The sequence below is a fragment of the Triticum urartu genome, chromosome 3 (assembly GCF_003073215.2).
Source record: "Triticum urartu cultivar G1812 chromosome 3, Tu2.1, whole genome shotgun sequence".
In the NCBI taxonomy this organism is placed as follows: domain Eukaryota; kingdom Viridiplantae; phylum Streptophyta; class Magnoliopsida; order Poales; family Poaceae; genus Triticum; species Triticum urartu.
Window position 1 is genome coordinate 475969047 of NC_053024.1, and position 72089 is coordinate 476041135.

Consider the following 72089-nt stretch of genomic DNA (forward strand, 5'->3'; position numbering starts at 1 on the left):
GAGCACTGGCCCAGGGGGGTTTAAATAAAGATGACCCTCGGGCTCCGGAAATCGAACGGAAAAGAGGCTAGGTGGAAAATGGTAAAACCAAGGTTGGGCATTGCCGAAGGAGTTTTATTCAAGGCGAACTGTCAAGGGGTTCCCATTATAACCCAACCGCGTAAGGAACGCAAAATCAAGGAACATAACACCGATATGACGGAAACTAGGGCGTCAAGAGTGGAACAAAACACTAGGCATAAGGCCGAGCCTTCCACCCTTTACCAAGTATATAGGTGCATTAAGATAAACAAGATAATATTGTGATATCCCAACAATAAACAAGTTCCAATAAGGAACGATCTCCAATCTTCACCTGCAACTAGAAACGCTATAAGAGGGGCTGAGCAAAGTGGTAACATAGCCAAACAATGGTTTGCTAGGACATGGTGGGCTAGAGGTTTGACATGGCAATATGGGAGGCATGATAAGCAAGTGGTAGGTATCATAGCATAGGCATAGCAAAAGAGCGAGCATCTAGCAAGCAAAGGTAGAAGTGATTTTGAGGGTATGGTCGTCTTGCCTGCAAAGTTCTCAGAGATGGCTTGGTCCTCGTAAGTGTACTCAACGGGCTCCTCGATCACGTACTCGTCTCCCGGCTCTACCCAAAGCAAGAACAACAAGAAAAAGGAACATAATCAACCATGTGCAATGCTCAAGCAACATGATGCAAACATGGTATGATATGCGGGATGCGGTATGTAATGCATATGCATGATTTGGAAAGGAAAGATTGGACCTGGCCTCAACTTGGAAATCCAATAGTGCCACTGGAAAGAGGATTTGATTTCGGTCGAAATCGATATAAAGCTCACCGGAATCGGATGCACGGTTTGGAAACGGCAAGCAAAACAAATATGGCACCGGTCTAAGATAATCAGCAAGTGACCATCTAAATGCATCAAGATAAATATGCTAAAACTCCCAAACATGGCAACAAAATACATGGCAGGGATCCACTCATGATGCTTGACAAAAAGATTAACACTGAGCTACGGCTAATTCACTCATTAACAGGTTCAAACAAGCATAGAAAAAGTGCAAAAGATAACAGGTTTCAGACTTAGTGAAATTAACAGCATATCAGGAATTTAACATCAGGAAGCCATGTTTAGAGCACGATAACTACATGCTACAGGAACATATCATGGCAAAGCAAGGCATGGCATGAAGCTACTCAAAGCATATCACAAAAGTCACTTAGTGACCATAAGTCAAAAGGGATCAGAAAATACAATTGCAAGCATGTGAACATAGCAAAAACATAAACAGATTCAGACTTAGTGAAAAACTGGAGCATGCAAAACAGATAACGAGTAGACATGTTTACGAGCTCGATGCACTCACTACAAAGCATTGCATGATAATCTAAGCATACACCCAGCAAGTAGACATGGCATAGAAGCTAGACATGGCAAGAACAACAACATAGCATGCACGGATCAACAACAACAAGCTTGGCAAAATTGCAAAACATGTTAACAATCTGCCAGGAACATTTTATAGCAAAAGTAGAGCTCGATTGACTCAAGCTAGGGTGCTCCATAAATGCAAACAAAGACATGGATGGATAGAGCACCACAATATATACAAAACATCCTTACTGATAATGCTCAAAAGAAGCACGGATCATTAGGAAACAACATGAACATATGTCATAAAAAATAATGACAGGACAAGGACTTAGTGAAATTCTAAGTCCCTGAAATCAGCATCATTGAGTAGGCTACTTTGCATGCTTGTGCTAGTCACCACAAAGATCACAAAGATACATGGCATACACCCCTGTAAAGATGGCATGGCATACATCAAACAGATGTAGAGCTCAGGATCATAGCATCCACACATTAATCATAGCAAAAATGACAAAAGTGCATTTGCTGAAACAGATCTGAAACTATCATCACATAGCCCTCTTCCAACAGCATTTTGGGCATCAAGATGAGCTCAAATGGAAATGATGCAATGAGATGAAATGATGTACTCGTCGAGACGAACATTTTGATATGCTACACGCACGAATCGGAGCTACGGACGCAGAGTTATGGCATGTGGAAGAATGCAAAAATGCTAGGGTTTAGGGACGAAAAAGTCAACCCAAACGAGTCCAGATCTGGATCCGGTGTGCACGCGGCCTGAGGACAGCCGGAGATCGCTGTAGCTGCCAGAATTACTGTTCACCGGAGACGAATCTCGAGGCGGCCGGAGGTGTACAACGCGGTGGCCGGAGCGGGAGGGAGCTCGCCGGAGCTGCGGGTCACCGGACTTGGCGGCTCGGCATGGCTTGGCGGCGTCGGGCGGCAGGGGCGACGCGGGCGCGGTCGCCGGACTGAGGCGGCACCGGTGACGGCGCGCGGCGGCGGGATCAGGTGGGGGGAGGCGGCGCGGGTGCGGAGGAGAGGCGCGGCCTCTGGCCCGGTCGGCGGCGGGAGGGCCCGAGCTGGGCCTGGCGGGCCCGCTCGGCGGCGGCGAAGTGGGCGCCGGACTTAGCGAATCCCAGGGCGACACGTGGCGGCGGACGGGCGGTGCGGACGTGTCCGTGGCGAGGTTTTTTTCCGACGGTGTGTGGAGAGGGAGGGGTCTAGGGTTTGCCCGAAAATTTCGGGGGAGATCTATTTATAGAGGTAGAGGGAGCTAGGAAGCTCCAAACGAGATGCGGTTTGCGGCCATGCGATCGTGATCGAACGGTCTAGGTGATGGAGAGGGTTTACGTGGGTTTTGGGCCACTTTGGAGGGGTGTTGGGCTGCAACACACACGAGGCTTTTTCGGTCCCTCGGTTAACCATTGGAGTATCAAACGAAGTCCAAATGGCACGAAACTTGACAGGTGGTCTACCGGTAGTAAACCAAGGCCGCATGACAAGTCTCGGTCCAATCTGAGAACGTTTAACATACACGCACGAAAAGAGGTAGAAAGGGACACCGGAGGACATAGGAGCGCCGGAATGCAAAACGGACAAGGGGGAAAATGCTCGGATGCATGAGACGAACGCGTATGCAAATGCAATGCACAAGATGACATGATATGAGATTCATGACAAAGACAAAAACACACGGAGGCAAAAACCTGACAACGAGGAAATAAAATAACTTAGTGCCGGAAATGGCAAGAGTTGGAATACAAATAAGGTAAATTACATCCGGGGTGTTACAACACTCCACCACTATGAAAGGATCTCGTCCCGAGATCTAGGACTGGAAAAACTCTGGGTACTCAGAACGGAGGTGATCCTCGCGTTCCCAGGTGGCTTCACGGTCGGAATGATGTGACCACTTGACTTTGAGGAATTTGATAGACTTGTTGCGAGTCTTGCGCCCATTTTCTTCAAGAATAGCAACTGGGTGCTCACGATAAGACGGGTCTTCTTGGAGATCAATGTCTTCGAAGTTGACGGTGCGGTCAGGAGTCTTGAAGCACTTGCGGAGTTGAGACACATGAAACACGTCGTGCACGTTTGCAAAGTTGGAGGGAAGCTCAAGTTGATAGGCGAGATCGCCTCTTTTGCTTAAGATCTTGAAAGGACCCACGTATCTAGGGCAAGCTTCCCTTTGATACCGAAGAGAAGAGTACCTTTCATTGGAGAGACGCGGAGGTAGACATGGTCTCCGATCTTGAAAGCCAAGTCACGATGCTTACTATCATAGTAACTCTTCTAGCGCGATTGCGCGGCTTTGAGATTATCATGAATGACTTTGCACATCTCTTCTACCTCTGTGATCAAGTCATTTCCAAGAAGTTGACGTTCACCAGTCTCTGGCCGGTTAAGAGGAGTATGACACTTCCTCCATAGAGAATCTCAAATGGGGCCTTGCCAGAACTCACTTGAAAACTGTTGTTGTAGGAAAACTCGGCATATGGAAGACAATCTTCCCACTTCATACCGAAAGAGATGACGCAAGGCCTGAGCATATATTCAAGAATCTGATTTACTCACTCGACTTGGCCACTGGTTTGGGGATGAAAAGTTGTGCTGAAGCGAATGTTGGTGCCCATGGCCTTCTGAAAAGAATCCCAGAACTTGGAGGTAAAGATGCTGCCATGATCTGAAGATATCAACTGCGGAATGCCGTGCAGAGAGACAATCCGGGAGGTATATAGCTCTGCCAACTGAGCTGTTGTGATAGATTCTTTGATAGGAAGGAAATGAGCCACTTTAGTGAGCTTGTCGATGACAACGAAGATAGCATCAATGCCACGCTTGGACTTTGGAAATCCAGTCACGAAGTCCATCTCAATATGGTCAAACTTCCATTCTGGAATGGCAAGAGGTTGGAGGAGACCAGCCGGTCGTTGGTGTTCTGCTTTCACTCTTCTGTAGACATCACATTCGTTCATGAACTGAGCAATCTCGCGCTTCATTCGAGTCCGCCAATACGACTGCTTGAGGTCATGGTACATCTTTGTACTTCCAGGGTGAATAGAGAGGAGTGAATTGTGAGCCTCGTTCATAATGACTTTGCGAAGGTCACCTTTAGGCACGACAATGCGATCCTCGAAGAATAGAGTATCCTTGTCATCAAGACGATAGCACTTGTACTTGGGTTGACTCTTGGCAATCCCAATCTTCACCTTCTTCATCATAGCATCAAGAAGTTGAGCCTTGCGAATCTAATCTTCCAAAGTAGGAGAGACTTGGAGGTTGGCGAGGAAACCTTGAGGAACAACTTGAAGATTGAGTTTGCGGAAAGCTTCACAAAGCTCGGGTTGGTAAGGCTTGAGAATCAAACTGTTGCAGTAAGCCTTCCTGCTCAATGCGTCAGCAATTACATTAGCCTTGCCTGGAGTATATTCGATACTCGGATTATACTCTAGAATCATTTCGACCCAACGAGTCTGCCTGAGGTTGAGATTAGGCAGAGTGAAGATGTACTTGAGACTCTTGTGGTCAGTGAAGATGTCCACTTTTCTTCCCAATAAGAGATGTCTCCAAGTTAAAAGAGCATGGACAACTGCCACCAACTCGAGGTCATGAGTGGGGTAGTTATTTTCGTTGGGCTTCAACTGTCGAGAGGTATAAGCCACAACTTTCTTCTCTTGCATCAACGCTGCACCAAGACCTTGAAGGGAAGCATCACAGAAAACCTCAAACGGTTTGGATTCATCAGGAGGAGTCAGAACTGGAGCAGTGACTAACTTCTCTTTCAGGGTGTTGAAAGCGATGTCACATTCAGGAGACCAGATGTACTTCACGTGCTTTTGGAGAAGGTTGGAAAGAGGCTTCGCAATCTTTGAGAAGTTCTCAATGAACCTTCAACAATAGCTTGCGAGCCCAAGGAAGCTGCGGAGTTGCTTCACATTCTGAGGTGGTTCCTAATTCACAATTGCAGACACCTTCTCAGGATTAACTGCTATGCCCTTGGCAGAAATGATATGTCCAAGGTAGAGAACCTCATCGAGCCAAAACTCGCACTTTGAAAACTTCGCATAGAGCTGATGTTCTCTAAGCTTATCCAGAACCAATCTCAAGTGCTTGGCATGATCCTTCTTGTTCTTGGAAAAGACCAAAATGTCATCGAGGTAGACCAAAACGAACTCATTTGTGTAGGGGTTGAAGATGAAGCTCATCATGCGAGAGAATGTTGGGGGAGCGTTGACGAGACCGAAAGACATGACAGTGTATTCATATGAAGCATAGCTTGTTCTGAATGTTGTCTTAGGGATATCTTCTTCACGAATGTGAATCTGATGATAGCCCATACGGAGATCAAGCTTGGAGAATACTTGAGCACCTTTGAGTTGTTCAAACAGCTCATTGATGTTGGGAAGTGGGTACTTGTTCTTTATGGTCTTCTTGTTCAATGGACGGTAGTCGACACAGAGTCGGTCCGTTCCATCCTTCTTCTTCACAAAAAGAACTCCACAACCCCACGGAGAAGAACTAGGTCAGATGAGACCCATACGCTCTTGAATATCGAGTTGCTTCTTCAGCTCCTTCAACTCTTCAGGTCCAAGCTTGTAAGGACGTTTGCAAACAGGTTCCGTGCCAGGCTCAAGATCGATAACGAATTCAACTGGCCGGTGCGGAGGCATTCCTGGAAGCTCTTCTAGAAAGATGTCTTGATATTCGCAAACGACTGGAATCTGAGAGATGGCATCCAGCTCGCCCTTCTCATTGAGAGAAAACAGACGGATGGTATCATCACGAGCGGCAAAGACAATTACATCCTCAGACAAATGAGTCAATTGAATCTGCCTGGCAGCACAATCAAGGTGAGCCTTGTGCTTAGAAAGCCAATCCATTCCAAGAATAAGATCAATATCCGAGTCACCCAGAACAATAGGAGAAGCAAGAAATTTGTAGTCGCCCAACGTGATAGTAACATCTGGGACGCAGATATTAGCTGTCATTTGCTTGCCCGGGGACACGATTTGTAAAGATCTTTGCAAATACTGATAATCGCACTCATACTTTGATGCAAAAGGTTTAGAGATGAAGCAATGAGATGCACCAGTGTCAAAAAGAACTTTTGCAGGAACATCGTTAACATGAAGGTTACCCATGATGACATCTGACGAGTCATCTGCCTGAGCTGCATTCACCATATTGACCTTGGCGAACTTGGGGTTATGCTTGACCACTACGGTACTGGAAGATCTCACAGGAGGAGGAGGAGGAAGACGCCTCTGATTGAAGCATTTGTTGGCATAGTGACCCTTCTGTTGGCACTTGTTGCACGTGACCTCTGAAAGCGGACGGTGATACGGAGCACTTGATCTTGGAGCTTGAGACGAAGTCTTGTTTTGAAATCCTGGGTTGGGTGGGTGGGAAGATCCATTACCACCTTTGCTCTTCTGCTGATAAGGCAGACGGAACGGAGGAGGAGGAAGCCAATACTTTTGCTTCTTAGAAGCCACTTGAGTTGAGGAAGAAGGAGTCGCATCTCTGACTCGCTTCTTGGAAGCATCGCACTTCAGCTGAGCAGTCTCTTGTTTCAGTGCCATGTTGTAAAACTCATCGTACTTCTTCAGCTCAAAGAGCACGAGAGCTAGTTGAAGATCTTCTCTGAGGCCACCCCTAAACTGGTATATCATGCTCTTCTCGTCAGGGACGTCTTGCTTAGTGAAACGGGCGAGCTTCTGAAACATGATGTTATACTGGTAAACAGACAAGCTCCCTTGCTTCAAGTTGCGGAATTCCTCACGCTTGCTCTCAACAACACTCTGAGGAATGTGGTGAGCTTTGAAGTCCTGACGGAATTCATCCCAGGTAATCACACGGCCTCCTCTGGAATCTTTGTATTGCTGAAACCATTCTGCAGCTTGGTCTTTGAGTTGGAAGGAGGCAAACTTGACAAAGTCCTCAGGCCTGACGTTGCTGCACTCGAAATGCTTGCCGATATCCATGAGCCAATCATCAGCATCTGTTGGCTCAACACAGTTGCTGAACGTCTTTGGCTGGTTAGCGAGGAACTGATTGAGTGTTGCAAACTGATTCTGATTGTTGCCATGGCCTTGATTCCCTTGGTTACGCTCTTGCAAGATTTGCAAAAGCATCTGCCTGTTTGCATTGGTAGCGGCCATCACAGCTTGCCATGCCTCCGGAGGTGGAGGTTGTGGTGGCGGATCAGGATTCAGAGTCGTGCGCGTTGGAGGAGCCACCCTGGAGAGGGACATCCATTAGCATCTTGACAGACATATAATCAAGCTGAATCAAATGGATCGAAATTGCAATATAAAGTCTTCACATTCGAACAAAATGAACGAATGCATTCCAATTGAACTGGTCACATTTCCATAAATTGAGAAGCCACTAGATAGAGGTAGAAGAATAAAACAACAAGGTACGGACATGAGCAAATACTTGGTGAGGATTACCCAATCACAAACCAAGTATTCGCGGAAGAAAATACTAGAGCTACAAGAATTCCCACCTATGAAACTCCCGAACCTTTCCGGTTATGCAATCAGGTGTTGGGGATACAGGGGAAGCATAATATCTCACCCAAAGCTAGCAAATCCTACATCCAGCTGTATCCATCCTTCAACACATAACCAAGAAAACTACGGAAATCATTTACCTCAACCTTTGAAAAGCATCCGTTATACGAGTTATGGCAATACTCCCGAACTCCCGCCCCAGTACTGGGTGGCGTCGAGGTTATCTCACCAACAACTGCATAAAAGAGATTGTCGATGTCGGCGAAACTCAGGTATTCTAGAATCTCAACGATAAAATTGTGACGACAACACCTCGGAGCTCAACTCCCCGGGACACTGCCACAACCCCTAAATGTCAGGAGGCACCAAGAACAATGTTCTCGTCACAAAACCATCGGAACGATTCGATTCCAAGATACCCGTGTGATCCTAAAGAAAATTTAGTGAAATTTGAGAAGAGAAGAGTCAAAACTCTACGTCAGGATGCCTAACCAGAGTGACGAAGGGACTGAGGAGTAAAAAGAAGTCCTAACTCTCCGATATATATAATTCCTAAATGACTCAAAACATTTTTCTAGACTCAACAACGCCAACGATTCGATCAAGCAGGGGGCTCCTAAGGTCGGGGAAGGCTCTGATTACCAACTTGGCACGCCCTCGATGCGGCTATATCTCCCACGTGTCGAAGCATGACTTAGAGGCATAACCGCATTGAAAGCAATGTCGCAAGTGAGGTAATCTTCACAACAACCCATGTAAATAAATAAAGGGGAAAGGTACATAGTTGGCTTACACTCGCCACGTCACACAAATACATAAATAAGTCATTACATTCATCCAATACACTCCGGGTCCGACTACGGAACCAAAATAAAGATCAACCCCCAAATGCGACAAAGTCCCCGATCGCCCCAACTGGGCACCACTACTGATCATCTGGGAAAGACACATAGCATCGTCCTGAGTCCTCATCGAACTCCCACTTGAGCTCTGTCGAATCACCTGGAATGGTATCGTCGGTCCCTGCATCTGGTTTTGGAAGGAATCTGTAAGTCACAGGGACTCAACAATCTCACACCCTCGCGATCAAGACTATTTAAGCTTATGGGTAAGGTAAAGGTATGATATGGAGCTGCAGCAAGCGACTAGCATATATAGTGGCTAACATACGCAAGTGAGAGCAAGAAGAGAAGGCAAAGGCATGGTCGATGAACTATGATCAAGAAGTGATCCTAGAACAACCTATGTCAAGCATTACTCCAACACCGTGTTCACTTCCCGGACTCCGCCGAGAAGAGACCATCACGGTTACGCACGCGGTTGATGCATTTTTATTTAAATTAAGTTTCAGGTTATCTACAACCGGACATTAATAAATTCCCATCTGCCCATAACCGCGGGCACGGCTTTTGAAAGTTCAAATCCCTGCAGGGGAGTCCCAACTTAGCCCATCACAAGATCTCACGGTCAACGAAGGATATTCCTTCTCCCAAGACAATTCGATCAGACTCGGCATCCCGGTTACAAGACATCTCGACAATGGTAAAACAAGTCCAGCAACACCGCCCGAATGTGTCGACAAATCCCGATAGGAGCTGCACATATCTCATTCTCAGGGCACACTCAAATGAGCGCTCCGTACAGCTAAAACCAAACCTCGAGTTTCCCCGAGAGGGCGCTGCAAAGGGCTCTAGTTTGGACCAACACTCAGAGGAGCACTGGCTCGGGGGGTTTAAATAAAGATGACCCTCGGGCTCCGGAAACCCAAGGGAAAAGAGGCTAGGTGGCAAATGGTAAAACCAAGGTTGGGAATTGCTGGAGGAGTTTTATTCAAGGCGAACTGTCAAGGGGTTCCCATTATAACCCAACCGCGTAAGGAACACAAAATCAAGGAACATAACACCGATATGACGGAAACTAGGGCGGCAAGAGTGGAACAAAACACCAGGCATAAGGCCGAGCCTTCCACCCTTTACCAAGTATATAGGTGCATTAAGATAAACAAGATAATATTGTGATATCCCAACAATAAACAAGTTCCAATAAGGAACGATCTCCAATCTTCACCTGCAACTAGCAATGCTATAAGAGGGGCTGAGCAAAGTGGTAACATAGCCAAACAACGGTTTGCTAGGACATGGTGGGTTAGAGGTTTGACATGGCAATATGGGAGGCATGATAAGCAAGTGGTAGGTATCGTAGCACAGGCATAGCAAAAGAGCGAGCATCTAGCAAGCAAAGATAGAAGTGATTTTGAGGGTATGGTCATCTTGCCTGCAAAGTTCTCAGAGTTGGCTTGATCCTCGTAAGTGTACTCAACGGGCTCCTCGATCACGTACTCGTCTCCCGTCTCAACCCAAAGCAAGAACAACAAGCAAAAGGAACACAATAAACCACGTGCAATGCTCAAGCAACATGATGCAAACATGGTATGATATGCGGGATGCGGTATGTAATGCATATGCATGATTTGGAAAGGAAAGATTGGACCTGGCCTCAACTTTGAAATCCAAGAGTGCCACTGGAAAGAGGAGTTTATTTCGGTCGAAATCTATATAAAGATCACCAGAATCGGATGCACGGTTTGGAAATGGCAAGCAAAACAAATATGGCACCGATCTACGATAATCAGCAAGTGACCATCTCAATGCATCAAGATAAATATGCTACAACACCCAAACATGGAAACAAAATACATGGCAGGGATCCACTCATGATGCTTGAAAAAAGATGAACACTGAGCTACGGCTAATTCACTCATTAACAGGTTCAAACAAGCATGGGAAAAGTGCAAAAGATAACAGGTTTCAGACTTGGCGAAATTAACAGCATATCAGGAATTTAACATCAGGAAGCAATGTTTAGAGCACGATAACTACATGCTACATGAACATATCATGGCAAAGCAAGGCATGGCATGATGCTAATAAAAGCATATAACAAAAGTCCCTTAGTGACCATAAGTCAAAAGGGATCAGAAAATACAATTGCAAGCATGTGAACATAGCAAAAACATAAACAGATTCAGACTTAGTGAAAAACTGGAGCATGAAAAACAGATCACGAGTAGACATGTTTACGAGCTCGATGCACTCACTACAAAGAATTGCATGATAATCTAAGCATACACCCAGCAAGTAGACATGGCATAGAAGCTAGACATGGTAAGAACAACAACATAGCATGCACACATCAAAAACAACAAGCTTGGCAAAATTGCAAAACATGTTAACAATCTGCCAGGAACATTTTATAGAAAAAGTAGAGCTCGATTGACTCAAGCTAGGGTGCTCCATAAATGAAAACAAAGACAAGGATGGATAGATCACCACAATATCTACAAAACATCCTTACTGATAATGCTCAAAAGAGGCACGGATCACTAGTAAACAACATGAACATAGGGCATAAAAATAATGACAGGACAAGGACTTAGTGAAATTCTAAGTCCCTGAAATCAGCATCATTGAGTAGGCTATTTTGCATGCTTGTGCTAGTCACCACAAAGATCACAAAAATACATGGCATACACCCCTCTAAAGATGGCATGGCATACATCAAACACATGTAGAGCTCGGGATCATAGCATGCACACATTAATCATAGAAAAAATGACAAAAGTGCATTTGCTGAAACAGATCTGAAACTATCATCACATAGCCCTCTTCCAACAGTATTTCGTGCATCAAGATGAGCTCAAATGAAAATGATGCAGTGAGATGAAATGATTTACTCATAGAGACGAACATTTTGATATGCTACACGCGCGAATTGGAGCTACGGATGGAGAGTTATGGCATGTGGAAGAATGCAAAAATGCTAGGTTTTAGGGACGAAAAAGTCAACCCAAACGAGTCCAGATCTGGATCCGGTGTGCACGCGGCCCGAGGACGGCCGGAGATCATTGTAGCTGCCGGAATTACTGTTCACCGGCGACGAAGCTCGAGGCGGCCGGAGGTGTACAACGCGGTGGCCGGAGCGGGAGGGAGCTCGCCGGAGCTGCGGGTCGCCGGACTAGGCGGCTTGGCTAGGCTTGGCGGCGTCGGGCGGCAGGGGCGGCGCGGGCGCGGGCGCCGGACTGAGGCGGCACCGGTGATGGCGCACGGCGGCCGGAGCGGGTGGCGCGCGGCAGCCGGAGCGGGTGGCGGGCAGCGGCGCGGGTGCGGAGGAGAGGCGCGGGCAGCGGAGAGGCGCGGCCTCTGGCCCGGTCGGCGGCGGGAGGGCCTGAGCTGGGCCTGGCGGGCTCGCTCGGCGGCGGCGAAGTGGGCGCCGGACTTAGCGAATCCCAGCGCGACACGTGGCGGCGGACGGGTGGAGCGGACGTGTCCGCCCGCGAGGTTTTTGTCCGGCGGCGCGTGGAGAGGGAGGGGTCTAGGGTTTGCCCAAAAATTTCGGGGGAAGATCTATTTATAGAGGTAGAGGGAGTTAGGAAGCTCCAAATGAGGTGCGGTTTGCGGCCACGCGATCGTGATCGAATGGTCTAGGTGATGGAGAGGGTTTAGGTGGGTTTTGGGCCACTTTGGAGGGGTGTTGGGCTGCAACACACACGAGGCCTTTTCGGTCCCTCGGTTAACCGTTGGAGTATCAAACGAAGTCCAAATTGCATGAAACATGACAGGCGGTCTACCGGTAGTAAATCAAGGCCGCATGACAAGTTTTGCTCCAATCCGAGAACGTTTAACATACACACACGAAAAGAGGTAGAAAGGGACACCGGAGGACATAGGAGCGCCGGAATGCAAAACGGACAACGGGGAAAATGCTCGGATGCATGAGACGAACACGTATGCAAATGCAATGCACAAGATGACATGATATTAGATGCATGACAAATACAAAAACGCACGGAGGCAAAAACCCGATAACGAGGAAATAAAATAACTTAGTGCCAGAAACGGCAAGAGTTGGAATACAAATAAGGTAAATTACATCCGGGGTGTTACAAGCTCCTAGTCATGCTAAGACATACTAGATATGAAGAAACATACCTGATGAATTATATCATTATGTGTTGCATACCACCCCTTCGTTTCGTCTTGGAATTTGGCCATATGTGTGGGGAGGATGCAGAGTGCAGACCACAACCACAATGATGTCCTGGAGCGGGTGTCGATGACCTTCATTCTTCTTGCAATTTGGTCATATGTGTGGCGCTTGCCAGCCTTCTCAAATGTGTGATTCATATTTTTAATGGTGGACTGGAGCAACTCAATCAATCTCCATGTCAAGCATCTCATTTCTTCTCAACCCAACTATTAGCTCTTTGGCTGATTCATACGAAGATCACATCCCCGTTTTGAACTGCTAGAAGATCTTGCTGAAGGAAAACCGACGTGCACACCGACCCAGGCTTGTATATATCAACATGAGTTATTACACCAGATGGTCATACATGGAACAAGTTCAATGTTAGGCTCTAGACCAAACTATGATGCAAAACATGTCAGCCATCAAACACTTCACAACTACTATGTTCTATTAATATAATCATTTCTGTTTCATAATATGGCCATGCTTCATGAAACAACAATCTGAATCCACATATGAACATAGAATGCTTAAATGCACTACTTGAAGAGGATGCCATGCATTAAGATATTCTCTAGTCAATGCAATTTCCAAAATGTAACCATTCGGATATTTCGCAAAAAAAAGCAATTCCCAAACTGTACTCCAAAACTTCCAAGCAATCAAACACCTCGACCAACCTGAAGAATTTGGCACGCGAATATAAGAAATAAAAGCATATGTATTTTTTAGAAGAATAAAATCATCTATCATACCCGCACATAGTAACATATTGTGAAGAGGGGTCATGGGCCGTGGGCCAAGTCTCACATGGGCCGGTAGGGTTGATCCTCATCTACAAAGTTGAGTAGAACCAGGGCATCTTACAAAAACAGAACATGAACTTGTTGTATGTCTTCTTCTTCCTTTGTCTTGATGTTGTTCTTCTCTCCAAAATTCCTGATTTCTTCGGTGGCCGCACTCCACAAGCGGCGTTACCCTTTTCGTCCTCACATCCGTGATCGCCGCATCCACGGGGTGTGACACCATCTTAAAGCTAGCCCTTCATGATCGCTGTCATGATCCAGAGCTTCATGGGCCATTCAAGCTATCCAGCGTCGTCCGCGTGGCCAAGGATTGAAGGATGGGTAGGGCCATGTGTAAGTGCATCTAGTGCCCCTTAGTGATTTTCGTGTATTGAAGACTTATAGGCGTTTGTGAGTGTACACAAGTCTATAAGTATATGAGGAGTTTGATATTTACAGAGAAAGTCGACCCCTAAAAATGAAGCTCTTCGACTGAAGACTTTGGATTTCTGAAGACTTTGAAAGTGAAGAAATTGGTGTAATCCTGAAGACTTGGTATTCATTCGAGGAACATGAAGCATGTAGACTTTTGTTTTCGTAGTTTCATTTTCTCTTTCTTGAGTCATAGGAAACACCGTACTGCTAAAGGGGGTCGAGGAAATACTAAGGAAAAATTTCCAAGTGATGCTCAACTCAAAATCCTACACCTACCAATCCCTTCGAGTGAAGCCATTGGAAATCTCATACAGTTCAGTCAATTTCTTCAGTGACAGAGACGAAGTTCTTCTGGTCTCTGAGGCATTTATTCTGACTGAGGAGTTAGGAATTCGCCAGTGCAGATTGCCTACATAGTGAGGAACATGATAGCCCTGAGGAATTTGATACTCAAAATTCCGACCGTTGCTGTGCTATGCGCCAGCTGTCCCAAAATATCTACCCACCTAACAGTCATATCATTGAAGGGCATTTATGTCTTATCATGTCGAGCCGCTCCCTAGGCTATAAATAGCCGCCCCTACAACCACTAGCTGGTTGGCTGCTCCGAGAGAAACTGACACTTGTCATTTGAGAGCATCCCATCCTCCGAGGACTTTGAGTGAAAATCATCAAGTGAGGAAAACCCAAACCCAAACACCTACAAACCCCAAGTGATTGAGCATCACTGAAGAGATTGATCCTGCGTGGATCTGGCACTTGTTACCTTTGAAGAATGTGCATCTTCCAGACGGTTAGGCGTCATGGTCTAGAGCATCCAAGAGGAAATTGTGGATCGCCAAGTGACCGAGTCTGTGAAGGTTTGGAAGTCACCTGAAGACTTACCACGAGTGATTGGGCGAGGTTTATGTGACCTTAGCTCAAGGGGAATATGGTGAGGACTGAGTGTCCTAAGCTGCGTGTTCAGGACTAGGTGTCCGGGACTGTGTGTCCTCAGGTTTAAATACCTAGCCGCCCTAACCAGACGTACAACTGTCACAGCAGTTGGAACTGGTCTACCAAATCATTGTCTTCACCGAGCTAACTGGTTCCATTTCCTCAACCCTTCCATTTCCTCATTTCTGTGTTGTGTGCTTGTTCATATCTGTTTGAAGACTTTGACTGAAAACTTTCTCTATTTCCTCAGTTCAATTTCTTCAGTCTGTTTGTCTTATCATGTCTTTACGCTTTCTGTACTCTGTGCTTGTTTTCGTTTCTTCATGAAGACCATGCTCATGCTCTGTTATGTTTACTTCTGAGTACTTATTCCGCTGCAAGTAGTTCTTCACTCAGGAATTTCCTCATCCTGAAATTCCTTAGTGAAGAATTCATAAAAATCACCTATTCACCCCCCCTCTAGTCGATATAACGCACTTTCAATTGGTATCAGAGCAAGGTACTCCCTTGTTCTGTGTGATTTTCGTTTAACCACCTAGAGTTTTAGTTATGTCGACCACAGGAATGAAGACTGTGACATGCCCCATCTTTGACGGTCATGATTATCCCAAGTGGAAGGCCATGATGAAGAAGCGCCTCATGGCGATGAACAGCGAACTCTGGACGATCACCGAGATTGGTCTTACTGACCTATGCAAGATGGCAGAGGCTGATGATATTCGCAAATACACGCTTCTCAACCTCACAGCGAAGGACATCATCTGCTCCAGCTTATCACAAAATCAGTTCCGAAACGTTATGCATCTCAGCCATGCCAAACTCATCTGGGACCGACTCTCTGAGGTCTATGAAGGTCATCGATCTCACCATGATCATTGGTTCGAAGAATTCATGGAATCGTGCAAGGCTATGACTTTCAATCCAGAATCATCATCCTCTGCACCATGCCTTATGGCAAAAGCTGCCAAGATAACTGACTCTTACTTATCTGAGTCAAGTGATGATGAATCTGGTGATGAATTTTGTAAGTGCATCTAGTGCCCCTTAGTGATTTTGGTGTATTGAAGACTTATAGGTTAAGGGACTAATGTGTTTATGAGTGTACACAGGTCTATAAGTCTATGAGGAGTTTGATATTTATAGAGAAAGTCGACCCCTAAAAATGAAGTTCTTCGTCTGAAGACTTTGGTAGTCTGAAGACTTTCTGAAGACTTTGAAAGTGAAGAAAATGGTGTGACCTTTAAGACTTGCTATTCATTTGAGGAACATAAAGCGTGAAGACTTTTGTTTCCATAGTTTCATTTTCTCTTTCTTGAGTCATAGGAAACACCGTACTGTTAAAGGGGGTCGAGGAAATACTAAGGAAAAATTTCCATGTGATGCTCAACTCAAAATCCTACACCTACCAATCCCTTCGAGTGAAGCCATTGGAAATCTCATACAGTCCAGTCATATTCTTCAGTGAGAGAGACCAAGTTCTTCTGGTCTCTGAGGAATTTGTTCTGACTGAGGAGTTAGGAATTCGCCAGTGCGGATTTCCTACACAGTGAGGAACATGATAGCCCTGAGGATTTTGCTACTCAAAATTCCGACCGTTGTTGTGCTATGCGCCAGCTGTCCCAAAATATCTATCCACCTAACGGTCATATCATTGAAGGGCATTTATGTCTTATCATGTCGGGCTGCTCCCTAGGCTATAAATAGCTGCCCCCTACAACAACTAGCTGGTTGGCTGCTCCGAGAGAAACTGACACTTGTCACTTGAGAGCAACCCATCCTCCGAGGACTTTCAGCGAAAATCATCAAGTGAGGAAAAACCAAAAACCCAAAACCCAAACACCTACAAACCCCAAGTGATTGAGCATCACTGAAGAGATTGATCCTGTGTGGATCCGACGCTTGTTACCTTTGAAGACTGTGCTTCTTCCAGACGGTTAGGCGTCATGGTCTAGAGCATCCAAGAGGAATTCTGGATCACCGAGTGACCGAGTTTGTGAAGGTTTGGAAGTCGTCTGAAGACTTACCACGAGTGATTGGACGAGGTCTGTGTGACCTTAGTTCAAGGAGAATACGGTGAGGACTGGGTGTCCTGAGCTGCGTGTTCAGGACTCGGTGTCCGGGACTGTGTGTCCTCGAGTTTAAATACTCAGCCGCTCCAACCAGACGTACAACTGAGACAGCAGTTGGAACTGGTGTACCAAATCATTGTCTTCACCAAGCTTATTGGTTCTATTTACTCAACTCCTTCATTTCCTCATAACTGTGTTGTGTGCTTGTTCATATCTGTGTTTGAAGACTTTGATTGTAGACTTTCTCAATTTCCTCAGTTCAATTTCTTTAGTCTGTTTGTCTTCATCCTGTGTTATCCTGTGTTTACGCTTCTGTACTCTGTGCCTGTCTTCATTTCATCATGATGACTATGCTTGTATTCTGTTATGTTTACTTTTGAGTACTCATTCCGCTGCTGGTAGTTCTTCGCTAAGGAATTTCCTCACCAGCAAATTCCTCAGTGAAGAATTTCATAAGAATCGCCTATTCACCCCCCCTGTAGTCGATATAACGCACTTTCAATTGGTATCAGAGCAAGGTACTCCCTTGTTCTGTGTGATTTTGGTTTAACCACCTGGAGTTTTAGTTATGTCGACCGCGGGTATGACGAAAGTGACATGCCCCATCTTTGATGGACATGAGTATCCCTAGTGGAAGGCCATGATGAAGAAACGCCTCATGGCGATGAACAGCGAGCTGTGGACCGTCACTAAGATTGGTCTGACCGATCTGTGCAAGATGGCGGAAGCTGATGACATTCGCAAGTACACTCTTCTCAACCTCACGGCGAAGGATGTCATCTGCTCCAATCTATCACAAAATCAGTTCAGGAATATCATGCATCTCGATCATGCGAAGCTCGTCTGGGACCGTCTCTCCGAGGTCTATGAAGGTCATCGAACCTGTCATGATCCTTGGTTTGAGGACTTTAAGGAATTTCTCAAAGCGATGACATTCGAACCAGAATCATCATCTTCTGCATCATGCCTTATGGCAAAAGATGCTGAGGTAACTGAATGCTACCTATCCGAGGCTAGTGATGATGAATCTGGTGATGAATTTGGACCCAGCTATGTCAAACTTGCTTCCCTTGCCACTAAACAACAAAGAGCTTTGGAAAAGGTTTACTACATGCTAAATAAGAGCGATGATATGTTGGGTGAAGAATTGGATCGCACTAAAGCCCTGACTGAAAATCTTCAGAGATTTCAGACTAGGTTTGACAATCTTCAAAGTCATCATAACACTCTCTTATCCATCATGAGAAGCTTTCTTATGAATTTCTTCAAAGAAAGCAAGACCTTGAGAAGCTAAGAGTGAGTTACGAAGATCGTCAGAAGGAGAGCGATTCATTACTTGCTCAACAAATCAGCGCTTCTCAAGAAGAATTTGTTCCTCCATGCTTGAAGTGCATTGAACGTGAATCTGCTAATTCTTCACTTGAATGTTCAAATGCTACTAATGTTTCAAATTCTTCACATGCCTCTGCTATCACTAATTCCTCATCTGAGGACATTGCTAGTATCACTGATGATGCAGGGCTGAAGGAATTGTACATGACAGGCATGTACAAAAGCCTCAGAGGGCATCAGGCTCTTAGTGATGTGCTTAAAAAGCAGATCCTCAACAGGAACCCTAGGAAAGAGGGTATCGCCTTTGAGAGGAAACTCAATGCTGATGGTACATATTGGAAGCTTGGGCAGTACCCCAAAACTACATGGGTTGCTGCAAAGGGACCTCCAGTTGATCCATCTAACTTATCTGGATTTGCATGTGAATCTCCTCATTCTGATGATGAGTCAATTGACTCCAACTATAAACTGTTCAAAAATCAGAATGGTGAAGTATTTGCTAGATATGTTGGCACTAACTGCAGGAACGGCTCCCCTATGAAGAAAATCTGGGTTCCCAAAAGATGCCTTGAAAATCTTCAGGTGAATGTCATCATGACGCCACCTGTGAAGAATAGGAACCCCAGATCAAATTCTTCATATGGACCAAATTCTTCATATGGATTCAAGTCCTCATACGGACCAAATTCCTCATATGGATCAAAGTCCTCATATGAACATCATCGTGCTAACCCGTCTGTTTCGCAGGGAAGATCTAAGGATTATGGATATGTGCATTATTCTTCAAATCATTATGTCCATAAGTCCTCGAAGAATTTCTCTACATACTCTTATGCTTACTCTAACCCCTCTTATGTGAAACGAAATGGACTTTCTTCTATGCCATCCTTCTCGTATGGAGCTCACAGAGTGATGAACTCTTTGCCACCCCTTCAGATGTGGGTGGTGAAGAAAAAGAACTAATCTCTTCTGCAGGGTCAGGTCTCCAAACGTACATAATCGTCTGAAGAATTTGCTGGAGACCTGAGTATGCCTGATAGGACGCAGGCTAATCATGAAGAAATGAACTTTCATTTCTCACGTCCTCATATTGCTTTATCGGTTCTTTTACTTGATGAAATTGATCTAATGAATTGATGTCATATTCTTCACTGATGAAGTATATGAGTTTGTAAGCTGCACTAATTCATCTGCAGGATGATCAACCCAAAGCCACTGAGTGGGTCCTCGATAGTGGATGTACAAACCACATGACTGGTGACAAGAATCTATTGATGGATGCTCCATTATCTCCATCGCATCTAAAGCATATCATCTTTGCTGACAAAGGCAAAAGTCAGGTATTGGGTCTAGGTAAGGTTGCGATTACAAAGGATCGACACATGGACAAAGTCATGCTTGTTGAGTCCTTAGGATACAACCTTATGTCTGTCTCAATGCTTTGTGATCTTGATGATTATTCTCGCTACACATGGGTACACCTTGTTACTTACAAACATGAAGTGCAGGAAGTCTTCAAACGATTTTCCTCAAGGGCTTCAACCAACTTTGGTGTGAAGATCAAGCACATCAGAAGTGACAATGGCACTGAGTTCAAGAATTCTGGTCTCGATGACTATCTTGATGAACTTGGTATTACTCATGAGTTATCTGCTCCTTATACTCCTCAGCAGAACGGTGTTGTGGAGCGCAAGAACAGGACTCTTGCTGAGCTGGCTCGCACTATGCTTGATGAATACAAAACGCCTCGTCGTTTCTGGACTGAGGCAATTGATACTGTGTGCCACATCATCAACAGAGTATATCTTCACAAATTCTTCAAAAAGACTGCCTATGAACTCCTCACTGATAAGAAATCCAATGTAAGTTATTTCAAAGTCTTCGGTGCTAAATGTTGGATTAGAGATCCTCATCACAACTCAAAATTTGCACCGAAAGCACATGAAGGTTTTATGCTTGGTTACGGAAAGGACTCGCACACCTACAGAGTCTTTAACAACGTTCTTCACAAAGTTGTTGAAACTGTAGATGTGTGGTTCGATGAAACTAATGGCTCGCAAAGAGAGCACCTACCTACTGTGATAGATGAACCAGCACCTGAGGGAACTATCAAGTTCAAGGCTACTGAGGATGTCATTCCTACTGAAGAATCTGCTGAAGAATTCATTCCAGAACACGAAGAACGTCGAGCTAATGCAGCTGAAGAAAATGGTGCTGAAGAAAACGCTGATCAAATTCTTCAACGACAACCAGCTCATCCTCGCATTGCAAAAGAAGTGCAAGTTCAAAAGATCATCAATGACATCAAAGCGCCAGGTCCTCTCACACGCTCAAAAGCTTCATATTTGTCTAACTTTTGTGGGCACTATGCTTTTGTCTCTATTATAGAGCCCACTAAGGTAGATGAAGCATTTCTGGAGCCTGAGTGGATTCAGGCCATGCAAGAAGAATTACATCAGTTTGAGCTCAACAATGTCTGGGAACTGGTCAAACGTCCAGATCTTCGCAAGCACAATATCATCGGCACAAAGTGGATCTACCGCAACAAGCAAGATGAAAATGGCCTTGTGGTGAGGAATAAGGCATGGCTTGTAGCTCAAGGCTACACACAGGTTGAAGGAATTGATTTTGATGAAACTTTTGCACCTGTTGCTAGACTTGAGGCTATTCGCATATTACTTGCTTATGCTAACCATCATGATATCACTTTATATCAAATGGATGTGAAAAATGCATTCCTCAATGGTAAGCTTGAGGAAGAAGTATATGTTGCTCAACCCCCAGGTTTTGAAGATCCAAAGAATCCTGACAAAGTCTTCAGACTCAACAAGGCCCTCTATGGCCTCAAGCAGGCCCCACGGGCTTGGTATGATACTTTGAAGGAATTCCTCATGACGAAAGGCTTCAAACCCGGTTCACTCGACCCTACCCTTTTCACTAAATCTTATGATGGTGAATTGTTTGTGTGCCAAATATATGTTGATGATATTATCTTTGGCTGTACTGACCCACGTTATAGTGATGAATTTGCCTATATGATGAGTGAAGAATATCAAATGTCTATGATGGGAGAGTTGAAATTCTTCTTAGGTCCTAAAATTCGTCAACAACGCAATGGCATATTCATATCTCAGGAGAAATACCTCAAGGATGTACTGAGGAAATTCGGCATGCAAGATTGCAAAGGCGTCAAAATTCCTATGCCCACAAATGGCCATCTGTGCACTGATGAAAATGGTATTGACTTCGATCATAAGGTATACCGCTCCATGATAGGTTCTTTATTGTACTTATGTGCATCTAGGCTAGATATAATGCTTAGTGTTTGCATGTGTGCCCGATTTCAAGCTACACCGAAGGAATCACACCATAAGGCTGTGAAGCATATTCTTTGATATCTAGCTCACACACCAACACTTGGATTATGGTACCCCAAGGGCTCGGCTTTTGATCTCATTGGATATTCTGACTCTCACTATGCTGGTGATCGTGTGGACCGCAAGTCAACATCTGGTACATGTCATTTCCTCGGACGATCTTTGGTCTGTTGGTCCTCGAAGAAACAGAACTGCATATCACTATCTACTTCTGAAGCTGAGCACATTGCCGCTGGTTCTTGCTGTGCCCAATTGCTATGGATGAAGCAAACTCTCAAGGACTACAACATCAACATGAAGAATGTGCCTCTCTTCTGTGACAATGAGAGTGCCATCAAGATTGCTCACAACCCAGTTCAGCACTCGAAGACAAAGCACATTCAGATTCGTCATCATTTTCTTCGTGATCATGTGTTGAAGGGCGACATTTCTATTGAGCATGTGAAGACTGAAGAACAGCTAGCCGATATCTTCACAAAGCCCTTGGATGAGAAGAGATTTAGCAAGTTGCGGTGTGAGCTAAATATCCTAGAATCTTCGAATGTTCATTGAAAAGGACACTCATCCTAACACTTATGCAAAATTGATGACTTAGATGTTCAACACATGAAGAAACATTTTTCTTCAATCAATGAAGAATAACACTCTTAGTGTGAAGAAACTAATGAAGAATTTGATTCTCAGAACCCTACGATAATTGTACGCGGTGTCTGAAATCATCATTCTTATACGGTGGATCATGCCACCACCAAAAGTTGAAATTCCTCAAATTATTCATATTCTTCAACTTTGCATAGTCTTCACTGGTTCCGTCGTTTTTCTTCATTGGCTATATATATATGAGTTTATGTCCTCTACAGCATTCACTTATTGCTATTTCTTCAAGTTGGTTTTCTGCTAAGTGAATGTGATCGGACCCTTCCCCTCTATGCTATACTCAACCCAATCTGTTCACAAATTCTTCATGTGCGTTCTATTTGAAACACGTTCAAAATCTTCACTGTGTCCTTGTCAGCTGAAGAAATTGCGAACGGAACTTTAAAACCTATCTTATCGAAATTTTCGGCTTTGCCGCTCAAACCGTTCCGCATCCCACGATACACTTATCCACTCACCCATGATCTAACACGATCTCCACCTCTCACTACGTGGGTGACATATGTCATGCGAATGAGAAGGGTCAGGGGCACGTTCGTCCAATTTCTTCAGGCGAGAAGTTTTTCACCGTGGCTATAAATACCCATCCTTCCCTTCCTCACTTCTTTTACTCCGCTCGATCTCTCTCCAGCTCGAGCTTCTCAAACCCTAGCGCCGCCTCTACTTCATCGCCGCCGGTGAGGAAGAGCTTCACTGCCTCGACCTCGTCGCCGACATACTCGCGCCGACCATGGAAATCTTCACTCCGCCGCCGCCGTAGCCGTCTTCCTCCGTCAAGTTAGGGCATGGAAGATCTGCATAGACGAACTTCACATCTCCTCACTCCAGTTCGTCGTGTTCTTCGTCCAGGGTAATTAAAAGTTATTTTCACTACCCTCGTTGATTCGAATGATTATCTTCAAAATTTTCAAAGGTGTTTTTCTTCATAGATTCACACACTAAACACCTCACAGGTCATCTGTTCTTGATTCGTTTCTCTAAGCCATGTTTTTCTTCAAGATTCCTCAAATGTGTGGATTTTTAATCTACACATCTCTGGAACCTAAGACAAAGAACGCTTAGTGAAATTCTTCAAGACTCATCTGGTCAAATTCCTCTAACTTGTTCTTTTTACAAAACCTTCTGAGAACGCACATGACCTCTCCAAATTCCTCGCAACTATACTCTGTTCATAGGTACACATGTCAGCTGCTGAATCACTAGGTTCTCATCAACTTAACTCATTTGCAGCGTTCCTCGAAGAAAAGTTGCATACTTCTTCAGAGAATTCAATTGTTCAAATTCCTCAACTGAAGAAAATGACTGATGGTAAGAAGCCACAGAAGGGAGGAAAGAGGCCTGAGGTAAATACAGCGTTTGAGATCCCTGATGAAATATATGCTGGGTATTGCACACCTACTGAGGAAACCAAGAATGAGCGCAAAGTGCGCATTCAGAAGATAGAGAGGAGATGGGCAAGAGAGTGGAGGGAATGCAGATATGTCACTCCTAAGTACATGAAGAAATTCGCACTCAATCCTCCATGCCCAAGACCTCCATTGGCACCTGGCCAAATTGCTGATCCCACCAGCCTCAAGTGCGGTGAGGACTATCCTGTTGAATGGGCCAAGCGCCAAGCAAAGTTGGCTAAGCAAGCCAGAGAAGCAGTGAGGAAATTCAATGAAGACTCTGCTGCTGCTGCTGCCTCTGCTGAGGCCTCTGCTGTCAAGCCAAAGAAGGCTATGTCAAAGAAGCCTGCGTGCAAGCCAAGTGCTTCACCAACAATGCCCTCAAGGCCAAGTTCCTCAGCAATGCCCTCACGGCCAGAATCCTCAAAGCCCTCATGGCCAATTCCTCATGCTGCTCCTGTTCCTCCAAAGTCCTCAGCTCCTCCGCCAAAGCCCTCAGCTGTTCCGACTAAATCCTCAGCACCTGTGCATCTTGCCTCGTGCCAAAGGACTGCGGGCATCTCCATTGCCTCAGGTGTCTCAGCTAGTTCCTCAGCTGCACCAAGTTCCTCGGCTGGCCCCTCACTGCTCAAGACAAAGGCCACTGCTGGACAAGGTCCTCGCCCAAGTCCTCAAAAGAAAAAAGTCGCTTTCCAAGTACCGTCTGAAGAAGACGAAGCTGATGGTGATGAACTTGCAGAAATCATCAGAGACAGGCAAGTCAGGGCCGCTAGAGCCAAAGGATCAGAGGTGCCACTGCTTTTGGATCCCAAGTTCATCCTCGACTACATTGATGTCTGGCACAAGGACCCCAACACTCCCTTGCCTGACTTCAAGCTGACTCCTGGCCAAAGTCACATGCTGACCCACTTCATTCAAGAAGAAAAGTGGAAATTTGAGAAGGCCAGGCAGATCAAGAAAGTGCAGTACAAGAAAGAGCGCTATTTGAAGAAAAACGTTGTCTCTATGACAACTGAAGAACTTGTCACTATTCAGACTGAGATTAAGAAACTCAGTGATGACTTTGACGCATATCGCGCTGATTGGCTTGGAGCCAAGGTTCGTTTTGTGAAACTTGTGGATAACTTCACTTCCAATGTTGCAGCCCCAACGCAACAGGAAATTCCTCAGGCTGAAGCATCTGCTCAGCCTACTGAAGAAAATGCCAGCACTGCTGATGACAATCAGGCTGCTGAAGAAAATGTGAGTTCCAGGGCTGATGACTGCATTCCAGCCACTGAAGAAATTGCTAGGGCACCCACTAGTGGTCCGCCTAAAGAAAATGAAGAACTCAGGGCAACTGCATCAGTTGTGCTTGAAGACAATCAACCAGATTCCTCAGCTGCTCCTGCACCAACTTCAACTCCAATCCTTCCATCTGCATCAGAGGTGAAGAAGACCAAGGCTGCAGAGCGTGCTGCAGTGAAGAAAAGGAAAGCATCAGCTGCTTCAGATTCTTCAGCTCCGAAGAAAATGAAGCCTATGACAAGTTCATTTGCAAATCCGGTTGATGCTATTCTCATCTCAACCAGCCCATCAAAGGACCTTGTTCCTTTTGATGAAGAATATGTGATCCCCAGCGGATCTGATGAAGAAACTCCTTCTGCTTCTTTGTCTGAACTGTTGGATGAAGAAATTGAAGTGGATGCGATCCCTTCAACACCTATCATCTCCTCGCCTATGCCTTAGTTCACAGCTGAAGAGGCTGGCGTTGAAGAAATGGAAGATGAAGATGTGGACATTGGCTGCTCCACACCCGTAATCAGTGATGAATTCTGGGAAAGTCAGCATCCAAACTCACCAATGTTCACCCCTCTACAGCAAATTCCTCAGTCCCCCACACAAACTGTACATATGGGCTCTGAAGAAACTCATCCCACTGCATCTGTCCATGAGGAAATTCCAGCCACTAGCGCTGAAGAAACTGCTGCTGCTGAACAACCAACGACGCAGACTGTCACTGAGGAGGCACCAGAAATTCCTCAGCCTGAAGAACCTGCGATTGAGATTCCTGAGGTCGTGATGCAACTCACTGACACTCCTCTGCCGAAGCCAAAGGACCCATTCTCATGCAAGCAAAAGTTCAAGGATGATGATTTCTTCGGCGAGCACGTATTCTTTGAAGATTACAACCCATATAACTCTGCTTGCATTAGGAAGAGACTTTTCTGGACTACTAGTCAAGCCAATTTCTATTCCTCAGTGTTGTTCAACAAGGAGAAGATCTTCTACCATGAGCATATTCCTCACGTGGATATGGAATCTCTGTCGTGCTTCGCACCAGTCCTCAGTGTTCTTCACAACGCTGGACTACTAAACTTTTGCTCTGACATCTGCGATTGGAATGAAGAACTGATTCTTCAATTCTATGCAACGCTGCACATCACTGGAGATGCTGAAGATGTGAATTCCTGGGTGTTGGACTGGATGTCTGAAAACACTCACTACACTGCACCATCCTCTGAATTACTTTGTGCTCTACCACTCAGTCCTCCCCTTGAAGAAGCTCGCTGCATCTACACTGAACCTGAGCTCATGCATCATTACATGCAGGTGCTGATGAAACTTTTGAAGCCAGGTGAGGCACCAAGAACCAAATTCCTCGTGAAGGAATTGCTGTACGTGCCCAGAACTGTCTATCGTATTCTTACGAGGACAATCAGTCCTATCAAAGGCCACGACTCATCTGATGAGGAAATTGTTGGCATCATGAAGAATCTGGTATTCAACATCGTTCATGGCATTCCTGTCAATTATCACGATTTCTTCATGAGGACTATGGCCAATGTTGCACTGTCTCCATTTGAGCTGAAGCCTTATGCACCTTGGATTATGAGATTCCTCGGGATAAGGTCTTCACTCAACTACAAAGCTGATTTCCAGAATCACGTCAGCTACTTGCCCCCAATTGAAGTCGTCAAGCAGACATATTCCTCAGTTGATGGAAAGGGCAAGGCACCAGTTGTAATAGATGAAGGCATTCGTCCATTGGATGGTCAGTTTCGCAAAGCTGCATCTTATTCCACCAATGATGACTCTGCCACACATGACTCTGCCAATGCACCCAAGTCCACTCCTCAAGCCACTGCTCCGCGCGTGATGACTGACCATGAACTTGTGCGTAGTCTTCACCAGAAGGTGGATCGAAATCACAAATGGACTAAGCGTCAGTTTGGTTCACTTCTTCACAACATGACTGCCACACACAATGCAGTGAAGAAAAACCACTACTACCTCCATCAAGTCTTTGGTCGCACCTGGGCAATCCTGTCACATCTGTATGGTGAAGAAGATCTGAAGAACATGGGTCTCAAAGAAGATTTTGACTGGTCTGCACCTCCACCGAAGAAATTCAAGAAGGTCAAGGTTCCTTCTCTGGTGGCCAGCTCATATTCTTCATCGCGCGACACTGATGAAAATGAAGACTTGGACGACACTGCGGCATGCCCTACTACGACAAACGACCCCAACAACGCTGGCGCTCCTTCATCAACTTGATATTCTTCAGGGGCGTTAGTCCTCATATTCGATACTTTTGGTCATTTGATGACAAAGGGGGAGAATTTTGAGTTAGTCTTCAAGCGGGTCTTTCTATATGGGTGTTTTTTTTGTTAAGTTACAACTCTCGTTCTTCTGAGACTTTATTGGATCGAGTTGTAAACTTAAACCCCATTGTGCTCTAATACTTTTGATATGATTTTCTGCATGCTTATTCCTCATATATGATAATGCACGCATGCTGAATTACATCAGTCACCATATTTCATCATGCATTTCAAATTCCTCATTGTGATATACCAAATGCGTGTATGAATTACAAGATATAGGGGGAGATCTCCATGATTCAACTCTTCAAGTGTGCATTGCTTCAAAAGCAAATTCCTCACTATGCACATCTTCAGGGGGAGTTCTTCTATATCTTGCAATCAAATTCCTCAATATTAGTAGTTACACTTCATATGTTTATCCCCGTTGAAAACTTAACCTATATTGTCATCAATCACCAAAAAGGGGGAGATTGTAAGTGCATCTAGTGCCCCTTAGTGATTTTGGTGTATTGAAGACTTAGAGGTTAAGGGACTGATGTGTTTATGAGTGTACACAGGTCTATAAGTCTATGAGGAGTTTGATATATACAGAGAAAGTCGGCCCCTAAAAATGAAGTTCTTCGTCTGAAGACTTTGGTATTCTGAAGACTTTGAAAGTGAAGAAAATGGTGTGACCTTGAAGACTTGGTATTCATTCGAGGAACATAAAGCGTGAAGACTTTTGTTTTCATAGTTTCATTTTCTCTTTCTTGAGTCATAGAAACACCGTACTGTTAAAGGGGGTCGAGGAAATACTAAGGAAAAATTTCCATGTGATGCTCAACTCAAAATCCTACACCTACCAATCCCTTCGAGTGAAGCCATTGGAAATCTCATACAGTCCAGTCATATTCTTCAGTGACACAGACAAAGTTATTCTGGTCTCTGAGGAATTTGTTCTGACTGAGGAGTTAGGAATTCACCAGTGCGGATTTCCTACACAGTGAGGAACATGATAGCCCTGAGGATTTTGCTACTCAAAATTCCGACCGTTGTTGTGCTATGTGCCAGCTGTCCCAAAATATCTATCCACCTAACGGTCATATAATTGAAGGGCATTTACGTCTTATCATGTCGGGCTGCTCCCTAGGCTATAAATAGCCGCCCCCTACAACCACTAGCTCGTTGGCTGCTCCGAGAGAAACTGACACTTGTCATTTGAGAGCAACCCATCCTCCGAGGACTTTGAGCGAAAATCATCAAGTGAGGAAAAACCAAAAACCCAAACACCTACAAACCCCAAGTGATTGAGCATCACTGAAGAGATTGATCCTGCGTGGATCTGACGCTTGTTACCTTTGAAGATGCCACCACCAAAAGTTGAAAATCTTCAATCTGAGTTTTTCCTCAGCTGTTCAATTTCTTCAACTTTGTAATGTCTTCTCTATTTCCATCGTTTTTCTTCATTGGCTATATATATATATATATGAGTTTATGTCCTCTACAGCATTCACTTATTGCTATTTCTTCAAGTTGCTTGTTCTGCTAAGTGAATGTGATCGGACCCTTTCCCCCTCTATGCTTAACTCAACCTAGTCTATTCACAAATTCTTCATGTGCGTTCTATTTGAAACTCATTCAAAATCTTCACTGTGTCCTTGTCAGCTGAAGAAATTGCGAACGAAACTTTAAAACCTATCTTATCTAAATTTTCAGCTTTGTCGCCCAAACCGTTCCGCATTCTATGCGATGTTTATCTATTCACCCACAATCTCGCATGATTGCCACCTCTCTATACGTGGGTGACACATGTCAAGCGAATGAGAAAGGTCAGGGGCACGTTCGTCCTATTTCCTCGGGCGAGCGGTTTTTCACTTCGGCTATAAATACCCCTCTCCCTTCCTTACTTCACTTTTACTCCGCTCGACCTCACTCCCTCACTCGAGCTCCCCAACCCTAGTGTCGCCGCTACTACCATCGTCGCCGGTGAGGAAGAGCTTCACTGCCTTGACCTCGACGCCGCTGTATTCACGCCGGACGCAGATTTCTTCACTCCGCCGCCGCCGTAGCTGTCTTCCTCAGCCAAGTTAGGGCGTGGAAGATCTGAACCGACGAGCTTCAAATCTACACTTCCTAGTTCGTCGTGTTCTTCGTCAAGGGTAATTAAAAGTTACTTTTACTGCCCTTGTTGATTCTGATGTTTTCTTCAAATCTTCAAAAGGTGTTTATTCCTCAACTCTTCACACACTAAACACCTCACATATCATCTGTTCTTGATCTGTTTCTCTAAGCAACATTTTTCTTCAAGATTCCTCAATTGTGTGGATTTTCAAATCTGTACAACTCTGGAACCTAAGTCAAAGAACGCTTAGTGAAATTCTTCAAGACTCATCTGGTCAATTTCCTCAAACTTGTTCTTTTTGCAAAAACTTCTGAGAACGCATATGACCTCTCCAAATTCTTCGCACCTATACTCTGTTCACAGGTACACATGTCCGCTGCTGAATCATTAGGTTCTCATCAACTTAACTCATTTGCAGCGTTCCTCGAAGAAAAGTTGCATACCTCTTCAGAGAACTCAATTGTTAAAACCCTGAGCTCAAGAAAATGGTAGATGGCAAGAAACCTCAGAAGGGAGGAAAGAAGCTAGAAGTCAACATTGCATTTGAAATCCCTGAGGACATTTACAAGGATTATTGCACTCCTGATGAGGCCACCCATGGCAAGGAAACTAAGAATGAGCGCAAAGTGCGCATTCAAAGAATAGAGAGGAGATGGGCACGGGAATGGAGGGAATACAGATATGTCACTCCCAAGTATATGAAGAAATTCGCTCTTCATCCTCCATGCCCAAGACCTCCTTTGGCACCTGGCCAAGTAGCTGATCCCACCAGCCTCAAGCGTGGTGAGGATTATCCTGATGAATGGGCCAAGCGCCAGGCCAAGCTTGCCAGAGTAGCTAAGGAAGCAATGAGGAAATTCAATGAAGACTCTGCTGCTGCTGCTGCTACCACAGCTGAGGCCTCTGCAAGTAAGCCCAAGAAGGCAATGCCAAAGAAGCCGGCTCATAAGCCAAGTGCTTCTACCCAAATGCCCTCACGGCCAAGTTCCTCAGCAATGCCGTCACGGCCAGTTTCCTCAAAGCCCTCACGGCCAATTCCTCAACCCACACCAGCTCCTCCAAAGTGCTCAGCTCCTCCATCAAAGTCCTCCGCACCTGCGCATCTTGCCTCGTGCCAAAGGACAATAGGCATCTCTATTGCCTCAAGCGCCTCTGCAAGTTCTTCAGCTCCATTGCATGTTCAACTGGCCCCACTCTGCTGAAGACCAAGGCAACTGCTGGACAAGGCTCTCGACCAAGTCCTCAAAAGAAGCAGGTCGCTTTTTAAGTGTCGTCTGATGAAGATGAAGCTGATGATGAAGAACTTGCTCAAATCATCAGGGACAGGAAAGTCAGGGTTGCTAGAGCCAAAGGCACAAGTGTGCCTTTGCTTTTGGATCCAAAGTTGATCCTGGATTACATTGATCTCTGGCACAAGGACCCCAACACTCCCATGCCTGATTTCAAGTTGACTCCTGGCCAAAGTCATATGTTGACTCATTTCATTCAGGAAGAGAAATGGAAATTTCAAAAGGCCAGGCAGATCAAGAAAGCGCAGTACAAAAAGGAGCGCTTCCTGAAGAAAAGTGTTATCTCTATGACAACTGAAGAACTTGTCACTATTCAATCTGAGATCAAGAAACTCAGTGATGAATTTGACGCATATCATGCTGATTGGCTGAGAGCCAAGGTTCGTTTTGTGAGACTTGCTGACAACTTCACCTCCAGTGTTACAGCACAAACGCAACAAGAATTCCTCAGGCTGCAACATCTGCTCAGCCTACTGAAGAAAATGCCAGCACCGCTGATGACACTTAGGCTGCTGAAGAAAATGCTAATTCCAGGGGCTGATGACTGCATTCGAGCCGCCAAATAAATTACGAGGGCAACCACTAGTGTTGTGCCTGAAGAAAATGAAGAAGTCAGGGCAACTGCATCACTTGTGCTTGAAGATCTTGGATCAAATTCCTCTGCTCCTCCTGCACCTACACCAACTCATATCCTTCCATCTGCATCAGATGTGAAGAAGACCAAGGCTGTAGAGCGTGCAGCTGTGAAGAAAAGGAAGGCATCAACTACATTAGATTCTTCAGCTCCGAAGAAAATGAAGCCACTGACAAGTTCCTATGACAATCCAATTGATGTTGTTCCTGTCTCATCCATGCCATCAAAGGACCTTGTTCCTTTTGATGAAGAATACGTGATCCCAAGCGAAGCAGATGATGACATTCCTTCTGCTGCTTCATCGGAGTAGTTGAATGAAGAAATTGAAGTGGATGAAATCCCTTCAGCCCCAATAATCTCATCGCCCATGCCTCAGTTCACTGCTGAAGAGGCCGGCGTTGAAGAAATGAATGAAGAAGAAGATGTGGACATTGGATGCACCACTCTAGTGTTGAACGACGACTTTTGGGAAAGTCAGCATCCCAATTCTCCTCTGTTCACACCACTACAAAAAATTCCTCAGTCCCATGTCCCTACTGAAGTGCAACTGGGATCTGAAGAACCTCGTGCCACACCATCTGTCCATGAAGAGATTCCAGCCACTAGTGCTGAAGAAAATGTAAATGAAGAATTGAAGTCCTAGGCTGCCAGTGAAGAAGAACCTGAAATTCCTCAGCCTGCGGAACCTGAGATCGAGATCCCTAAGGTTGTGATGCAATTGATTGACACTCCTCACCCCAAGCCAAAGGATCCCTTCTCGAAGAAGCAAAAATTCAAGGCTAATGACTTCTTTGGCAAGCATGTATTCTTCACTGACTACAATCCTTACGACTCTGCTCGTCTAAGGAGGAAGCGTTTCTGGACTGCCAGCCAGGCCAACTTCTATTCTTCACTGCCTTTCAACAAGGACAAAATCTTCTATCATGAGCATATTCCTCACGTGGACATGGAATCATTGCCTTGTTTCTCTCCTGTCCTCAATGTGTTTCATGATGCAGGCCTCCTCAATTTTTGCTCTGACATTGTTGATTGGAATGAAGAGCTTATTCTTCAGTTCTATGCGACAATGCACATCACAGGTGATCCTGAAGATATCAACACCTGGGTCTTGGACTGGATGACCGATAACACTCATTATAAGGCACCGGCCTCTGAATTACTTCACGCACTGCCCATCAGTCCACCCAGTGAAGGAGCTCGCTGCCTGTACCAAGAACCTGAACTCGCTGCTCATTACATGCAAGTTCTAATGAAGCCTCTGAAGCCCGGCCAAGCCCCAAGGACCAAATTCCTTATGAAGGACTTACTCTATGTGCCCAGAACATTCTATCGCATTCTGACGAGGACAATGAGTCCTATCAAAGGCCACGACTCATCTGATGAGGAAATAGTTGGCATCATGAAGAATCTGCTATTCAACATCATTCATAGCATTCCTGTCAATTACTATGATTTTTTCATGAGGACTCTGGCAAATGTTGCACTCTCTCCGTTTAAGTTGAAGCCTTATGATCCTTGGATTATGAGATTCCTCAGAACAAGGTCTTCACTCAACTTCAAGGCTGATTTTTAGACTCACCTCAGCTACCTGCCCCCGATTGAAGTCCTCAAGCAGACTTATACCTCAACTGATGAAAAGGGGAAGGCACTTGTTGTCATTGATGAAGGCATTCGTCCATTGGATGGTCAGTTTCGCAAAGCTGCATCTTATTCCACCAATGATGACTCTACCACTCATGACTCTGCTGCAAATGCATCCAAGTCAAATCCTCAAGCCACAGCTCCCAGGGTGATGACTGACCGTGAGCTGCTTCTTAGTCTTCACCAGAAGGTGGATCGCAACCATAAATGGGTTAAGTGTCAGTTTGGTTCTATTCTTCACAACATGACTGCTACACATAATGCAGTGAAGAAAAACCATTACTACCTCCATGAAGTTTTCGGTCGCACCTAGGCTGTCTTATCACATCTGTATGGTGAAGATCTGAAGCAAATGGGTCTCAAGGAAAACTTTGACTGGTCTACTCCTCCACCGAAGAAATTCAAGAAGGTCAAAGTTCGTTCCTTGGTGGTCAGCTCATATTCTTCATCCCACGACACCGACGAGTATGAAGACTTGAACGACACTGCGGCAGGCCCTACAACGACAAACGACCCCAACAACGCTAGCACTCCTCCATCAACTTGATATTCTTCAGGGGCGTTAGTCCTCATTTTCGATCCTTTTGGTCATTTGATGACAAAGGGGGAGAGATTTGAGTTAGTCTTCAAGCGGGTCACCTATATGGGTGTTTTTTCTAAGTTACAACTCTCGTTCTTTTAAATACTTTGTAGGATCGAGTTGTAAACTTAAACTCTATGGTGGTCTGATACTTGTGTTGATTTCTTCTGCATGCTTATTCCTCATTAATGTTAATGCACGCATGCTGAATTACATCAGTCACCATATTTCATCATGCATTTCAAATTCTTCATATTATATGTTAAATGCGTGTATGAATTACAAGATATATGGGGATATCTCCATGATTCTACTCTTCAAAGTGTGCATTGCTTCAAAAGCAAATTCCTCACTATGCACATCTTCAGGGGGGTTCTTCTATATCTTGCAATCAAATTCCTCAATTTCAGTATTTAGACTTCATATGTTTATCCCCGTTGAAAACTTAACCTATATTGTCATTAATCACCAAAAAGGGGGAGATTGTAAGTGCATCTAGTGCCCCTTAGTGATTTTGGTGTATTGAAGACTTATAGGTTAAGGGACTGATGCGTTTGTGAGTGTACATAGGTCTATAAGTATATGAAGAGTTTGATGTTTACAGAGAAAGTCGACCCCTAAAAATGAAGTTCTTTGACTAAAGACTTTGGATTCCTAAAGACTTTCTGAAGACTATGAAAGTGAAGAAATTGGTGTGATCCTGAAGACTTGGTATTCATTCGAGGAACATGAAGCATGTAGACTTTTATTTTCATAGTTTCATTTTCTATTTCTTGAGTCATAGGAAACACCGTACTGATAAAGGGGGTCGAGGAAAATTTTCCAAGTGATGCTCAACTCAAAATCCTACACCTACCAATCCCTTCGAGTGAAGCCATTGGAAATCTCATACAGTTCAGTCAATTTCTTCAGTGACAGAGACGAAGTTCTTCTGGTCTCTGAGGCATTTGTTCTGACTGACGATTTAGGAATTCTCCAGTGTGGATTGCCTACACAGTGAGGAACATGATAGCCCTGAGGAATTTGATACTCAAAATTCCGACCGTTGCTGTGCTATGCGCCAGCTGTCCCAAAATATCTACCCACCTAACGGTCATATAATTGAAGGGCATTTACGTCTTATCATGTCGGGCTGCTCCCTAGGCTATAAATAGCCGCCCCCTACAACCACTAGCTCGTTGGCTGCTCCGAGAGAAACTGACACTTGTCATTTGAGAGCATCCCATCCTCCGAGGACTTTGAGTGAAAATCATCAAGTGAGGAAAATCCAAACCCAAACACCTACAAACCCCAAGTGATTGAGCATCACTGAAGAGATTGATCCTGCGTGGATCTGACGCTTGTTACCTTTGAAGACTGCGCATCTTCCAGACAGTTAGCGTTATGGTATAGAGCATCCATGAGGAAATTGTGGATCGCTGAGTGACCGAGTCTATGAAGGTTTGGAAGTCACCTGAAGACTTACCACGAGTGATTGGGCGAGGTCTGTGTGACCTTAGCTCAAGGGGAATATGGTGAGGACTGAGTGTCCTAAGCTGCGTGTTCAGGACTGGGTGTCCGGGACTGTGTGTCCTCAGGTTTAAATACCTAGCCACCCTAACCAGACGTATAAATGTCACAGCAGTTGGAACTGGTCTACCAAATCATTGTCTTCACCGAGCTAAATGGTTCCATTTCCTCAACCCTTCCATTTCCTAATTTCTATGTTGTGTGCTTGTTCATATCTGTTTGAAGACTTTGACTGAAAACTTTCTCTATTTCCTCAGTTCAATTTCTTCAATCTGTTTGTCTTATCTTGTGGTATCCTGTGTTTACGCTTTCTGTACTCTGTTCTTGTTTTCATTTCTTCATGAAGACCATGCTCATGCTCTGTTATGTTTACTTCTGAGTACTTATTCCGCTGCAAGTAGTTCTTCACTCAGGAATTTCCTCACCCTGAAATTCATCAGTGAAGAATTCATAAAAATCGCCTATTCACCCCCCTCTAGTCGATATAACCCACTTTCAATTGGTATCAGAGCAAGGTACCCCCTTGTTCTATGTGATTTTCGTTTAACCACCTGGAGTTTTAGTTATGTCGACCACATGAATGAAGACTGTGACATGCCCCATCTTTGACGGTCATGATTATCCCAAGTGGAAGGCCATGATGAAGAAGCGCCTCATGGCGATGAACAGCGAACTCTGGACGATCACCGAGATTGGTCTTACTGACCTATGCAAGATGGCAGAGGCTGATGATATTCGCAAATACACGCTTCTCAACCTCACAGCGAAGGACATCATCTGCTCCAGCTTATCACAAAATCAGTTCTGGAATGTTATGCATCTCAGCCATGCCAAACTCATCTGGGACCGACTCTCTAAGGTCTATGAAGGTCATCGATCTCACCATGATCCCTGGTTCGAAGAATTCATGGAATCGCGCAAGGCTATGACTTTCAATCCAGAATCATCATCCTCTGCACCATGCCTTATGGCAAAAGGTGCCAAGGTAACTGACTGCTACTTATCTTAGTCAAGTGATGATGAATCTGGTGATGAATTTGGACCCAGTTATGTCAAACTTGCTTCCCTTGCCACTAAACAACAAAGAGCTTTGGGAAAAGTTCAAAACATGCTGAATGAGAGTGACAATATGTTGGGTGAAGAAATGGATCGTTCTAAAGCCATGGCTGAAAGTCTTCAAGGACTTCAGTCCAAGTTTGACAATCTTCAAGGTCATCATAACACTCTCCTATCTGATCATGAGAAGCTTTCTTATGAATTTCTTCAAAGAAAGCAAGATCTTGAGTAGTTAAGAGTGAGTTATGAAGATCTTCAGAAGGAGCGTGATTCATTACTTGCTCAACAGATCAGCGCTACTCAGGATGAATTTGTTCCTCCATGTTTGAAGTGCATTGAACGTGAAACTGCTAATTCTTCACCTGAATGCTTAAATACTTCCATTGCTGCAAATTCTTCAACTGCCTCTGCTATCACTAATTCCTCATCTGAGGACATTGCTAGTATCACTGATGGTGCAGGGCTGAAGGAATTGTATATGACAGGCATGTACAAAAGCCTCAAACGGCATCAGGCTCTTTGTGACGTGCTTAAGAAGCAGATCCTCAACAGGAACCCTAGGAAAGAGGGTATTGCCTTTGAGAGGAAACTCAATGCTGATGGGACCTATTGGAAACCTAAGCAGTATCCCAAAACCTCATGGGTTGCTGCAAAGGGACCTTTAATGGATCCATCTACTTTATCTAGCTTTACATGTGAATCTTCATATTCTTCTGATGAGTCAATTGAATCCAACTATAAACTGTTCAAAAATCAGAATGGTGAAGTATTTGCTAGATATGTTGGCACTAACTGCAGGAACGGTTCTCCTATGAAGAAAATCTGGGTTCCCAAAAGGTGCCTTGAAAATCTTCAGGTGAATGTCATCATGACACCACCTGTGAAGAATAGGAACCCCAGATCAAATTCTTCATATGGACCAAATTCTTCATATGGATCCAAGTCCTCATACGGACCAAACTCCTCACATGGATCAAATTCCTCAAAAGGATCAAAGTCCTCATATGAACATCATCGTCCTAACCCGTCTGTTTCGCAGGGAAGATCTAAGGATTATGGATATGTAAATGGTAATGATTAGCCTAGACAAATTATCAGCTACGGGGTTCTCAACTCCTTTTCTATCAATGATATGTAAATCAAATTCTTGTAACAAGAGAGCCCAAAGAATAAGTCTAGGTTTAGCATCTTTCTTGTCCATAAGATATTTAATAGCGGCATGGTCTGTGTGGATAGTTACTTTGGAATCAACAATATAAGGTCTAAATTTATCACAAGCAAACATCACTGCTAAGAATTCCTTTTTAGTAGTAGCATAATTTCTCTAAGCACTGTCTAGAGTTTTACTAGCATATTGAATAACATTAAGTTTCTTATCAACTCTCTGTCACACATAATTTCAAAAGGCAAGTTCCAATCAGGTGGTTGAATAATAGGTGGAGATATTAAGGCTTTCTTGAGTGTTTCAAAGGCTTCTAAACAATCGTCATCAAAAACAAAAGGAACATCCTTTTGCAAAAGACTAGTGAGAGGCCTAGAAATTTTAGAGAAGTCTTTAATAAACCTCCTATAGAAACCAGCATGACCTAGGAAACTACGAATACCTTTGATATCCTTGGGACATGGTATTTTCTCAATTGCACCAACCTTAGCTTGGTCCACTTCGATACCTCTTTCAAAAAATTTATGACCCAAGACAATGCCTTCATTAACCATAAAGTGGCACTTCTCCCAATTCAAGACAAGATTTGTTTGTTCACATCTCTGCAAAACTCGCTCAAGATTGCTTAAACAATCATCAAAAGACTTCCCATAAACAGAAAAGTCATCCATGAAAACCTCAACAATCTTTTCACAAAAGTCAGAGAATATAGCAGTCATACATCTTTGAAAGGTAGCAGGTGCATTACATAAACCAAAAGGCATACGTCTATAAGCATAAGTTCCAAATGGACAAGTAAAGTAGTCTTTTCTTGATCAGGTTGAGAGACAAGTATTTGTGAAAAGCCAGAGTATCCATCTAGGAAGCAAAAGTGTGTGTGCTTAGATAATATTTCAAGCATTTGATCAATAAAAGGCAAAGGGTAATGATCTTTTCTAGTTGCTTTATTTAATTTTCTAAAATCAATTACCATTCTATAGCATGTAACAATTCTTTGTGGAATAAGTTCATTCTTATCATTAGGAACAACAGTAATACATCCTTTCTTAGGGACACAATGAACATGACTTACCCATCTACTATCAGTTATAGGATAGATTATACCTGCTTCTAGAAGTTTTTAATATTTCCGTTCTTACCACCTCTTTCATCTTCGATTTAACCGACGTTGGTGATCAACAATGGGTTTAGTATCAGGTTCCATATTAATTTTGTGCTGACATAGAGTGGGACTAATGCCCTTTAAATCATCAAGAGTATATCCAATAGCAGCCTGGTGCTTCCTTAGAACTCTCAATAATCTTTCTTCTTCATGTTCGGAAAGGTTAGCACTAATAATAACATGATATATCTTCTTTTCATCAAGATAAGCATATTTCAAAGTGTCTGGCAATTGTTTTAATTCAAACACAGGATCACCCTTAGGTGGAGGAGGACCTCCAAGAGTTTCAATAGGAAAATTGTGTTTAAGCAGAGGACGTTGTTCAGAGAAAATGTTGTCTATTTCATTTCTTTCATGCATATGTAAATCATTCTCATGGTCTAGCAAATATTGTTCTAAAGGATCAGTAGGTGGCACGGCAATAGAAGCAAGACCAATTAATTCATCCTTGCTAGGCAATTCTTTTTCATGATGGTTCCTACTAAACTTGGAAAAATTAAACTCATGGGACTCATCACCAAAGCTAACACCCACAGTTTGTTTCTAACAATCTATCTTAGCATTAACGGTGTTCAAGAAAGGTCTACCAAAGATAATGGGACAAAAGTCATCTTGTGGGGAACCAAGAACAAGAAAATCAGTAGGGTATTTTATTTTCCCGCACAAGACTTCAACATCTCTAATCATCCCACAAGGTGATATGGTGTCTCTATTTGCAAGTTTAATAGTGACATCTATGCCTTCTAACTCTGAAGGTGCTATGTCTTCCCTAATTTCTTGATATAACTTGTAAGGAATAGCACTCACACTAGCACCCATGTCACATAAACCATGATAACAGTGATCTCCTATTTTAACTGAAATGATAAGCAGGCCAACAACTGGTCTATTTTTATCCCTTTTTCGGGTTTGGCAATTCTAGCACCTTCTGCATAGAAGTAGATAACAGGTCCATCTACATCTTCTTCCAAGAGTTCTTTAACCATAGCAATATTAGGTTCAACTCTAATTTGTTCATCTGGTTTAGGTGTTCTAACAGAGCTTTTGTTAACCACAGTTGAAACTTTAGCATGTTCCTTTATCCTAACAGGAAAAGGAGGTTTCTCAAAATAAGCAGTAGGAACAAGTGGATCAACATTATAAAGTATATTTTCTTCTTTAACTGGTACCGGTTCTTTAATTTCTTCTTCAATAGGTGGGTAATATTTAAACCACTTCTCCTTAGGGAGTTCAACATGAGTAGCAAATGATTCACAAAAGGAGGCTACTATCTCAGAGTCAAGTCCATATTTAGTGCTAAAATTTTGAAAAGCATCGATATCCATAAAAGATTTAACACAATCATACTTAAGTTTAATACCTGACTCTTTACCTTCGTCGAGTTCCCAATCTTCAGAGTTGTGTTTAATTCTTTCCAAAAGATCCCGCCGGAATTCAATAGTCTTCTTCATAAAAGAACCAGCACAAGAAGTATCAAGTATGGTTTGATCATTACGAGAAAGCCGAGCATAAAAATTCCGGATAATAATTTCTCTTGAGAGCTCATGATTGGGGCATGAATATAACATTGACTTAAGCCCCCCCACCAAGCTAGAGCGATACTTTCTCCTTCATGGGGCCAAAAATTATATATATAATTCCAATCACGATGAACTAGATGCATAGGATAAATTTTTTGGTGGAACTCCAATTTCAGACGATTCCAATTCCATGATCTAATATCATCGCATAGCCTATACCACGCCAATGCTTTTCCCTTCAAAGATAAATGGAAAACCTTTCTCATCGCCTCATCTCTGGGTAAACCTGCAAGCTTAAACAATCCACAAATTTGTTCCACATATATCAAGTGCATATAGAGATGTTCAGTTCCATCTCCTACATAAGGATTAGCTAGCAGTTCTTCTATCATACCCGAAGGAATTTCATATTCAATATTTTTAGTAGGTGTTGTAGGTTGAGGGGCAATTAATTGTGCTTCTGGGCGAGGTGAAGATACCCCAAACATACCCCTCAAAGGATTGTTTTTCATAGTAACAAGTGACAATAGATTTTAGCACACTATGTAAATGTTTCCTCACCGAATTCCACTTACCAGAAGCGCTTAACTCCCCGGCAACGGCGCCAGAAAATAGCCTTGATGACCCACAAGTATAGGGGATCAATTTTAGCTCTTTTCGATAAGTAAGAGTGTCGAACCCAACGAGGAGCAGAAGGAAATGACAAGTAGTTTTCAGTAAGGTAGTGTTTGCAAGTGCTGAAATTGTAAGTAGCGAGTAGTTTGATAGCAAGATAGTTTGTAACAAGCAAGTAACAATAATAGTAACAAGTATGCAGCAAGGTAGCCCAATCCTTTTGAGGCAAAGGACAGGCCAAAATGGTCTCTTATAATAAGCAAAGCGTTCTTGAGGGTACACGGGAATTTCATCTAGTCACTTTCATCATATTGGTTTGATTTGTGTTCGCTACTTTGAAAATTTGATATGTGGGTGGACCGGTGCTTAGGTGTTGTTCTTACTTGAACAAACCTCCTACTTATGATTAACCCTCCCACAAGCATCCGCAACTACGAGAAAAGTATTAAGAATAAATTCTAACCATAGCATTAAACTCTAGGATCCAATCGGTCCCTTACGGAGTAATGCATAAAGTGGGGTTTAAGTTTCTGTCACTCTCACAACCCACCATCTATTTACTAGTCCACAATGCATTCCCTTAGGCCCAAATATGGTGAAGTGTCATGTAGTCGACGTTCACATGACACCACTAAGGGAATCACAACATACATACTATCAAAATATCAAACACATATCAAATTCACATGATTACTTGCAACATGATTTATATCGTGACCTCAAGAACGAAGGTACCTACTCACAAACAACAAACATGCTCATGATCAGAGGGGTATTAATATGCATAATGGATCTGAACATATAATCTTCCACCAAATAAACCATATAGTAATCAACTACAAGATGTAATTGTCGGCGTCCTGGGAACGGGGGTCCCTAGACTTGCCTGCCTACGGCCCACGGTGTGGCTCCACCAATGGCCCTGTATGGCCCATCTTCACCAGCAAACACTCAAGACCCTCGTGAGGGGCCAAGCCTCGCGAGGCGGACGACGCAAGACCTCCTCAGGGCGGCTCACTAGGCTGGCTCGCGAGGAGCGGAGAGATCAAGGCAAGGGGTACCTCGCGAGGTTCCTGTGACGCAAGCCATGACGACCAAGGCCAGGCGGGCACCAAGCGGGTGCCAGCATGCACAGTGTCCTCGTTTCCTCTTTGGTGCTAAGGAGGCAAGCACAGGCGAGGAGTCCTGAGGCAGTAGGAAAAGGTTTCCATATCGGTGCAACGAGACCAAGACCAGCAGGACGGCAGGACGGAGGTCACCGTGGAGCCCAGGACGGCGTCATCACCAGAGGCTTTGGCAGGCGAAGACCATCTTTTGTCAGGATAGCTTGTACTAGCTGCCCCCCTTCAAATTGCCCGTTGTGGGATCCCTTCCCGCCTAATATTTGGGAAGAGGACCTGGGCCTCTATATATAGGACTAGCCACCACCGTAGAGAGGAAGAAAGAACACATCTTGGACCAAATCCACTCCACCAAGCCAACCACACAAGCTAGCCAAGCACAAGAGCACCTCTCCTCAGGAGGTTGTTCTTCCCTTGTAACTGTTCATCCTCAGCCCAAGAGGAAATCCACCACACCACACTGGAGTAGGGTATTACACCACATCGGTGGCCCGAACCAGTATAAATCTTGTGTCCCTTTGTTCTGCGAGTTTGACGCGCCCGGCCTTGAGATTGCGGTGAGGGCGAGAGCTTGGGGGAGAAGAGATCTTCGTGCGCACCCCAGTGTTCGAACCTCAAGGGTTTTGCCGGAACCCGAAATCTGACAATTGGTGCGCCATGTAGGGGTGCACTGAAGCTTTCCTTCCGTTGATCCACATTCCGCCGCTCCACCGTATCCATGTCGGACGCGCGCCGAGCCCGCGCCGAGCCCGTGTCGCTCAGACAGCCCCTGTCGGCGGGCCTCCCCATCGTTCCCATCTCCTGTTGCCAACGCCGCTACCGGCCCGGTGGCAAACGAGCAACAAGCGTCCTCACTGCACCCCTCCGTGCGGCGGGATGGCCGCACCGCCACTCCATCGCTGACTCCAGCCAGCTCATCATCTCACGCTCGCCGTGCACCCGCGGATGCGCAGGCGGCGCTGCTCATGGCACGCTAGCTCCTGTGTTACCGCCCGGTCGACGACCCCTACGAGGACTGGTTGGACCGCATTGCTGAGCTCGTCAGTGCCGCTGGGGGCTCTCCTGCACCATCCCTCTTGCTGCCTCGCCCACCTCCAGCCGCGGGCGATGTATCTCACGGAGCGCCTCCGCTGCCTCGGTGCCCTTGCGCTGAGACGCGCAGCTCACGGAGTGCCACCACCCCCTCTGCGTCAAGACGGTGTCCTCGACCCAAGACGCGTGGCCCCGCGGCATGATCCACCGCGCCACATGCCCGCACATGAAGAAGGAAGCTGCCAAGAGGTTCCCCGGCCGCAAGAAAACGCTCTAGCGCTCCCAGCACCACCACGACAAGAACGCGTGCTGCCTGCGGTGGCGGTGCGCGGACATCAAGGCCAGGCCCCGCATCAGCAAAGGGCCCTGGTGGCCATGGCAGGCTGCCGCGCCTTCACTCTTGAGCTGCGTAGCATCGTCTTGCCAGGAAAGTTCAAGCCGGATCTGCCTCCTCGCTACAACGGCACCCCCGACCCTGCGGAGTTCCTGCAACTCTACGAACTGAGCATCGAGGCGGCCAGCGGTGACGAAAAAGTCATGGCGAACTGGTTTCCCATGGCTCTCAAAGATGGCGCTCGCTCGTGGCTCCTGAACCTGCCACCAGGCTCGATCTCCTCCTGGGATGAGATGCGCGACCGCTTCGTCGCCGACTTCCAAGGCACTAGCGACCGCCCTCCGACCGCGGGTGACCTGCGCTGCATCAAGCAACGGCTGGGAGAGACCCTGCGGAAGTACATCCAGCGCTTCAACAGCGTGTGTCTCAAGATCCCCAAGGTGACGGATGAGGCCATCATCTCAGCATTTTCTGATGGTGTCTGTGACATCAAGATGAAGGAGGAGCTCGCCATCCACAAGGAGCTATGCACGACTCTAGAGCTGTTCAACATAGCAACCGAGTGCGCGAGAGCCGAGGCAGGGCGTCTCTCCCTCCTTGAGCTCCCTGCTGCTGATCCAGAAGAGAAGAAGGCCAAGGTCAAGGACATGAAGCGCAAGGGAGTGGCCGTACTCACGGCAGAGCCAGACACAAAGCACGGTCGGGACCTCCCTGAGTCATCCAAGGGCGGTCGTCTGTTGTGCGCCTTCCACAATGTGCGCAGCCACAACACCACCGATTGTCAAGAGTTCAGGGCCATTCGAGATGGACGCTTCGGTCGACGCCCTGAGCGCAATGACTGGGGCTACGGCCGAGGAGGAGGACGAGGCGGAGGACGCTGGGACGACCGCGGCTCCCACCAGGGGTGGCGCGACCAGCCTCGTGAGGATCGCTGGCAGGATCAGCCTCGTGAGGGCGCCTGGAGGGACCAACCTCGCGAGGACCGTCCTCAGGGCAATCCTGGTCTACCTCCGCTGCCGCCACCACCAAGAAGGAACAACGACCACCATCAGGACGAGGGGGCTGGGGGCTTCCAGGAGCCGCGCGCCATTGCTTGCATCTTGGGTGGTGCTCAGGCCCTAGCTTCCCAGCGCATCTTCAAGCAGTTCTATCGCAAGGTGAATGCAGCCCTCCCCAAGCTCAAGGCCATGCGCCCGCTCAGATGGTCCAAGTACGCCATCACCTTCAGCTCGATGGACCAGCTCAAATGCGCGGCGCCCGCTGGCGTCCTCCCAATGCTCTGCTCACCCGTCATCAGCAATGTCCAAGTCACCAAGACCCTCCTCGATGGCGGCGCGGGGCTCAGTGTCCTGTCTGTAGAAACGTTCGACAGCCTTCAAGTGCCCTATGATCAGCTGCAGCCTACTAAGCCATTTTCAGGAGTGACCAACGGTTCCACAACCCCGATAGGGCAAGTTCGTCTCCCTGTCACCTTTGGTCAGCACGACAACTACCACACCAAGCTCGTCGACTTTGACGTCGCCCACATCCATCTGTCGTATAATGCCATCCTCGGGTACCCAGCGTTAGCCAAATTCATGACAGTGAACCACCATGGCTACAACGTCCTTAAGATGTCGGGAAGCGGCGAAATCATCACAGTCCCCTACGAAGAAAGAGATGGGTTGTGCTCACTCGAGCGCGCCTTCCAAGCCGCGGCAGTCGAAGACCCTGATAGTGAGGGTGCGCAGTACCTTCCTGAGGCCATCCCCAAGAAGAAGAAGCAGCTACTCCGCACAGGGCCTCGGGGGAGCGGCGCCTTTGGTGGTGCCACCTCAGGATTGGCGCCCGCACCTGGGGCGCCTCCCTCCCTCGCATAGGAAGGTGCGCCCGGCGCCCTCCTCGGGCAGGGATCGGGGGCTCTATTCTGTAGGGCCTCAAACCTGGCCAACATCAGGAGGGAGGCGCTCAGGCACCACATGGAGGCGTGCTTCGCGGCACATTTCCCTCAGGAGGGCACCAGGCGAGGAGCGTCCGGCGCTCAGGAGTTCATCACCAAGGCCACCCAGGAGCTTCAGGAAGCAAGGGCGATACACGGCGACCGCCGCCCACCTGGTGTAGCTCCCCACCCGGGCGAGTGTGGTGAGCTGCGCATCTACATCGACATCCCAGGGCTCAACAGGGCCGCATCTCAGGAGCGCTTCTGGCCTTCACGTGCAAGCCGGTGTGAGGGTCCACCTCACAGCTAAGTTCGCATGCCGTTCGGCCTGCCGAGCGTAGCAGCCGCCTTCCTGTGCAACCTACGGAGCATCCTGGTGACCCAGGAGGACAGGCATCACGCGGTCCTGGCAGAGATGGAGACGGTCCTCAGGGAGCCACCTGAGCCTCCCGAGGCTCAGGGTCTCGATGGCTCGTGAGGAGCGACTTCTTCAGCGCGCGCCTTCAGCTACGCCAACGCTCCTTCGACAACAAAACCAGGTGACATTTTGCAAGTTCATTCAGCTGGGAGCGCCCCCTGGGCTGCATCATTCCCAGGTCGCGTGGGCCTGTTCCTTTTTTACGCCTTTAAGCCCACTTTACTGGGGGGCGTCCCTCGGGCTGCATCCTCCCCGGCCGCTTGGGTTTGTCCCAGCGGCATGCATCATTCTCACATCTATCTAAGCTATCCGGTTCCCATGCATAAGTTATTTATAGTCATCACCTGCTTGACTGCCACCCACCTCGGGAGCCATTCACGACGGCACGGCGCTTGTGCTCGGGTCCGTCCCTACAATGCTGACAAATCTGAGCGGTCGAGCTCTGGCTCGCGGCACGCCCGCGTAGGTCACCTCACCAGGCCCTCAGTGCCTTCACCATCTTGCGGAGCGACCAGTGGCAGACCGGCAATCATAATGGCAATTTGTGTCCCTCCTCACGCTAACCTGCAGGAGCCTCCTGAAGACAGCTGCAGGCGGTACTGCGGGCTCCCTCTTTTCCCATGCGATTCGCTTGCGCGTTAAAAGGGGGGCTCCTGAGCATCGCGACTCAGGAGCTCTTACCGGCTCTCCAGCCCTCACCCCCTGGCCTTGACCACGGCACCGCGACTTGGCATACCAGCGGTGGATGAGCTCGCTCGAGGGTTGGGACCTGAGGATGTAGAGCACATAGAAGAGCGTGGAGAAGAGGGGAGGCTCGCACGGGCCTAACCTAGCTACACTATGGCTGTCGGCGAACGAGTCTGGTGCAGCACAAGGAAACAACTCCGGACTACCAAGATAAGTTTCGCGCCCGGGTCGGCAAAGTGCTATGGCATAAGATTCCCACTTCTCGCTGCCCTGCTACAGCGGTGTCGCCTCCCTTTCCCACCTTTAGGCAGCTGCTTGCGCGCTAAAGGGGGCCTCTTGAGCATCGCGTCTCAGGAGCTCTTACTGGACCTCAGGCCGCTCACCTCCTGGCCTTGACCACGGCATCGCGGCCTGGCATACCAGTGACGGCTGCAGCCTGCCTGGGGACCGGGACCTGTCGGCGTAGAGCACCAAGCTGCCAGGGGGGATGGAAAGGGGAGACCGGGCCGAAGCAGGACTTGCGTTCATAAATTTTCATAATAAAGACAATATCAACAAAAGACATTACAGACCCTTTACATGCCCCCATGGGGACCATCTTGATTCTCGCAGGGAACAAAAGAAGGGAGTTTTTAGGGGCCCTATCTACATGCGCCAGCACGGCCGGCGCCATCATCAACAGTGGGCCACGAGAGGCCGGCGCCAAGCCCATCCAGATCAGCGACGGCGGCGGCCAGACGCTGCGGCCTTGCTCCGGGCGCGACGAGAGCTCGGGGGCACGTAGCTGTCGTCGCTTGTCTCCGGAGTCTTGTTGAGCTCGGGAGAATCGCTGGACCACCAGGAGTCACCGCTGCTACTGGAGGAGTTGCTAGCGAAGCCAGCGGCAGGCTTGGCGTTGGCCGCTGCGCCGTCCTGACGACCCCCTTTAGGGCAGCACTCCAAGCGTCAGCCTTCCTTGTCGAAGACCTTGAAGAACATCGTGGAGGCGCCATCATACTCAAAGTGGATGGCGAGGGCGCCTTCCGCACAGCAGACTCGAGCAACCTCGCCCCAGCCATGGGTCATGAAGATCTTCCCTGGGGAGACTGCTTCGACCTCCGCTCCAGTCACCGGGGTGTCACAGTCGGCATGCTACAGCCAAAGCTCGGGAGGGCCTCAGAGCATCTCAGCGGCGAAGAACTGCGGGAAGCGAATCCAAGTGCGCGGAGGCATCGCCGCCCACATCACGAGTTCGTGCGAGGAGTCCGTAGTGTGGGATCTTGGGGCGACGGCGTGCATCACCGCGGCGCGGCGACCATGGCCACGATGTGGGCGGCGCCGTTTGCCGCCTCTCCCTCCGGAGCCCTCCACTCGGGCGTACAGAGGCAACGGATACCCGGGAGGTGGCCGCTCGCACCAAGGCCTCGACACCTCTGGCCTCACGACTATGTCGCGGCGGAGAGTCAGCCTCTTCATCAGTAAAAGTGGCTCGGGCTCGTCAAGGGGGGGTCCCTTCTCTGCGGCCGAGAACCTCCGTATCGGTGCCATGATTGTCTCTGCAAGCGATGGACCAAGGAAGAAGAAGATGCAGGAGGAGCGAAGGAAGCGACGAGTGATGGGGGCTCCGCTCCCCCCTCCCATTTATAGGCAAAAGGAGGCCAACCGCCAGCCTCCACGATCTAAGGTAATAATGACCCTTTTTCTGCATGCAGCAAGGACTCGTCAAGTCGGGCGGTTGCCGAGGCAGCGTGGGGAAGCGGAGACTGTCGGGGAACGCAGTAATTTCAAAATTTTCCTACGCACATGCAAGATCATGGTGATGCATAGCAACGAGAGGGGAGAGTATTATCTACGTACCCTCATAGACCGTAAGCAGAAGCGTTATGACAACGCGGTTGATGTAGTCATACGTCTTCACGATCGACCGATCCCAGCACCGAAGGTACGGCACCTCCGTGATCTGCACACATTCGGCTCGGTGACGTCTCGCGAACTCACGATCCAGTAGAGCTTCGAGCGAGAGCTTCGTCAGCATGACGGCGTGATGACGGTGATGATGTTGCTACCGGAACAGGGCTTCGCCTAAGCACCGCTACGATATGACCGAGGTGGATTATGGTGGAGGGGGGCACCGCACACGGCTTCGAATGATCAACTTGTGTGTTCTAGGGTGCCCCCCTGCCCCCGTATTTAAAGGAGCAAGGGGGAGGCCAGTCGGCCCAAGTGGCTCCCAAGGAGAGGAGGAATCCTCCTCCTAGTAGGAGTAGGATTCATCCTTTCCTAGTCCTACCAGGAAGGAGGAAGGGGGAAGGAAAGATAGGGAGAGGGAGAGGGAAAGAGGGGCCGCGCCCCCTCCCCTAGTCATATTCGGACTCCCCTTGAGGGGGGGCTCCAACTCCTGGGCTGCTGCCCTCTCTCTCCCCTAAGGCCCACTAAGGCCCAATACTTCCCCGGGGGGTTCCGGTAACCCCTCCGGCACTTTGGTTTTCTCCGAAATCACCCAGAACACTTCCGGTGTCTGAATATAGCCGTCCAACATATCGATCTTTATGTCTCGACCATTTTGAGACTCCTCGTCATGTCCGTAATCATATCCGGGACTCCGAACTACCTTCGGTACATCAAAACACATAAACTCATAATACCGATCGTCACCGAAGGTTAAGCGTGCGGACCCTACGGGTTCGAGAACTATGTAGACATGACCGAGACTCATCTTCGGTCAATAACCAATAGCGGAACCTAGATGCTCATATTGGTTCCTACATATTCTATGAAGATCTTTATCGGTCAATCCGCATAACAACATACGTTGTTCCCTTTGTCATCGGTACGTTACTTCCCTAGATTCGATCGTCGGTATCTCAATACCTAGTTCAATCTCGTTACCGGCAAGTCTCTTTACTCATTATATAATGCTACATCCCGTAACTAACTCATTAGCTACATTTCTTGCAAGGCTTTGTTGTGATGTACATTACCGAGAGGGCCCAGAGATACCTCTCCGGCAATTGGAGTGACAAATCCTAATCTTGATCCATGCCAACTCAACAAACACCATCGGAGACACCTATAGAGCACCTTCATAATCACCCAGTACGTTGTGATGTTTGGTAGCACACAAAGTGTTCCTCCGGTATTCGGGAGTTGCACGATCTCATAGTCATAGGAACATGTATAGTTATGGAGAAAGCAATAGCAACAAACTAAACGATCATCGTGCTAAGCTAACGGATGGGTCAAGTCAATCACATCGTTCTCTAACAATGTGATCCCGTTAATCAAATGACAACTCATGTCTATGGTTTGGAAACATAACCATCATTGATTCAATGAGCTAGTCAAGTAGAGGCAAAATAGTGACACTCTGTTTGTCTATGTATTCACACATGTACTGAGTTTCTGGTTAATACAATTCTAGCATGAATAATAAACATTTATCATGATATAAGGAAATATAAATAACAACTTTATTATTGCCTCTAGGGCATATTTCCTTCAGTCTCCCACTTGCACTGGAGTCAATAATCTAGATTACATTGTAATGATTCTAACACCCATGGAGTCTTGGTGCTGATCATGTTTTGCTCATGAGAGAGGCTTAGTCAACGGGTTTGCGACATTCAGATCCTTATGTATCATGCAAATCTCTATGTCTCCCTTGTTGACTTGACCGCGGATGGAATTGAAGCGTCTCTTGATGTGCTTGGTTCTCTTGTGAAATCTGGATTCCTTTGCCAAGGCAATTGCACCAGTATTGTCACAAAAGATTTTCATTGGACCCGATGCACTAGGTATGACACCTAGATCAGATATGAACTCCTTCATCCAGACTCCTTCATTTGCTGTTTCTGAAGCAGCTATGTATTCTGCTTGACACGTAGATCCTGCCACGACGCTCTGCTTAGAACTGCATCAACTGACAGGTCCACCATTTAATAAAAACACGTATCCGGTTTGTGACTTAGAGTCATCCAGATTAGTGTCAAAGCTTGCATCGACGTAACCATTTACGACGAGCTCTTTGTCACCTCCATATATGAGAAACATATCCTTAGTCCTTTTCAGGTATTTCTGGATGTTCTTGACCACTGTCCAGTGATCCACTCCTGGATTACTTTGGTACCTCCCTGCTAAACTTATAGCAAGGCACACATCAGGTCTGGTACACAGCATTGCATACATGATAGATCCTATGGCTGAAGCATAGGGAACACCTTTCATTTTCTCTCTATCTTCTGCAGTGGTCGGGCATTGAGTCTGACTCTTCACACCTTGTAATATAGGCAAGAACCCTTTCTTTGCCTGATCCATTTTGAACTTCTTCAAAACTTTATCAAGGTATGTGCTTTGTGAAAGTCGAATCAAGCGTCTTGATCTATCTCTATAGATCTTGATGCCCAATATATAAGCAGCTTCACCGAGGTCTTTCATTGAAAAATTCTTATTCAAGTATCCTTTTATGCTATTCAGAAATTCAGTATCATTTCCGATCAACAATATGTCATCTACATATAATATCAGAAATGCCACGGAGGTCCCACTCACTTTCTTATAAACACAGGCTTCTCCAAAAGTCTGTATAAAACCATATGCTTTGATCACACTATCAAAGCGTATATTCCAACTCCGAGAGGCTTGCACCAATCCATAAATGGATCGCTGGAGCTTGCACACTTTGTTAGCACCTTTTGGATCGACAAAACCTTCTGGTTGCATCATATACAACTCTTCTTTAAGGTATGCATTAAGGAATGCAGTTTTGACATCCACTTACCAAATTTCATAATCATAAAATGTGGCAATTGCTAACATGATTCGGACAGACTTAAGCATCGCTACGGGTGAGAAGGTCTCATCGTAGTCAACACCTTGAACTTGTCGAAAACCTTTTGCAACAAGTCGAGCTTTGTAGACAGTAACATTACCGTCAGCTTCAGTCTTCTTCTTGAAGATCCATTTATTCTCTATGGCCTGCCGATCATCGGGCAAGTCAACCAAAGTCCATACTTTGTTCTCATACATGGATCCCATCTCAGATTTCATGGCCTCAAGCCATTTTGCGGAACCTGGGCTCATCACCGCTTCCTCATAGTTCGTAGGTTCATCATGATCAAGTAACATGACTTCCAGACATTGTTGAGGAAATCGTTAACTGGTAGCTGCTCGGTTGGCTGGCGAGTAGGGGATTAATAGGCTAATCGGCAAGTTAATCAGCCATTTAATCAATTACTCGGGTGATTAATCGGTTAATCGGCTACTCAGTGACCCTACGAGTAGGGATTAATCGGCAAGTTAACTGGTTAATCGGATGAATTCTTGAACAGGGCTTCCAGAATAGGATTACCGTACCACTCTGGTGCGGATCTTACTCTGGTTGACCTATGAGGTTCGGTAGTAACTTGATCAGAAGTTTCATGATCATCATCATTAGCTTCCTCACTTACTGGTGTAGGAATCACTGGAACTGATTTCAGTGATGAACTACTTTCCAATAAGGGAGAAGGTACAATTACGTCATCAAGTTCTACTTTCCTCCCACTCACTTCTTTCGAGAGAAACTCCTTCTCTAGAAAGGATCCATTCTTAGCAACGAATATCTTGCCTTCGGATCTGTGATAGAAGGTGTACCCAACAGTCTCCTTTGGGTATCCTATGAAGACACATTTCTCCGATTTGGGTTTGAGCTTATCAGGTTGAAGCTTTTTCACATAAGCATCGCATCCCCAAACTTTAAGAAACGACAACTTGGGTTTCTTGCCAAACCACAATTCATAAGGTGTCGTCTCGACGGATTTAGATGGTGCCCTATTTAACGTGAATGCAGCTGTCTCTAAAGCATAACCCCAAAACGATAGCGGTAAATCAGTGAGAGACATCATAGATTGCACCATATCTAGTAAAGTACGATTACGACGTCCGGACACACCATTACGCTGTGGTGTTCCAGGTGGCGTGAGTTGCCAAACTATTCCATATTGTTTCAAATGAAGTCCAAACTCATAACTCAAATATTCGCCTCCGCGATCAGATCGTAGAAACTTGATTCTCTTGTTACGATGATTTTCCACTTCACTCTGAAATTCTTTGAACTTTTCAAATATTCCAGACTTATGTTTCATTAAGTAGATATACCCATATGTGCTCAAATGATCTGTGAAGGGGAGAAAATAACAATATCCGCCGCGAGCTTCAATGTTCATTGGACCACATACATCAGTATGTATGATTTCCAATAACTTTGCTCGCTCCATTGTTCTAGAGAATGGAGTTTTAGTCATCTTGCCCATAAGGCATGGTTCGCAAGTACCAAGTGATTCATAATCAAGTGATTCCAGAAGTCCATCAGAATGGAGTTTCTTCATGCGCTTTACACCAATATGACCTAAACGGCAATGCCACAAATAAGTTGCACTATCATTATCAACTCTGCATCTTTTGGCTTCAATACTATGAACATGTGTATCACTACTATCAAGATTTAGTAAAAATAGACCACTCATCAGGGGTGCATGACCATAAAAGATATTACTCATATAAATAGAACAACCATTAATCTCTGATTTAAATGAATAACCGTCTCGCATCAAACAAGATCCAGATATAATGTTCATACTCAATGCTGGCACCAAATAACAAATATTTAGGTCTAATACTAATCCCGAAGGTAGATGTAGAGGTAGCGTGCCGACGGCGATCACATCGACTTTGGAACCATTTCCCACACGCATTGTCACCTCGTCCTTAGCCATTCTTCGCTTAATCCGTAGCCCCTGTTTAGAGTTGCAAATGTTAGCAATTGAACCAGTATCAAATACCCAGGCACTACTTCAAGCATTAGTAAGGTACACATCAATAACATGTATATCAAATATATCTTTCACTTTGCCATCCTTCTTCTCTGCCAAATACTTGGGGCAGTTCCGCTTCCAGTGACCAGTTCCTTTGCAATAGAAGCATTCAGTCTCAGGCTTAGGTCCAGACTTGGGTTTCTTCACTTGAGCAGCAACTGGCTTGATGTTCTTCTTGAATTTCCCCTTCTTCCCTTTACCCTTTTTCTTGAAAGTAGTGGTCTTGTTGACCATCAACACTTGATGCTCCTTCTTGATTTCTACCTCCGCAGCCTTTAGCATTGCGAAGAGCTCAGGAATCATCTTATCCATCCCTTGCATATTATAGTTCATCACGAAGCTCTTGTAGCTTAGTGGCAGTGATTGAAGAACTCTGTCAATGACACTATCATCAGGAAGATTAACTCAAAGTTGAGTCAAGTGGTTGTGGTACCCAGACATTCTGAGTATATGTTCACTAACAGAACTATTCTCCTCCATCTTGCAGCTGTAGAACTTATTGGAGACTTCATATCTCTCAATCCATGCATTTGGTTGAAATATTAACTTCAACTCCTGGAACATCTCATATGCTCCATGACGTTTAAAACGTCGTTGAAGTCCCGGTTCTAAGCCGTAAAGCATGGCACACTGAACTATCAAGTAGTCATCAGCTTTGCTCTGCCAGGTGTTCACAACATCTGGCGTTGCTCCTGCAGCGGGTTTGTCACCTAGCGGTGCTTCCAGGATGTAATTCTTCTGTGCAGCAATGAGGATAATCCTCAAGTTACGGACCCAGTCCGTGTAGTTGCTACCATCATCTTTCAACTTAGCTTTCTCTAGGAACGCATTAACATTCAACGGAACAACAACACGGGCCATCTATCTACAACAACATAGACATGCAAAATACTATCAGGTACTAAGTTCATGATAAATTAAAGGTCAATTAATCAAATTACTTAAAAACTCCCACTTAGATATACATCTCTCTAATCATCTAAGTGATCATGTGATCCATATCAACTAAACCATGTCCGATCATCACGTGAGATGGAGTAGTTTTCAATGGTGAACATCACTATGTTGATCATATCTACTATATGATTCACGCTCGACCTTTCGGTCTCCAATGTTCCGAGGCCATATCTGCATATGCAAGGCTAGTCAAGTTTAACCCGAGTATTCCGCGTGTGCAAAACTGGCTTGCACCCGTTGTATGTGAACATAGAGCTTATCACACCCGATCATCACGTGGTGTCTCGGCACAACGAACTGTAGTAACGGTGCATACTCAGGGAGAACACTTATACCTTGAAATTTAGTGAGAGATCATCTTATAATGCTACCGTCGAACTAAGCAAAATAAGATGTATAAAGGAGAAACATCAAATGCAATCAATATAAGTGATATGATATGGCCATCATCATCTTGTGCCTTTGATCTCCATCTCCGAAGCACCTTCATGATCGCCATCGTCATCGGCTTGACACCTTGATCTCCGTCGAAGTATCGTTGTCGTTTCGCCAACTATTGCTTCTACGACTATCGCTAGCGCTTAGTGATAAAGTAAAGCAATTACATGGCGATTGCATTTCATACAATAAAGCGACAACCATATGGCTCCTGCCAGTTGCCGATAACTGTGTTACAAAACATGATCATCTCATACAATAAAATTTAGCATCATGTCATGACCATATCACATCACAACATGCCCTGCAAAAACAAGTTAGACGTCCTCTACTTTGTTGTTGCAAGTTTTACGTGGCTGCTACGGGCTGAGCAAGAACCGTTCTTACGTACGTATCAAAAACCACAACGCGGTATAGTGATTGATTTTTGATCTTCAGAAACAACCCTGTTCATTGAATCCGATTCAACTAAAGTTGGAGAAACTGACACCCACTAGCCACCTGTGTGCGAAGCACGTCGGTAGAACCAGTCTCGCGTAAGCGTAAACGTAATGTCGGTCTGGGCCGCTTCATCCAACAATACTGCCAAATCAAGAATCAACTAGTGACGGCAAGCAATATGTATATACCCATGCCCACAACTCCTTTGTGTTCTACTCGTGCATATAACATCTATACATAAACCTGGCTCTGATACCACTGTTGGGGAACGCAGTAATTTCAAAAATTTCCTACGCACACGCAAGATCATGGTGATGCATAGCAACGAGAGGGGAGAGTATTGTCTATGTACCCTCGTAGACCGTAAGAAGAAGCGTTATGACAACGCGGTCGATGTAGTCGTACGTCTTCACGATCGACCGATCATAGCACCCAAGGTATGGCACCTCCGTGATCTGCACACGTTCAGCTCAGTGATGTCCCGCGAACTCACGATCCAATAGAGCTTCAAGCGAGAGCTTCGTCAGCACGGCGGCGTGATGGCGGTGATGATGTTGCTACCGGAACAGGGCTTCGCCTAAGCACCGCTACGATATGACCGAGGTGGATTATGGTGGAGGGGTGCACCGCACACGGGTTGGATCAGTCAACTTGTGTGTTCTAGAGTGCCCCTGCCCCCGTATATAAAGGAGCAAGGGGGGAGGCCGGCCGGCCCTAGTGGCACCCAAGGAGAGGAGGAATCCTCCTCCTAGTAGGAGTAGGATTCATCCTTTCCTAGTCCTACTAGGAAGGAGGAAGGGGGGACGAAGGAGAGGGAGAGGGAAAGAGGGGCCGCACCCCCATCCCCTAGTCCTATTCGGACTCCCCTTGGGGGGGCGCCACCTCCTGGGCTGCTGCCCTCTCTCTCCCCTAAGGCCCAATACTTCCCTGGGGGGTATCGGTAACCCCTCCGGCACTCCGGTTTTCTCCGAAATCACCTGGAACACTTCCGGTGTCCGAATATAGCCATCCAATATATCGATCTTTATGTCTCGACCATTTCGAGACTCCTCGTCATGTCCGTGATCATATCCGGGACTCCGAACTACCTTCGGTACATCAAAAAAATAAACTCATAATACTGATCATCACCGAACATTAAGCGTGCGGACCCTACGGGTTCGAGAACTCTGTAGACATGACCGAGACTCATCTCTGGTCAATAACCAATAGTGGAACCTGGATGCTCATATTTGTTCCTACATATTCTACGAAGATCTTTATCGGTCAAACCGCATAACAACATACGTTGTTCCCTTTGTCATCGGTACGTTACTTGCCCGAGATTCGGTCGTCGGTATCTCAATACCTAGTTCAATATCGTTATCGGCAAGTCTCTTTACTCGTTCCGTAATGCTACATCCTGTAACTAACTCATTAGCTACATTGCTTGCAAGGCTTTATTGTGATGTACATTACCGATAGGGCCCAGAGATACCTCTCCGATAATTGGAGTGACAAATCCCAATCTTGATCCATGCCAACTCAACAAACACCATCGGAGACACCTGTAGAGCACCTTTATAATCACCCAGTTACATTGTGACATTTGGTAGCACACAAAGTGTTCCTCCGGTATTCGGGAGTTGCATGATCTCATAGTCATAGGAACATGTATAGTTATGGAGAAAGCAATAGCAACAAACTAAACGATCATCATGCTAAGCTAACGGATGGGTCAAGTCAATAACATCATTCTCTAATGATGTGATCCTGTTAATAAAATGACAACTCATGTCTGTGGTTAGGAAACATAACCATCATTGATTCAACGAGCTAGTCAAGTATAGGCAAACTAGTGACACTCTGTTTGTCTATGTATTCACACATGTACTAAGTTTCCGGTTAATACAAATCTAGCATGAATAATAAACATTTACCATGATATAAGAAAATATAAATAACAAATTTATTATTGCCTCTAGGGTATATTTCCTTCAGAGACGCCCACGTCCAGTCAATCGCCATGCGTCAACCAAGGCCGCAGGTGGTTGGGGTCCGTGGCGTTCCGCACTTGCCCCTTGGCTTCGCCTCGAAGCCAAGCCCGAGCGCGCCTTGGCCCCGGGGGCTACTGTCGGCGTCCTAGGAACGGGGGTCCCCAGACTTTCCTGCCTGCGGCCCATGGCATGGCTCCACCAGCGGCCCTGTACGGCCCATCTTCACCATGGCATGATTCACGACGCAAGACCCCCTTGGGGGCGGCCTCACCAGGCTGGCTCGCGAGGGGTGGAGAGATCAAGGCAAGGGGTACCTCGCGAGGTTCCTGTGACGCAAGCCATGACGACCAAGGCCAGGCGGGCACCAAGCGGGCGCCAGCGTGCGCAGTGTCCTCGTTTCCTCTTTGGTGCTAAGGAGGCAAGCACAAGCGAGGAGTCCCAAGGCAGCAGGCAAAGATTTCCATATTGGTGCAACGAGACCAAGACCAGCAGGACGGCAGGACGGAGGTCGCCGTGGAGCCCAGGACGGCGTCATCACCAGAGCCTTTGGCAGGCGAAGACCATCTTTTGTTAAGATAGCTTGTACTAACTGTCCCCCCTTCAAATTGGCCGTTTTGGGATCCCTTCCCGCCTAATATTTGGGAAGAGGACCTGGGCCTCTATATATAGGACTAGCCACCACCGTAGAGAGGAAGAAAGAACACATCTTGGACTGGATCCACTCCACCAAGCCAACCACACAAGCTAGCCAAGCACAAGAGCACCTCTCCTCAGGAGGTTGTTCTTCCCTTGTAACTGTTCATCCTCAGCCCAAGAGGCAATCCACCACACCACACTGGAGTAGGGTATTACACCACATCGGTGGCCCGAACCAGTATAAATCTTGTGTCCCTTTATTCTACGAGTTCGACGCACCCGGCCTTGAGATTGCGGTGAGGGTGAGAGCTTGGGGGAGGAGAGATCTTCGTGTGCACCCCAGTGTTCGAACCACAAGGGTTTTGCCGGAACCCAAAATCCGACAGTAATCAACACTACTAGTCACCCCCTAGCACCAATCTATAGTTCCGGTAAAAAGATTGAATACAAGAGATGAACTAGGGTTCGAGATGAGATGGTGTTGGTGAAGATGTTGATGGAGATTGCCCTCCCCAAGATGGGAGAGTTGTTGTTGATGATGATGACGATGATTTCCTTCTCCGGGAGGGATGTTCCCCGCGCAGAATCGCTCCGCCGGAGGGCAAAATTGCTCCTGCCCAAGTTCCGCCTCGAGGTGGCGGCGCTTCGTCCCCAAAGTCCTCTTCTGATTTTTTTTCTAGGTCAAAACCACTTATATAGCAGAATATGGGCACGGAGGTGGTCCGAGGAAGCCACAACCCACCCGGGCGCGCCCAGGTGGGTTGTACCCACCTGGTGGCCCCCCTCTGGTATTTATTGGCTCTAATATTTCTTAAATAATCCATAAAAAATCTCCGTAAAGTTTTAGCTCATTTGAAGTTGTGCAGAATAGGTGGCCTGACGTAGCTTTTCCAGGTCCAGATTTCCAGTTGCCGGAATTCTCCCTTTTGGTGTGTTCCTTGCAAATTGTGAGAGAAAAGGCATTAGGATTACTCCAAAAAGCATTATTATGAATAAAAACATTATAAATAACAGTAAGAAAACATGATGCAAAATGGACGTATCAAGGGGGCACCTAGAAGACACACCAACAATTCGTAGCCATGTGCGGCGTCCCCCTCCACAGTTTACGCCTCCGATCATATCTTCGTAGTGCTTAGGCGAAGCCCTGCGCGGATCACTTCACCATCACCATCACCATGCCGTCGTGCTGACGGAACTCTCTCTCGACACTTTGCTGGATCAAGAGTTCGAGGAACGTCATCGAGCTGAACGTGTGCAGAACTCGGAGGTGCCGTACGTTCGTTGCTTGATTGGTCGTAACGAGAAGAAGTTCGACTACATCAACCATGTTGTCAAACGCTTCCGCTTTCAGTCTACGAGGGTACGTGGACACACGCTCCCCCTCTCGTTGCTATGCATCTCGTAGATAGATCTTGAGTGAGTGTAGGAAATTTTTGAAATTGCATGCTCCGTTTCCCAACGGTGGCACCGGAATGGCTCCGCAATGACCTGGACCTCGCCATGGCATGGGCGCTCAACTGCTCCGTTACCACCGCGCAGACGGCCACCAGGCGGCGCCGCCGCCTTTACGACGAACTCGCCTAGATCGGCAAGGAGTGGTCGCTTAGCGACTGCTCCGCCAATGCCGGCAGGGGCAAGGCTGCCACTAGGGCGCCGCCGCCTTTACGATGAACTCGCTTAGATCGGAAAGGAGTGGTCACTTAGCGACTGCTCCGCCAATGCCGGCAGGGGCAAGGTCGCCACCAGGGCGCCGCCAGCGCCTTCGACAGTGGCCAGGGCGGCCCGTCGCACTGCGCAGCAGGAGGTAGAACAACTCCTGAGGTAGAACAGCTCCTCCATGAGCGTCAGCAGTCGTGGACCTCCGGCATCCTTGCGCCGCTGGTGGGACGACAACGGCGATGGCGGCATGGACACCAACAACGGTGTGGCAAGACAGGGCGACCACGCTAGCGAGGTGGTTGTCTCATATGGGGTTTAGTGTTTTTTAATGGTTTTTAGTAAAATGGTCAAAATATCGTCCGTTTATCTAAATTATATTAGAACCTGAATGAAATCAAATTTTATTCGGTTTATTGAAAAAGATTCTGCAATGTATGTTGCTATGATTGGATGGCATTCTCCTGCACCCGTGTTTGCGAACTGATTTCCCCTGTTGGTGAAAGAATACGGAAGAAACTTTTCAGGTTGCCATTGTAGATGCCCTAAGCACCACATGACATGGACGTAAAAAGTGTGGCAAGATTTTCCTTGAGACATGCCAAAATCTGAGTAAGAATTTAAGCAACGCAAGTAAGGCAAGGGTATCAAAAATAATATGGTAATATGTGGCAAAGATAATCCCAATCCAAATATGGCCTATAATTCTTGGAGATAAACGTGATTTTTTACTAATAAGGAAGTAAATAAAAGTTTTAATCGTACGGATCTGAGGAGAATAGGTAGGAAGTAAAAACAGGGGAACGCCCGTGAGCGCCAGGCCCCATGCAAGATCAACTTGCTATTTTCTATAGAGAAGATAATACTGTACTAGCAGACAGCTATCATCCCACGCAAGTTGCCGTCCTTGAATTCGTGATAAGTTATTGCCAAATGGGGGCGCTGCCCGCTGTCCGGGATCGCCTGCCCCGCCGAAACCCTAGCGACCGATGCAAGAGATCCATCCATTGCCCTAACGAGGGAGGGGAGGGCTGCACCAGCCGCCAGCCCCCCTATTTAAGGCCGGGCAGCCTCACAGCCTCCTCCACAAAATCTTTCCCCTCTTTGCAATTTCTATCTACTAGTACTAGTAACCGCATTCTTGTATCATCTTATTTCTTTGTGCTTGTGTGGGCTACATCGTTGGGCCTATTTACGGGTTTTTGTTTCTCTTAGTTCGCTTCTTCTTTTCGTTTACTTTTAGTTTCTTTGTGTGATTTCTAAGCTTCCAACTTTTCTCAGTTTCAAATCTCTGTACAGTGTTTGTAAAGGATGTATGCTGGTGCAAAATCTTCCAATCCGGCTGTGACAAATCTTCCTTGGACAGCCCGGCCACCTTTTGCACATAAGGATGGGCTACGTGTGTTAAACATTAGTGGCGCAGTGCTCGTTTCACTCAGCTATGGAGGCTTGGAGTTCGTCAGATTCCAATCCTCCTAGTAAAGCAAGCTCACATCTTCCCCCTTTTTTCTTCCCAGTCTCCACATGGTTTTGTGTTTTGGAAAAGAGAAACGAGATTTTCCCTGCTTCCGATTGCTTGGTTTGCTGTCTTGTGTTGACGGAGACATTTGGATCTGCAAGTTTTCATTTTGGTGATGTTAAAACGAGCCAGATCTGCAGTCCTTGAGAGATGAGGATGTTGGAAACTATTTGTTGTTTCAGTGGTGCCAAACGGAATAGCATACGGCTATCCATAAAAAGTCGTTCCAATGAGAACCGAAGCTGTCAAGAACTGACGGCTATCTCAAAACAAAAATAATAACTGAACAACCTCACTGTTGTTGATATATTTGAGATGAATATGCCACCTCCAAGTTGCGTTAGAGGGCAACCAGTTTTCATGTAAATTTTCATTCATATAACGAAGACAAATTTTTAAGTTTTTGTTTCTTCCGCTTGGTACCGTGTTTGAAAAAGGATATATGATGGTGCAAAATCTTCCAATCCGGCTGTGACAAATCTCTCTTGGACAGCCCGGCCACCTTTTGCACAGAAGGATGGGCTACGCGTGTATTAAACATTAGTGGCTAAGTGTTCGCTTTACTCTGCTATGGAGGCTTGGAGTTCATCAGGTTCCAATCCCCCTAGTGAAGCAAGCGCACACGGCACATCACCCAGTTTGCATCTTCCTTTTTTTCCCACTCCACACGTGGTTGTGATTCGGAAAGAAAGATTTTTCCCGCTTCCCATTTGGATCTGCATGTTTTCATTTTGTTAGTTCGAGCAAGATCTGCAGTCCTCGAGATGCCGATGTTGATGATGATGTACGAGTTAAACTGATTGTTGTTGCAGTTGAGCTAAACGGAATTGCATACAGGAATAGCTGTCCGTTACATTGCTCTCCGATGAGAGCCGAAGCTGTTTATGACTACGTGATGATTATCTCAGAACAAAAATAATTGTAACAATCTCACTGATGTTAATACATTTGAGATGTGGTAAGCGTGAGAAATGGGGCCTAGCTGTATATGTCAAATTAACATAAAGTAATTTTGCATACAAGGCTCCCCCGCAATTATTTTTTTTGCATACAAGGCAATGTTAGCTTCAACACCTATATTGATAAACGACAAATTTATGAAAGAATATTTTGATTTTAATAATATGACTGTATGCATTGATTAATGCAGAGAGACCGGAGGTAAGCTTCCTTTTCAAAAAAAATGAAAGAATATTTTGGTTTGAAAAGAGAACAAAAGTTCATATGTTCCGGGGAGAATTGATTTTAGTTGATAAATCATAAGAAACTTGCTTATATATGCATTGCGTCAGTAATCAGTAGTAAATACTTAGCAACTCTAACGGGCCGACCCAAACGGACGACGATTTCGTCCGTTTTTTGTCCGTTTGGGTCGGCTGTCTGCCCTGCGTCCGTTCTCTTTTAGATTTGGGTTGGCAGCGCGCCTAACGTGTCGACCCATATGTACCGGCGTGGCCGGCTGTCCACCAAATATTTACATTGATTTGCATTCAAACATATTGTCAAATAACATAGTTTTACCGAATAAAAATATTATAGTTTTACAAGCCGGATACAAATAAAAATGTTTCACATAGTTTTGCAAACAAATAAAAGAAGATACATCTATTGATTGCCAACATGAGACCACATATGCTCAACCAAATCATTCTGCAGTTGCACGTGAGTTTCCAAATAATGCATGTTTTCATGAAATTGGATGAACTGTTCAAATGTTGCCGCTACACCATGCTCAGGCACAACTCTTCTCACCCTGAAACTGAAACACTTGATCGTACAGATGTTCCGGGCGCTCGTCTTCTACGATCATATTGTGCATGATCACACAAGCAGTCATCACCTCCCATAATTTCTGCATGCTCCAGGTATTAGCAGGATTTCGAATGATGCCCCATCGAGATTGCAAAACACCAAAGGCACGCTCGACATCCTTCCTGGCACTCTCTTGCTCCTGGACAAATCTTTTCCTCTTCTCTCCAACGGGGTTGGGCATTGTCTTGACAATAGTGGTCCACTAAGGATAGATACCGTCACCCAGGCAGTATCCTTTGTCGTAGTTGTGTCCGTTGACAGTAAAGTTCACCGGTGGGCTGTTGCCTTCGGCAAGTCTAGCAAACACCGACGAGCACTGAAGCACGTTGATATCATTGTGTGGTCCAGCCATGCCAAAGAAAGAGTGCCAGATCCAGAGATCTTGAGACGCCACGGCCTCTAATATGATAGTGCAAGCCCTGAAATGTCCCTTATACTGCACTTGCCAAGCAGAAGGACAGTTCTTCCACCCCCAGTGCATGCAGTCTATGCTGCCAAGCATCCCTAGGAAGCCCCTTCTGGCATTCATCGCCAACAAGCAGGTTGTATTCAACTGATGGCTCTCTCAAGTACTCAGGGCCAAACACAACAATAACAGCCTTGCAGAACTTATACAGGGACTCTAGGCATGTAGACTCACTCATACGGACGTACTCGTCAATGAGATCAGCGGGCACTCCGTATGCAAGCATTCGGATGGCGGCAGTGCATTTCTGATAAGAGGCGAAACCGATCTTGCCGACGGCATCCTCTTTGCACTCGAAATAGTCATCATAGCCGACCACCCCCTCTCTAATACGGTTGAAAAGATGCCTACTCATACGGAAACGGCGGCGGAATTTTTGATGTTCGAACAACGGATTTTTTGTATCAAAGTAGTCCTTCCAAAGAAGGAAATGCCCGCTCTCTCGGTTGCGATTCAACGCCGGAAGGTGGCCCGGAATGGAGCCACGAAACAACGGCCGCTGGCTGTTGAGGTGGTGATGGACCAACACGGCAGTCAATATCTCCTCCTCGTCAGACGATGAATCGACGGAGTCGCAAAGGAAATTGTGGAAAAAGAACTCATCGGCGGAGTCCATTTCGTACCTTGGCAAACTATTGAACAGCTTGCGGGCGTCGAAGAAGGAGACGGCCGGCGAGGGGAGTCACGGCGCGCATTGACCAGCTAGCTGCCCTGCCGACGTCCGACAAGTGGGCCGGCGTCCGACGAGCGTGCCGGTGAGGATCTGGCCGGGGCGACGAGGCGGCCTCTTGGTCGCGGGCAGCTGTGCGGTTGGGGGGGGGAGCGTGTAAGGGCATATTTATCCCTAAGGTGTTTTGGTGATTGATGACAATGCTTTTGCGGACTAATCGTGTGCCTTGAGTTTCCCAGACGTTTCATTGCTAGGCACAAGACGGTTTGGTGCCCCTCGAAGACTATCGAAGACGGCGTTTTTCTACATTTCTTTTTGGTGGATTTGAGTCGTAGGAAAGCCGTACTATTAAGAGGGGGTCCGCGTCGGAAAGTTTCGGGTGGAATCATCACGTACACGTTTTCTTCCTTGTCTCCTCCTTTCTCGTTCGCACTGGAGCATCCTCCGTTTTTCCTTTTTGTTTTGTCCTGATTGCTGATGATGGGCTTGCGGTAGTACTACTCCCTGGAGCGGTAGTACCGCAGGCACCTGCGGTAGTACCGTACTTCGGCGCGGTAGTATTGCAGGAGCCCACGGTAGTACCGCTCCCCCGGAGCCGTAATACCGTGGCCCCCAGGCCAAGTGCCGCTTCATCGCGGTAGTAGGGGCAGATGTAATTTTTTACATCCACGCCTCCACGGTAGTACCGCACCCAGTGCGCGGTAGTACCGCGCGTGGCCTGGGTCAGCTGCCAGGCGGTAGTACCGCTCCTCTGCGGTAGTATTGTGTCGGATTTTTGCTTCGTCTGTTTTCCAGCGGAAGTAGGCACGAATGTATTTTTATTCATCCGCGCTCTTCCCAGGCTAGGAGTTTCCTGCCTTGCGGTAGTACCGCAAGGGGGAGCGGTAGTACCGCACCTGCGGCAGTACCGTCCTCAGCCCTTGTGCTACAGGTTTGCCCTAACTCCTGCTGCTGCTGCTGCGGTAGTACCTGAAGGAAATATGCCCTAGAGGCAATAATAAAGTTATTATTTATTTCCTTATATCATGATAAATGTTTATTATTCATGCTAGAATTGTATTAACCAGAAACATAATACATGTGTGAATACATAGACAAACAGAGTGTCACTAGTATGCCTCTACTTGACTAGCTCGTTAATCGAAGATGGTTATGTTTCCTAACCATAAACAAAAGAGTTGTTATTTGATTAACGGGATCACATCATTAGGAGAATGATGTGATTGACATGACCCATTCCATTAGCTTAGCACCCGATCGTTTAGTATGTTGCTATTGCTTTCTTCATGACTTATACATGTTCCTATGACTATGAGATTATGCAACTCCCGTTTGCCGGAGGAACACTTTCTGTGCCACCAAACGTCACAACGTAACTGGGTGATTATAAAGGTGCTCTACAGGTGTCTCCGAAGGTACTTGTTGGGTTGGCGTATTTCAAGATTAGGATTTGTCACTCCGATTGTCGGAGAGGTATCTCTGGGCCCTCTTGGTAATGCACATCACCTAAAGCCTTGCAAGCATTGCAACTAATGAGTTAGTTGCGAGATGATGTATTACGGAACGAGTAAAGAGACTTGCCGGTAACGAGATTGAACTAGGTATTGAGATACCGACGATCGAATCTCGGGCAAGTAACATACCGATGACAAAGGGAACAACGTATGTTGTTATGCGGTCTGACCGATAAAGATCTTCGTAGAATATGTAGGAGCCAATATGAGCATCCAGGTTCCGCTATTGGTTATTGACCGGAGACGTGTCTCGGTCATGTCTACATTGTTCTCGAACCCGTAGGGGCCGCACGCTTAAGGTTTCGATGACAGTTATATTATGAGTTTATGAGTTTTGATGTACCGAAGGAGTTCGGAGTCCCGGATGAGATCGGGGACATGACGAGGAGTCTCGAAATGGTCGAGACGTAAAGATTGATATATTGGACGACTATATTCGGACATCAAAAAGGTTCCGAGTGATTCGGGTATTTTTCGGAGTACCGGAGAGTTACGGGAATACGTATTGGGCCTTATTGGGCCATACAGGAAAGAAGGAAAAGGGCCTCAAGGGTGGCCGCACCCCTCCCCTTGGTCTGGTCCGAATTGGACTAGGGAAGGGGGCGTCCCCTTCCTTCCTTCTCCATTTCCCTTCCTCTTTTCCTATTCCATATGGGAGGTGGAATACTACTAGGACTAGGGAGTCCTAGTAGGACTCCACACTGGCGCGCCCCCTCCTAGGGCCGGCCTCCTCCTCCCTTGCTCCTTTATATACGGGGGCAAGGGCACCTCTAGACACAAGTTGATCCACGTGATCATATTCTTAGCCGTGTGCGGTGCCCCCTTCCACCATAGTCCTCGATAATATTGTAGCGGTGCTTAGGCGAAGCCCTGCGACGGTAGAACATCAAGATCGTCACCACGCCGTCGTGCTGACGGAACTCTTCCCCGACACTTTGCTGGATTGGAGTCCGGGGATCGTCATCGAGCTGAACGTGTGCTAGAACTCGGAGGTGCCGTAGTTTCGGTGCTTGATCGGTCGGGCCGTGAAGACGTACGACTACATCAACCGCGTTGTGCTAACGCTTCCGCTGTCGGTCTACAAGGGTACGTAGATCACACTCTCCCCTCTCGTTGCTATGCATCACCATGAATCTTGCGTGTGCGTAGGAATTTTTTTGAAATTACTACGTTCCCCAACAGTGGCATCCGAGCCTAGGTTTTATGTGTTGATGTTATATGCACGAGTAGAACACAAGTGAGTTGTGGGCGATATAAGTCATACTGCTTACCAGCATGTCATACTTTGGTTCGGCGGTATTGTTGGACGAAGCGGCCCGGACCGACATTACGCGTACGCTTACGCGAGACCGGTTCTCCCGACGTGCTTTGCACAAAGGTGGCTAGCGAGTGACAGTTTCTCCAACTTTAGTTGAACCGAGTGTGGCTACGCCCGGTCCTTGCGAAGGTTAAAACAGCACCAACTTGACAAACTATCATTTGGGTTTTGATGCGTAGGTAAGATTGGTTCTTTCTTAAGCCCGTAGCAGCCAAGTAAAACTTGCAACAACAAAGTAGAGGACGTCTAACTTGTTTTTGCAGGGCATGTTGTGATGTGATATGGTCAAGACATGATGCTAAATTTTATTGTATGAGATGATCATGTTTTGTAACCGAGTTATCGGCAACTGGCAGGAGCCATATGGTTGTCGCTTTATTGTATGGAATGCAATCGCGCTGTAATGCTTTACTTTATCACTAAGCGGTAGCGATAGTCGTGGAAGCATAAGATTGGCGAGACGACAACAATGCTACGATGGAGATCAAGGTGTCGCGCCAATGACGATGGTGATCACGACGGTGCTTCGAAGATGGAGATCACAAGCACAAGATGATGATGGACATATCATATCACTTATATTGATTGCATGTGATGTTTATCTTTTATGCATCTTATCTTGCTTTGATTGACGGTAGCATTATAAGATGATCTCTCACTAATTATCAAGAAGTGTTCTCCCTGAGTATGCACCGTTGCGAAAGTTCTTCGTGCTGAGACACCACGTGATGATCGGGTGTGATAGGCTCTATGTTCAAATACAACGGGTGCAAAACAGTTGCACACGCGGAATACTCAGGTTATACTTGACGAGCCAAGCATATACAGATATGGCCTCGGAACACGGAGACCGAAAGGTCGAGCATGAATCATATAGTAGATATGATCAACATAGTGATGTTCACCAATGAAACTACTCCATCTCACGTGATGATCGGACATGGTTTAGTTGATTTGGATCACGTGATCACTTAGAGGATTAGAGGGATGTCTATCTAAGTGGGAGTTCTTAAGTAATATGATTAATTGAACTTAAATTTATCATGAACTTAGTCCTGGTAGTGTTTTGCAAATCATGTTGTAGATAAATAGCTTGCGTTGTTGCCTCCCTGTGTTTATTTTGATATGTTCCTAGAGAAAATTGTGTTGAAAGATGTTAGTAGCAATGATGCGGATTGGATCCGTGATCTGAGGTTTATCCTCATTGCTGCACAGAAGAATTATGTCCTTGATGCACCGCTAGGTGACAGACCTATTGCAGGAGCAGATTCAGACATTATGAACTTTTGGCTAGCTCAATATGATGACTACTTAATAGTTTAGTGCACCATGCTTAACGGCTTAGAATCGGGACTCCAAAAGACGTTTTGAACGTCATGGACCATATGAGATGTTCCAGGAGTTGAAGTTAATATTTGAAGCAAATACCCGAGTTGAGAGATATGAAGTCTCCAACAAGTTCTATATCCAAAAGATGGAGGAGAATCGCTCAACTAGTGAGCATGTGCTCAGATTGTCTGGGTACTACAATCGCTTGAATCAAGTGGGAGTTAATCTTCCAGATAAGATAGTGATTGACAGAATTCTCTAGTCACCATCACCAAGTTAGTAGAACTTCGTGATGAACTATAGTACGCAAGGGATGACGAAAACGACTCCCGAGCTTTTCATGATGATGAAATCGATGAACGTAGAAATCAAGAAAGAGCATCAAGTGTTGATGGTAGACAAGACCACTAGTTTCAATAAAAGGGCAAAGGGAAGAAGGGGAACTTCAAGAAGAACAACAAGCAAGTTGCTGCTCAAGTGAAGAAGCCCAAGTCTGGTCCTAAGCCTGAGACTAAGTGCTTCTACTGCAAAGGGACTGGTCACTGGAAGCGGAACTGCCCCAAGTATTTGGCGGATAAGAAGGATGGCAAAGTGAACAAAGGTATATTTGATATACAGATTATTAATGTGTATTTTACTAGTGTTCGTAGCAACCCCTCGGTATTTGATACTGGTTCAGTTGCTAAGAGTAGTAACTCGAAACGGGAGTTGCAGAATGAACAGAAACTAGTTAAGGGTGAAGTGACGATGTGTGTTGGAAGTAGTTCCAAGATTGATATGATCATCATCGCACACTCCCTATACTTTCGGGATTAGTGTTGAACCTAAATAAGTGTTATTTGGTGTTTGCGTTGAGCATGAATATGATTTGATCATGTTTATTGCAATACGGTTATTCATTTAAGTTAGAGAATGATTGTTGTTCTGTTTACATGAATAAAACCTTATATGGTTACACACCCAATGAAAATGGTTCATTGGATCTCGATCGTAGTGATACACATATTCATAATATTGAAACCAAAAGATGCAAAGTTAATAATGATAGTGCAACTTATTTGTGGCACTGCCGTTTAGGTCATATTGGTGTAAAGCGCATGAAGAAACTCCATGCTGATGGGATTTTGGAATCACTTGATTATGAATCACTTGATGCTTGCGAACCATGCCTTATGGGCAAGATGACTAAGACTCCGTTCTCCGGAACAATGGAGCGAGCAACTGACTTATTGGAAATAATACATACTGATGTATATGTTGGGGAACATTGCAGAAAACAAAAATTTTCCTACGGTTTCACCAAGATCCATCTATGAGTTCATCTAGCAACGAGTGATTGGATGCATCTACGTACCTTGTAGATCGCGAGCGGAAGCGTTCAAAGAAGGGGGATGAGGGAGTCGTACTCGACATGATTCGAATCACCGAAGATCCTAGCACCGAACGGACGGCACCTCCGCGTTCAACACACGTACGGTCAGCGTGACGTCTCCTTCTTCTTGATCCAGCAAGAGGGAAGGAGAGGTTGAGGAAGATGGCTCCAGCAGCAGCACGACGGCGTGGTGGTGATGGAGCTGCAGTACTCCGGCAAGGCTTCGCCAAGCACTATGGAGGAGGAGGAGGTGTTGGAGAGGGAGAGGGAGGCACCAAAGGCCAGGGGTAAGAAGTCCTCCATCTCCCCCACTATATATAGGAGGGCCAAGGGGGGGCGCCGGCCCTAGGAGATCTAATCTCCTAGGGGGGTGCGGCCAAGGGGAGGAATCCCTCCTCCCCAAGGCACCTAGGAGGTGCCTTCCCCTCCTAGGACTCTTCCCTCCTTGAAACCCTAGGCGCATGGGCCTCTTGGGGCTGGTGCCCTTGGCCCATGTAGTCCAAGGCGCACCCCCTACAGCCCATGTGGCCCCCCGGGACAGGTGGCCCCACCCGGTGGACCCCCGGGACCCCTCCGGTGGTCCCGGTACAATACCGGTGACCCCGAAACTTGTCCCGATGCCCGAAATAGCACTTCCTATATATAATTCTTTACCTCCGGACCATTCCGGAACTCCTCGTGATGTCCGGGATCTCATCCGGGACTCCGAACAACATTCGGGTTACTGCATATACATATCCCTACAACCCTAGCGTCACCGAACCTTAAGTGTGTAGACCCTACGGGTTCGGGAGACATGTAGACATGACCGAGACGAATCTCCGTTCAATAACCAACAGTGGGATCTGGATACCCATGTTGGCTCCCACATGTTCCTCGATGATCTCATCGGATGAACCACGATGTCGAGGATTCAAGCAACCCCGTATACAATTCCCTTTGTCAATCGGTACGTTACTTGCCCGAGATTCGATCGTCGGTATCCCAATACCTCGTTCAATCTCGTTACCGGCAAGTCACTTTACCGGCAAGTCACTTTACTCGTACCGTAATGCATGATCCCATGACCAGACACTTGGTCACTTTGAGCTCATTATGATGATGCATTACCGAGTGGGCCCAGTGATACCTCTCCGTCATACGGAGTGACAAATCCCAGTCTTGATCCGTGTCAACCCAACAGACACTTTCAGAGATACCCGTAGTATACCTTTATAGTCACCCAGTTACGTTGTGACGTTTGGCACACCCAAAGCACTCCTACGGTATTCGGGAGTTACACGATCTCATGGTCTAAGGAAAAGATACTTGACATTGGAAAACTCTAGCAAACGAACTATACGATCTTATGCTATGTTTAGGATTGGGTCTTGTCCATCACATCATTCTCCTAATGATGTGATCTCGTTATCAATGACATCCAATGTCCATAGTCAGGAAACCATGACTATCTGTTGATCAACGAGCTAGTCAACTAGAGGCTTACTAGGGACATGTTGGTGTCTACTATTCACACATGTATTACGATTTCCGGATAATACAATTATAGCATGAATAAAGACAATTATCATGAACAAGGAAATATAATAATAAATCTTTTATTATTGCCTCTAGGGAATATTTCCAATAGTATATGATCCGATGAGTGTTGAGGCTCACGGCGGGTATCGTTATTTTTTGACCTTCACAGATGATTTGAGCAGATATGGGTATATCTACTTGATGAAACACAAGTCTGAAACATTTGAAAAGTTCAAAGAATTTCAGAGTGAAGTGGAGAATCATTGTAACAAAAATAAAAAAGTTTCTACGATATGATCGCAGAAGTAAAATATTTGAGTTACGAGTTTGGCCTTTAGTTAAAAACAATGTGAAATAGTTTCACTACTCACGCCACCTGGAACACCACAGCATAATGGTGTGTCCGAATGTCATAACCGTACTTTATTAGATATGGTGCGAACTATGATGTCTCTTACCAATCTACCACTATCGTTTTGGGATTATGCATTAGAGACAGCTGCATTCACGTTAAATAGGGCACCATCTAAATCCGTTGAAACGACACCGTATGAACTATGGTTTGGCAAGAAACCTAAGCTGTCGTTTCTTAAAGTTTGAGGTTGCAATGCTTATGTGAAAAAGTTTCAACCTGATAAGCTCAAACCCAAATCGGAGAAGTGCGTCTTCATAGGATACCCAAAAAGAAAATGTTGGGTACACCTTCTATCACAGATCCGAAGGCAAGATATTCCTTGCTTTGAATGGATCCTTTCTAGAGAAGGAATTTCTCTCGAAAGAAGTGAGTGGGAGGAAAGTAGAACTTGATGAGGTAACTGTACCTGCTCCCTTATTGGAAAGTAGTTCATCACAGAAATCTGTTCTTGTGACTACTACACCAATTAGTAAGGAAGCTAATGATGATGATCATGTAACTTCAGATCAATTCACTATCGAACCTCGTAGGTAAACCAGAGTGAGATCCGCACCAGAGTGGTATGGTAATCCTGTTCTGGAAGTCATGTTACTAGACCATGACGAACTTGCGAACTATGAGGAAGCGATGATGAGCCCAGATTCCGTGAAATGGTTTGAGGCCATGAAATCTGAGATATGATCCATGTATGAGAACAAAGTATGGACTTTGATGGATTTGCCCGATGATCGGCAAGCCATAGAAAATAAATGGATCTTCAAGAGGAAGACGGACGCTGATAGTAGTGTTACTATCTACAAAGCTAGACTTGTCGAAAAAGGTTTTTGACAAAGTTCAAGGTGTTGACTATGATGAAATTTTCTCACTCGTAGCGATGCTTAAGTCTGTCCAAATCATGTTAGCATTTGCCGCATTTTTATGAAAT